Raw genomic sequence first — 72089 nt, 5'->3', positions numbered from 1 at the left:
AAATTTTAAATAAAATTTGAAAGAAAGTTGATAAGGGTTAAGATGCATATCTGTAGGAATCTGAATGAAAACAAAAGCTTAGCTACAAAAATGTGAGAAAGCAAAGATTTTTCCTTTTTTTGGTTGAATAATATAATTTCCACATGTGTTTGCTCCCCATTCCAACTTATTCAATATTCATTCATCTCTGTCAACACAAAGGCCAAGTGAATAAATTTGAGACCTCCACCCACTGCTTCTTCTAGTAAAAAACCAACTGCTGAAGAAACATCCCAAACATAAAACAAACAAAACAATAAACCTCAATCTAACAATGTACTTTAACGCCATAAATGAAAAAAAATAAAAACTACTATTCATTCCCTTCTAATAGGGACCACATTATTTAAGAATCCCACCAACGTTTTATGTCCCTTCTTTAGAGAGTTATATAGGACACGAGTCTAAGTTCAAAATGGACAATATCATAGTATACTAAATAAGATAAAATGAAGCGTCAAGTCCAAAGATGTTAAAAGAGAAAAGGGCATATTTTTAAGGGAAAATATCAATTTATACTCTTGAACTTTGAAGGTTGTATCAATTTAAATCCTAAACTAATAATTGTATCGATTTAAACTCTGAACTTTCGTAATTGTATCAATTTAAACCATCTATTATGTTTTATTTCGATAAACATCATGCGAGGCTTATAATTTAATAATTAAACCTCTAAACTTTCATAATCGACTCAATTTAGACATTCAATTAAGATTATTTTTAATTGAATATGCAAATTATAATCGTCCATTTTGTTAAATTGGTATTTGAAGAAGTCTATACTTGTATAAGAATTGATGCATCGGCAATTTTTCAAATATACTTCTAATAAATACTCTAAATCAATTTCTTATAACAATTTAGAAGCATAATTGAAATAAAATAAATGTCTTGCAGAATATTTTCAAATTAAATCTGAAAGAGAATGTAAATTAATAGACACGTGAAAGTTTAGTGTTTAGATTGATACAATTATTAGTTTTGATTTAAATTGACATAATCCGAAGGTTTAAGATTGGAAATTGAAATTTTCCCTATTTTTGATGGAAACCCTTGGACTCTACTGTATTGTCCTGAATAGATTCTATATGGACACTCCTTATTTCTTTATCACAAACCCTTTTTGTACATTTTAGCTATATTTGTGTACAAGGATATTTAGGATGTTTGATTAGCATTGCACTTGCAATTGCACCCCATGTGAATTTCTAATCCCAAGCCAGTCATTTTTAGTGTACAAAAGTAGTACTACTTTGAAAATTAAACAATTGATAGAAGCCCAAAAGGCTATAATTAATTGGGGAAGGGGTAGTTTTTTCCAACTTTGGATTGACTGAAGAGATCAAGTGAAAAAAAAAAAAATTTGATATTGGTGGTAATTGAGTTAAGGTATGAGTTAGTGAAGTGGGAATTCAAGGGGAAAAAAACAAGAGAGAAACTACGAGATTATTGTTAGATGATATGATATCAAATTTATCTTCACCTATTAATTTAAATTTTTGGGTCGATTGACGATTTAGATGGATTAAAGGAAAGAAGTATATGAATTGTTCTTGTAGTATTTCTTTATATAGGTAATCATTGAAAGAAGAAACACAAAAAGCCCTGTAAAAGAATCCATCTTTTATGTTGTTAACTTAGTTTCTTTCTCTCTCTCATCGTCCTTAAAAACCATATCTCCCCACATAATCAAACCATTTCTCAAATCCCCACATCTTTGGATCATAACCATTATTATTAATTCCTAGAAGAAGAGAGAAGTAGAGCCAAAGTTTTGTGAATTCATATCATCAATTGTTTTACTTGTTCAAGTAAATTTTTTGATTTGTTCAAAATTTTCTTCTCTGCTGTGGATGGAGTTTAATAGAAACAGAGTAGTCAGTGAGAACAAAACCACTCATAAACCCATCATCTTCTTCTTCTTCTTCTTCTTCTTCTTGTTTTTAATGCTTTTTTTCATATTATTATCATTCTGCAGCAGCATCATAAGTTCATCAGGTGAGAGATCATTATAAAGCTTGGTATATATCTCTGATCTCTACTGATGGATTTGCTCTTGTGTTCTTCAGATAACATTAGGCGTTTCTCATCAGCTAAAGGTGGCCAGGTAAATTAAATTTTTATTTTGACTTTGTTTATGTGTATGTTGTGATAGTTGTTTCTTCAATGTTAGACAACCATTGATAGTTACAAAATGGCCAACCCAGTACAGTTAGCTAGCTAGCTAATAGTAGCAGCTAGGTCCATACATTATATACAACCATAATCCATCACCTCTCTTCCAAATAACACATCCAGACATTGACCCTCAATCATACATAACATAACCACGAAAATTACTCAAAAACATCTATCTGTTTGTGTATATCTCGTCTAAGTGTCTAATCACAAACTATCATATGATAATTTTTCTTTTTATCTTTGTAATAGTTTTTTTACTGTGTTTGCATGATGATGGATGTAGTCTGTGTTGTATCAAATATTGTTCTTTCAAACATCTCTTTTGGACCACCCAGTCATCTGAAATGAGCATATTACAACATATGATAATTTGCCATATTGCAACATATAATAGTTATATATGAATATTCAGACAATTTAATGGAATACACAAAGATAGGTATTATTTAAAATGTACTTAAGTATTTTTCTCTCTTAAATGACTGTTACCACATCTTACTCTCTCCTTAAATATATATACATATATAGAAATGTTATATTGAGTAGTTATATATGTATGTTTGTTTGGACCCAACGGGATTTCTATGTCCTCATTTTTTTAGTACATAAGAGCAGAGAGTTCAAATCACTGACTTTTTGTTCGCTGACACGTCCATAAATCAATTGATCGAGGCTCATTTCGGACCAACTAATCAATAATGAATATATATATATAATACACACATACAAGTACCAGTTGTGGAGGAAGTGGGTTAAGTTTGTAGCGGTTTAGTATTAACATTTTGTGCAGTACAGCATTACCAGTACTCCATCGCTAATTATGAAGATCAAGAGTTGAGCTTGCCGAGAAGAGGATTGGGTGGGCTGGGATCGTCGCCGCCACGGTGCGCCTCAAAGTGTGGCAAGTGCACTCCGTGCACGGCGGTTCATGTGCCGGTGTCACCTGGAACTCCAGTGACGGCCGAGTACTATCCGGAAGCCTGGAGATGTAAATGTGGGAACAAGCTTTACATGCCCTGATCGGAAAAAGCATGCCCCGGCCGGTCCTCGCCGGCCTTTAGGTTATATGCTATATCCGCCGATGAGCCGGCCTAAAAAGCTATGAATTTACCATTGGCTGGTCTTTGTAATTACGTTGGGTATGTGCCAGCCAATAACTGCTCACTATTTTCATCTCACATCCCTATGTTGTATAAATAATGTAAGATTTATAGCGAATTATATAAGTCTGTTATTATATATAAAAGTTATATATATGTGTGCAGCACCTAAGTATTTTTATTTTATAAATACACTGACCTTCTAATTTCTTTATGTCTAACAATAAAGCTATATATATGTCTTAAAAGAGAAGTAGTAGATATCAATTGTTACTGAGCACAAGCTTCGAACATATATTATCTATTCATAGATTGTGATTTTAATGAATTTACATGGATCACTTTTTCAACATATGCATACCAAAACGCATAAAATCACAAAAGCTTCAATAAGGCATTTATTCATCATTGTTTTCCCTTTTCATTATTTTTAAATTAAATAATTGACGTTAGAATAAAATTTTTAGCAATAAAAGTTTAGGCGTCATTTGGTAATCATTTAGTTTTTTTTTTTTTTTTTTTTTGGAAATTTTAGCCTATTTCATCTACATTTTTTACCATGATTTGCATTTTTTTTTTAAAATACAATGGTTGAATTCTTAGCCAAATTCCAATTTTTTTAAAAAAAAAAAACTTTTTCAAAGTTACTTTTGTTAGTTCTCAAAATTTGACTTGGTTTGTTAAACCTTTGATGAAGTAGATAATAAATGAAGAAATTTAGAGGTGAAAATAGTGTCCATAAACTTAATTTAAAAAAAAACAAATACAAAATGGTTACCAAACGGGTCCTTAATGATTAGGTTTGATGTTTCATGTAAAATAAGAAACCTATTCTGTAAAGCTAACTGGAGTCCTCCAACTGCCACAGTTGAGACGACGTGTCGGTGCCTACTCGCATCGTCATCTCACCAGCCTCCAGCTGCCGCCAAGATGCTAATCCCCTGAAAAGAAGAACAAACATGGTTAGTGGCGCTTAAATCAATTATCTAGGCAGAATCATCATTTTCCACTAAACAAGTTTCAAGCACAAGTAAATCACATTTACCTTTATCGGCCTTGGCCTTAACCTTGGCTGCTTTCTTCTCTTTCAGATATCGAGGACAGTTCCTCTTCCAGTGTCCATCTTGGTTGCAGTGGAAACACTTTCCCTTAGCAATCTATGGACGCCTCCTTGGGGCGACAGGCGATGGGTTAGCAGATGTCTTCCCTTTTCCCTTACCACCCTTCTTCTTCTTCCCCTTTGTAGAGTTAGAAGCTGAAGGTGCAGACTTCGTTCCTGAGGTCAAACCTCTATGAAACGTTCTGGAGGATGAAGCAACATTTGCCTCACCCTTCTACCTCTCTTTACTGTTCAGTAAAGATTGGTATGTCTACAACTCGTTATGGAGAGTTGTAAGGTTATATTGCACTTTGTTAAGAATCACATTGCTAACAAAGTGCATGAAGCTCTCCGGCAAAGAATGCAGGATTAATGTAACCTGCCTGCCCTCATCGATGGTAGACCCATTCAACTCCGCCACATTAAATTGGACCATCATGTTTAGCACATGTTCACGAACAGAGGTATCTTTTTCCATTTTGCAGTTGAATATGTATTTAAGAGCCTCATGCATAAGCTGTTCAGATGGTTGTCCAAACATCCCCGCAGGGACTCCATAATCTCACGCGCTGAGACCATAGGCTCATGATTCTTGGTCAAGACTTCATAAAGACTTGCCAAGATGTAGGCTCGGGCCTTCTCATTCGCCCTTGTCCATCGCTCGAATGCTTCTCGAATATTTCGAGTGGAATTCAGAGCTGGAATAGGAGGACAAGCCTCCGGATAGCGAACATGAGATCCTCGATGATCAGAATCGTCGTGATCATGTGTTTCCATGTTGCGAAATTATCGCCAGTAAGTTTTTCAGCACTTAGCAATGCTAACGTGGCTGTTTCCATTTTGAAAAATTTGCTGAAAATATGAACAAAACTTTATTAGATTTTGCTAAACCACTTTTAAACCAATCAGTTTTGCAAAACAGTTTCAAGTACCATAAGTTTACTTCTATTTTGCAATGATGCACCAGTGAAGCAGGACAAACGCCACCGGTGGGGTGACCAGTTGCCCCTTCATTGGGATGAGACATTCTCAATCATTAGGCAGAACCAACTCTTGGAACTAAACCTAACAGCCACCATTTTTCGGTCCAGAATCGTTAACCTTTAACAATTCCACGTAAGTGTAAACTCTCGCTTTCAGTGCCAGAGTCCCGCCCTAATGAGCCCGCCGTAGGGAAGAAGAAGATTAGGACAAGAGATTAAGTTACCTTATCCTCTTACAGGAGATCAAATAAAGAAACGTGCAAAACTGCCGTCCTTTAGAGCGACACTCCAAAGGTGCCGCGAGGCCGAGGATAGATCTCACAATGTGGACTATTTAGGAGAAATGTGAAAGATTTAAGTGAAGCATCTCATGCCCCAAGTACCTCCCACTGAATGTTCTACCTAGGGGTTTATTAACCTAGACAATTCGGCTACTGATTTTAGTCTAAGTCGTCTTTTTAAACCTAATTTAAGGATCTCGTGGTATGCAAATCCTTGCACCCTCTGGCTCTGTAGACGACTGCTTCGTGAAAAGTGTATTGAAGGTGAGGTTCCCTTTCTACTTCCAAAGAGAAATCCCAAGCTCTCAGTTGATATAACACGAGGGCTCGAAAAGGAAGTGAATTGAAGTAAGAATTTGGGCAGAGTTTTTCTCCAATATCTTTGCTATATCTTGCATGGAAGTCTCGTAGGGTATTTATAGGTATCAAGGGTAGCTTTTCTTCTCTTACTAATGATTATGCTGATAAGGTTCATTAAATTCTATACCCTCGCCTACTTTGCGTCAGAAGTTCATTGGCTCTGTCGTGAAGCTTTCTTGTCAGCTACCAACTTGGTCTTCGATTTGACTCCACCGCTCATACGTCATGTCATTCCCCATCGCATGAGGCTATCAACTTGCTCAACTATGCAATTCCCATATTGGCATTGAGAATTCCTTGCAATCACATAAATAGATTTCTTGAACCCAAAAAGTACGATTTTTATAAATTTTGTAAATAGAGACTTTGTGCGTGTGTGACCGCATGATATAATGATTTTCATGAATTCCTTACCGAGTTGTCGCATTTTAAAAAAATTTTCCTAATTTTTTCAAATAAAAGAGGTAAAATAACTTGTATTTCTACAAATTACCAATGTCATACCTCTTCTCGGGATCTGTCTGGACAGATCCTACACTAGCTCCAACCTCTAAGCAATCCTATCTAAGACTGTATCCTCCATCTGAGAATATGCTCTAACCTAAGGGGTACTAGAATCTCCCTCAGATGTAGCTTCATGTACTACTGGTTCTCTAATTGAATCCGGATCCCTTCGAGCTACAGGAACTTCGATAGGGTCACAATCCCTTTCAGCCATCTGCCAAGTCAATCTGTTACTTCCTCAAGGCTTGGTTTTTATAACATATACATTATTAGGCTAATAACATTATTTACATGCCCCTAGTCTAATGCATGACTCTCCTTAAAATCTTATGCTCTTATACCAACTTGTCACACCCTTTCTCAGATTACTCTTCTAATCTGAGAAGAAGTGTGAAGACAACAATTGGCAACCCTCCTATGACAATTACTTCCGAACATACTTCCATAAATCGATGCCCTTGGCACCTAATAAACAATTTGTATCTTATAACATACCACTACCACATAGTTAACACCACATAAACCTATAGATTTTTATACAGCAAAACACTTATTCACATTTATTATAGATAGGGGATCTAGTAAGTTTATTTACAGCAGCCATAAAACTCTACCCTGACTTCCACAACATAAACATAAGATCCAAACTTAACAAGACAAGAAGAGCCACCTAAACTTTAAATTCTCTAGGATTTCTGAGAAGTGACTAACTGGTAGAACTGCTAGGGCTCGAGACGTCGACCGCTACCTGAGGAGGAAAACATTGAAAAATATGAGCTTAAATTATTCAGTGAGTGGCTTATTTTAAAAGAAACATACTTTAATAAACTCATGATATAAACTTGCTTATAATAAAACATTTACATTTACATTCCAAGGTTCGGAAATAAAAATTAAAAAAGGTGAAAACATAATATGTAAAATCATGGACTAAAACTCATTAACATTCCTTGTAAAATTCTTCTAGTCCTTTGCCTAATTATGCAAGAAAGCCCTTTTTCTAAATCCATAACAACCTTAGTTGAGAGATAACTCTTTTGCTCGATCTCATCAACGTCGATACATAGATCTTTTGTACACGTAAAACTGATCAGGATCCTGCTTACCTTACCATATCTTCGGTAGCAAGGATCGTCATGCACCTGGGTACCTTACCATACCTTCGATACCAATGCATAGGATTAGGTTTTACCTAGTAAATATGTTGGGATTGGTGTCCTAATTCTTCAGGGGTCTCATTGTTTTGTAAAGATACACATTGTTTGATGAATAAAATAAATGTTATTTGATTCTTATCCAATAAACAAAGCTCATTGGTTATCTTATGTGAACTTAAGCATGTATATGTGATATACAAGTGGATAATGCCTTAAGTCATAACCTAAATAGGTCTATAGTATAAGGATTACGATGGGATACCTGATCTTGATGACACTACGGATACGGCCCACTTTGTAAAGGTTTACAAGTGTTGTAAACTACTACAGATGGTAGATCCTGACCATTCATGTGGAGACGTGCGAGGGGGCGTCCTATACAAAGAGTTTGTATAAGACCTAGACCACGAGATGACCAGACTCTGTATATAACGTCGTTGATAATAGAGACTTACATCTCACCTAAACGACCATAGGTGACACGACCTCAATCCTGAGTGTTTTGGGAACTCCCTGTCTCTTATACACATCTAGATGTGTATAAGAGACAGATAGATATGTGATATACAAGTGGATAATGCCTTAAGTCATAACCTAAATAGGTCTATAGTATAAGGATTACGATGGGATACCTGATCTTGATGACACTACGGATACGGCCCACTTTGTAAAGGTTTACAAGTGTTGTAAACTACTACAGATGGTAGATCCTGACCATTCATGTGGAGACGTGCGAGGGGGCGTCCTATACAAAGAGTTTGTATAAGACCTAGACCACGAGATGACCAGACTCTGTATATAACGTCGTTGATATTAGAGACTTACATCTCACCTAAACGACCATAGGTCTGTCTCTTATACACATCTAGATGTGTATAAGAGACAGCGATAGAGGGATCAGTGGTACTTAAAGAGTTAGATGTAACTACAGGGGCATAACGGTTATTGGCCCAACTGTACTTACGAGCGATCTGTGAAAGGTTGTCGCACTTCAGATTGGTTAAGATGGACACATAATATATTTATGGTAAGGAGAGTTCAGCTATCGATCTTTAGTGGCGTGTCTGGCAGTTAACAGATGGTGAATCCCGTGACTAAAGAGTTTAGTCAGTTATTCACGTACCGTTGGAGCTTCAAGCTACATGTCCATAAGATCCCCTTGGTAGCTCAATGGATTCAGTTGAGGATCAGTTCTTGGTGTTGATTTGAAATGTTCAAATTGACAAGAGGTATTTTGATTATATATGATATAATCGGTATGATATATGAGATACATCTAGTGGATGATTAATGTAAATGAGATTTACGTTAAGTACCATGGAATAGAAAAAGAACTATGGTTTATATGTTTCATGAGATGAAATATTAAAACTATAAGTTATAAATATAGTATGATAAGTTGATTATCATTTATATTTATAATAATATTAATTATTGGATAATTAAATCTTTTTCTCTAATAACCAATTGAGTGGGAGATTATTGGTAGTTCATGGTAACCTGAGATAAAAGAAAAATGGTTTTCCTAATTTTAGGAAGTTTTTTTGAAAAGTTTTGCAAAAGTGTTTTGAGATTTTCTCTCGAAAAAACATCTCACGAAAGCTTGTCAAGTAAATGTAGATTTACTAAACGACAGTTTGAGCGAAGTAAACGATCATGTAGTGTTTTGTAGGTGACAAACACTGAGCTAAACGATTGGACATCAACCTATATGATAGGTTTCTGTCTTCTCCTACTTGCCCAATCGTGTACATAATTGTTCATTCCTCTTTCGTCTGCCTCATACCAAGTCCAAACAGAGCTCACCCTTTGGATTCTCACATCGAGAATACCAAAGTAACCTTGGTGCTGTCATACTCAACTCGACACCGTCGAGGTTCTGTGGAGGTCGTTCGTGTTCTTGCTAGAGTGTTCGTGACTGAGGTGATCGCTGAGGACGAGCATGAAGTGTTCGTGCAGTGTTGTGGTCATGTTGTTCGAGCGTTCGAGGTTGCTGTGTTCGAGTGTTCGTGAGCAAGGAGCGTGGAGACGAGTCGACAAATGTTCGTAGCATTCTCCTAATTTATTTGATTATTCATGCTATAATTTTTGTATTGATTGCATAACTGAATGTTTTATTTACGACTATAATTTATAATGTTCATTCATGATTGTAATTTGGAATTATCTATTTTTTGCTGCTCATAGAAATCTCAAGTTCAATTTCCTTCAAAATATACATGTGAACATCATAAAATATTACACTTATCATGCTTAAGGGAATCAATAAATAGCTCATTTGAATGTCAAGTCATGGAATAAAACGAGAGTGGAATGCATGGAAATTACAAGTGAAATATATATATATATCTTTTAAATCATCGCCATGTGTTTGACTCCTTTACTAGAAGCATGCGTTGGAACCTCAAGATAAAAGTAACTATGCATTGGAGATTCATAAGTAAAACACTTAGCAAATATTTTGAAAACTAGTCATTCATAGTCTTTAGGTTATTTCCTTACAGGATTGTAAGCCTTCCTTATATGCATCTGCCCTGTAAGAATAATAAGAGTCTTTAGTTAATACCTTAGCTTCCTTTCAAGCTTAACTTATTATGCAAGGTAACACATATTAAACCTCAAACATAGTTCGACGTATCATTTGATTGTTGAGGTGTATGCCCTAAAACCTCGTAATTTTGTGTTAGTTAAATCAAAGGTTGATTAATTTTATATTACTTGTGCAATAATCCATTAACCTAAGATCTAAGGTTATTTGATGTAACTTAAACATGTATGTGGAGGCATATAAGTGGATCACGTTTAAGTGATAACCTAAATGGTCTATAGTATATGGATAAGGTTGGGTGCCTTATCCTAGTAATACTACTGATATGGCCCGCTTTGTAGCTATTACAATTGTTATAAAATACTTCAAATGATATGATCCTGATCATTCTTGTAGAGACATGTGAGCAGGGATATCTTATACAAAAGAGTTTGTATAAAGACCGAACCATGAAATATTAAGTCTCTCTTTATAACGTCGTTGCTAGAAGAGACTTACATTTCACCAAGATGACTATAGATGACTTAACCTTAATCCTGAGTGAGTTGTGAACTCCTACCTATGAGGGCGATCCTTTTATTTTTATGGGTGAGAGTGGCCAGATTCGTCGACTCAATAAGCCTACCATTTTGGGGATTCATCTTATTAGGGAGTTGGGAACACAACTACACAAGAAGGAATTCACTCATTCCTTATAGTTAGGATAAGAAGATAAATTGCTCTCTTAAGGGCTAATTTCGGGGCTTGAATATTGAGGCTTCTCACCCGCTCCTGGTTCGAGAGGGGTTCGATCATAATTGGACTATGATTAATTGTTCATTAGAGGGATTAGTGGTATTTAAGGAGTTAGATGTAACTATGGGGTAAAACGATAATTTGACCCAGCTGTACCTACGAGCAATTTGTGAAAGATCAATGCACTATTGATTGGTTATATCCAATGCACACAGAAATATATCTATAGTGCAAAGAATTCAGTTGTCGATCTTTAGTGGAGTGATTGGTAGTTAATGAATGTTGATTAATTTGACTAAAAAAATTTAATCAATTAATCTCGTATCATTGGAACTTCAATCTATAGGTCCATAAGGTCCCCTCATTAGCTCAATGAGGACTTATGAGAATCGAATTAATTTTGGTTTAATTTGAATTGTTCAAATTAATTAAAAGAAATTAATTGTATGAGATACAATTAAATAATGTATATAGATACATTATATAATGTATGTTGATACGTTATATAATTTTTTGAGAGAAATAAATATTTAAATATGATTCAAAGATTAATTATATGAATATGATTCATATGTTAAAATTTAATGTGAATATGATTCATATTAAATTTATATATATTTTTATGAGAGAAATAAATTGGAATATGAATTATATGAATGTGATTAATATAAAATCTATATGTTAAAATTTAATGTGAATATGATTCATATTAAATTTATATAGTTTTATGAGAAAAATAAATATATGAATATGATTCAAATATTATTTATGTGAACATAATTCATATATAAACTATATGTTAAAATTAATATGAATATGATTCGTATTAAATTTATATAGTTTGATGAGAGGAGTTGTTATTTGAATATGATTCAAATATTAAATTATATGAATGTGATTTATATAAAAACTATAGATTATATTATATGTGATATAATATAAACTATAGGTTATATGTTATATGTGATATAACATATAGCTTAATATTTATATATATTAAGTTAGTTAATATAATATTTTTTTTTATTAAAATTCAAATTTTGAATTTGAATTTTGAATTATTAAGGGGGAGGGAGTTATAGTACCTTCAATGCTTTTAACTCCTAAGATCGCGTAAAAGAAAGTAGAGAGGAAAAGAAAAGTTTTCTCTCTGATCTTCATCTCCTTTTCTCTTTATTCTGCAGAAAACAATTTTTCTCATAATAATCTCTCAGTTCTCTTCTCCTTCCCTCATTCCAAATTTAAATGCAAGCCCACACCTCTGAACAGTTTTCGTCCCTGAGAATAACGGAGAAGACCCCTTGATGATGTCCGTTTATGTGTTCGTGGATGTCAAGTTCGTGAGATCGAGAGAAGACGATGCATTATGGAGAGGAATGTAAAGAATAGATCTTCAACGGGTATGTGATATCCCAACCCTTCTTCTTCTTCTTGTACAATAGAAAGCATGTTTAATTAGTTTTATTTATCCTGTGTTTCCATCCTCTAATTATATTCTGTAAAATTAAAATTGACACACGATTTCTTCCATTGTGGAGAATTTCAATCCCTCCACTCATTCCCTTATTACTCGATGCATCCTCAGTATATCGGTATTTAACACATTATCACACTTAACCAAGTTTTTGCCTTGCGACTAGCTAGTGTGTGGCAGCTCACACAAGATACTCCTAAGCGTTAGAACGTGCTAGCTTCACCTATGTGATAGATGCTTGCCCACACTTAGCGTCTACTGATCAGCTGCTTGCTTATGCATGGGTTGCAGCTGTCTGCTTGTTCATTCAGCCAAAACTCCATATTTCACTTTCAGCTTGAATAACTTAAATTCCAGACACAACCTCATGAAACTTTCTTCTAAGAACTTATTCCTAGACAGCTCAGTTATCTTACCTTTATATTCCAGTCTTTGATTCCTTTCCTCGAGTTTGGAATTCACCTATCTTTACAACTCATCTGCATGGCCTAAGATTCTTGAACACTTGAAGAAATTCTTCAACCGTCAGCTCACTTCCATGGAAATCTTCTTCCAACAGCCTTGAATTAGCTTCTTTACAACTCAAGCTTCAAATTGGTGACAATTCTTCTCTCTTAGCACGCTCAAAATTCAAAAACCGATCTCTTTAACTTCAAACTCCTTTTTATACTAAGGCTGCAATGATTCTTAAAGTGATAGCTGGCACACTAATCCATCCTTAGGGCCTCTAAACACGCCACCTAGCCCAATAGTCGGGTGATTAAACTAAATGTTAAGTCGTTCATCAACATCCAGGTTTGCGTTCCATTTTGTCTTTTTACTCGGCCAACACATGTCCCAGCTAACGCTGCATTTCTTTGCTCACACATCATTAACCAACGCATACGCTAGTTTTACCCTTAAAGACTCGTGCTTAAGCCTGTTACTCATAAACACCTCCCTTAACTTCTCATTCCTTAACACTCATTGTCTACTATACATTCTCTTAGGCAACCTCAATTGCCCGTATATTGTCCACTTTATGCCTTTATTAACAACCATATGGTTCTCAACGCATACCTTTTATTAGACTTAGCCAATTTCTACCCTTAGGCTCTTAAGCCTATATGTGCTCATGCATTCCTCACTTCCACGTTTTTGGTTCCCCTCTAAGTTTTAGTGTTCCTATCTTGCCCAAGAGCGCAACTTCTAGCATTTAGGCAAATTTCTACTTCCCTTTCAACCTGGCGTTGCGTCTACTTTCATCCGTCTTAGCTCCTCAAATTTTTTCTAAGTGTTGGTTGCCCTTTACTACCCGAGAGCACCCATTTCAAGACTCAAAAAATTTTCATCATCTCTACCTCACACGCGTACTCATTATAACTTCCATAATATTTCAACTACTAAAAACATCATAACTACATGCTTACAAGAATTTAAACATATAATAAGGTAGTTAAACACGTAATTAAGAGGACTTAAACATGATTAACTAGTAAGATAGGTTTAGTGGTTTACATGTGGCGGCATATTGTTCAAGCCCTAGAATCAGCCCTTAAGAGAGTAATTTCTCTACTTACACTAACTATAGAGAAGTAGTGAATTCCTTCTTGTGTTACTGCATTCCCAGCTCCCCAATCAGACGAATCCCTAACATGGTTGGCATATTGAGTCGGCGAAATTGGCCACTCTCATCCATGTAGAACAAAGGATCGTCTTCATAGGCAGGAGTTCACAACTCAATCAGAATTCAGGTCAAGTCACCTATGGTCATCCTGGTAAAATGTAAGTCTCTTCTATCAACGGTGTTATATAGTAAGACTATTTATTTCGTGGTCTGATCTTATACAAACTCTTTGTATAGAACACCTCACACACATGTCTCTACATGAATGATCAAGATCATATCACTTGTAGCACTTTACAAAAATTGTAACATCTACAAAGCTGGTCGTATTCGTAGTGTCACCAAGATAAGGTACCCAAACCTTATCTATCTACTACAGACCGTTTATGTTATTTCTTAAACATGATCCACCTGTATGTCTCCACATACATGTTTAAGTTACAGAAGACAGCCTTGGATTTTAGTTTATTGGTTTTTAGGGTTAATGCTACTAAATATCAAATAAAATGTCTTTGATTTTATTAGATAAATAAATTGTTTATACATTACAATTACAAACTACAAGATCTACTAAATTTAGGGCATCAACCCCAACACTCCTAGCACTTATTATGATTCCATTGTCCATCAGGAAAATAGTTATAAAAGTATTCACCATGTTTTCAAATTGATGAAAAAAGATTAAAAAAAAGAAATGTATCATTGATGTGACAAAGTCAAATAATATCACTGTTAAAATAATATTAATTTATGAAATATAATAACAAGAGAATATCATAGTCTATCACTGATTTGTTTAACATTGGTGATATCCTTGATAGACCGATATCACTTATGTTGTAACATCCCGATTTGTTTAGGAAAATTTAAGTTAATTATCTCAAATTGTTGAGTTTTAGTTTCCTAATCTCTGGAATTTGGAAACAAATTGTTACAATTGAAAAAGTTTTATTGGTTAATGTGGATTCTTTGAGTATGAGTTTTAAATTAATTGGAAGGGATAATTGAATTATTTGTATAAGAAATTTTGAGTTTTGTTGAAATTTGAAAGGGAAAAGGGGAAATTGTGGTTTTAAGATTTTACCATCTTTAATTTTGGAGCTTGGATCCAAAATTTAAGTAAAGAATTAGGAAAAGATAATTGGTTTATTTAGAAGTAATTAAATCAAGTACTTGAAAAGATTTGTAAATTTGGATTCAAGTTAATTTGGAAAGTTAGAATTTAATTTTTGGATTTAGAATTTTTGGAAAGAAATGATTAAAAGCTGATGAATTTATTTTTAGGTTTATTAAATTAATTGGAGAAAATGTGAAAGATTTGAGTTTGATATGACATATTTATTAAGGAAAGGAAATATTATATATATAAGGGTTTTGGAATTTAAGAAAAGAAAAGGAAAGAATATATATGGGTTTTGGAATTTAAGAAAAGGAAAGGAGATAATGTGTATATATATATTATTTATGTATTTGTGTGGTGGAGAATTAAAAAGAAAAGAAATATGGAATTATCAAACCCCCACTTTCTCACTTTCTCTCTGGTTTAGACGAACTTCGGCTGCCGCACCGCTGACGTCCATATCCTTTCCTCCGTCAAGTTGCAATCGCGCCGCTCCGACCTTCACATTGCCGGATCTGCTCGCCGTTGGTTCTCCTCTCTTTCAATCGTTGTCCTCTGTCGAATGCCATTGTGAGGTTCATAGTTTTGGGATAAGATCTAAATGATTTTCATGGTTTTGTTGAGGATCTTGAATACCCAATAAATAACGTGTTTAATTATCATTTCAATCGTGATTTTGGAGGTTGAATTTGAAAGTTTGAAGGAGTTTAAAAGTTCGTTAGCGTGCTGTCAAGCAGAGTTAAGATGATTTCGGCAAGAATTTTGGTAAGATTTGGGGATTTGTGACTTGTTCAGTTCGAATGTAATTTATACGAATTAAGTTATTAAGTTTTGTTGCTGATTTTGGCGTGATTAAACGCTTAGGTGTGATCCTAAAGGTTAAATTTTATTTTGGTTTATGTACTAGGGTTTAATTCAAAGATTGTGGAGATTAGAAGGGGTTAGTTGCTCAAATATTTGAGCTCGATTAAGGATTCAAGAATTTCACAAAGATTCAATTGCTTTTTGGTTCAACCTATTATCAAGGTAAGTAATCTTACTACTGGAACTGCCCACGGACTAGACACTAGATATATGCTAGCATGATAGATGAATATCAGGATAAAGCGATAGCATGATAAACGAATAGTATAGTATGACCGATATATGTTCTTGTATGAGAATCTGAAATATTTATTTGTGCACGTAGAGACTTGCATGCTAGTAAGAGGTGATACTTGATTCACTGAGGGTGTATTTGATATGAGGATATAGAGGCATATATGCATGATGTTGAGGTGTATATGTATGTTATAAAACCATATTGTAATAATTATGATGTTAAGACTGTGATAGTGTCTTTACTGATTAGTTAGATGTCCACCAGATATTGTGTTTCCTTCGGGATTCACCAGATTGTGTTTCCTTAGGGATTCACCAGATTGTGTTTCCTTCAGGATCCACCAGATATTGTGTTTCCTTCGGGATTCACCAGATATTGTATTTCCTTCGAGATTCACCAGAGGTAGTGGGCATACTTAACTACAATAGGATAGAAACCAGTTTTGCATGTATGTATGTGTCCTATGAGGACTAGAACAATTTTTATGTTCCACCAGAGGTAGGCATCTAGAGGACATAGATGCCTAGCCCAGCCCTAGTAGTGGGGTTACCTACTGAGTATTTTATACTTACTTGTTCTCATCTTTATGTTTCAGGTAAGGGCAAGGACGCACTGGCGAATGTCAAGAGGAATCCTTGAACAAGCCACTGGGGACCAATTTTATGCTTCCGCTCATGATATTTAGATTTCTTTTCATGTTTTTCAACTTTCAATTTGATGTTTGAAACTTACAATTAAGATTTGTTTTCAGACCTATTTATTATCATTTATGATTTATGGGTACCCTATCGTTTGTTTTTAATATCTAAATTTAATGAAGGTCTTTTGAGTTCAACTTATTTAATTAGCATTTATTTCACTATAAAAGGATGTTGTTTTAAGTTCCATGCATGCATGTGCTTAGTAACGGCCTACTTCAGTCCTAGGGGGCCGGGTCGTTACATATGCCGACTCAAATTTTATCATCAATATCACTGATATCATCGATACATAGATGTCACTATTAAACTAATACCATGGGTATCTACCTAAGTTCTTCACCGATATCATTTATACCACTGATATCATCGATATACGTATATCATTTATATCATTCACAAGATGTGTATAATCTCCGTAAAAAATAGGGACAGTTGCAAATATAGATATTAGATCCAAAGTATTAACAGATATAACATAATGTAAAAAAAAAATTGCAAATATAGCCAAATTTAAATAGTCTATTAGTGAAAGACCATATTATTGGTAGGAGTCTATCAGTGATGAACATATAACTAGTAAGAGTCTATCAACAATAGAAGTATATCGCTAATAGACTTGGGAGTCTATCAACGATAGAAGTTTATCGCTGATAGACTTGTCTATATTTGCAATTCTTTTAAATGATGTCATATACTTGGTTATTATTCCTAAAAATGCTACCAATTGCAATTACCCTAAAAAAAATAAGTGCAAACTTAGAATTAAATTCAAACTAAAATTGTCATTTTTGCAATATGTTTTAGTTATTTGTTATATTTGCACATAAGAAGTCTTTTTTTTTTTTTTTTGCCATTTAAAATAATTATCCTAAAAATTATAATGGGCAGTTGCAAGAATAGCAAGAAAAAATCTAAAATTTACAAATCTAGTAGTAATTTCCTTAAATTTGCAAATGTAGCAAAAAAAATTAAATCAACTTATATACTTTATATTTAGCCAATTGATAAATTTATATTTGGCATATCAAACAACTTATATGTTTTATATTTGGTATATCAATGACTGAAATATATATCAAATATAAAGATCTCAGTTATATAACTGATATATCAAATTTATCGGTTAACAAGTTGAAGGAACCGAATTCCCGATGTAGAAGTGATTGATCGTCTTTGTGTCAGTGAATTTGTTTTTGGAACATAACTTAAAACAGAGAAACACAAAAAAGAGAGGATAAACAATATCATATAGCCTAAGCATGCTTCCTAATTAAATTACTAAGAGGAAGGGAAAAGTATACATACCCTTGAAGAAAACCTACTTCACGTATTCCTTTCCCGGTGCTCACGAACAGTGAACTTCTATTCCTCACTATCACAACAATGTCATAGGATCTCTTGGACACCACCACAAGTGACTTCCTTGCTATTCTCAAGGTGAGAATTAAGGAGTTGTAGGCTCTTCTAGTTAATTTTGGTGAGGAAGAAGGGAGATCTAGAGAGAGTATTTTTCACGAGGAAGAAGATGCAGAGAGTTTTCCAATTGTGTTTTACTTTCCTGTTGTATGAGTATATCAGCATCCAACGGAAGCAACAAATGATCAATAAGCATTCTAATTCATTAATTTTGGCTATAAACAAAGCATGTCATACAATAATAAGAGGGTTTCAAGACATACTTTTGGAGAAACTCTTGAAACTCGAATTCAGCTGTAAATCTTCTCCAAATCTTCTTGTGAACCACCTCGAAGTCTTCCCTACTATTCTCTTGGAGCCTTAGATTGAGTTGTGGGACTCAAAATAAGCTTGAATAAAGGGAATTTGGAAAAGAAGCTCACTGGTGTAATGTGAAGAACGCCTTCTTCAACCTCTCAAGTTTTTAGTAAAACTCAACAAGTAATTAGTTTTGCACACTAGATTCGCAGTCCAATCTTCCCTATTTATTGCAAGACCATCATGCAAAGAAGAAAGCTATATGAAGAGCACCTCATGCTTGGAAGATTGAATCAAGAAGTGGTGGGAATTGAGTGAGCTTCTTGGATGAGAAAATGGTGATTGCCCACTTTTCCATTTTGTGTTTGCCAATCTTTTTCCAATTTCAAATTGATTTCCAAAATCAATTTTGATTTCACAATTGAAAAAAATTTATTAATTTTACAAAATTAATTTTCTAATAAAATTAATAATGAATAATTAATTACATAGTTTAATTAATTCTAATTAATTCAGTATCAAATATTAAATTAATTTTACACAAATTCCACCATCATGAATCCCTATTCATTAATTTAATATTTAAAACATATTTAAATATTAATTGATTCTCCAATTTCGTTTAATTTCAAAATTAAACACGTAATTATATCACATATAATTACTAATTCCCTTAATTCTAATTTGGACATTTCAAATTAACTTATCACGCTACTCTAAGGCTAATCTATTTATGAGCTAGTAGGGAGACCTCATGGACCTACAGATCATGGGCTCCAACGATCCGAGATTAATTGACTAAACTGTTTACACCAAATTAACCCTCATTCGTTAATTAATGGGTCACTCCACTAAAGCTCATAATCGTACTTCCCTCACTATAGATATATTATTCCACTCAATATAACCATGATTAGTAAGTTAACCCTTCATAGGTTGTTCGTAATAACAACTAGGTCAATTGTCTGTTTTACCCCCAAGATTACCTCTTGTTTCTTAAGTCCCACTGATTCTCTAATGAACAAAGAGGGTGGGTCCCCTTATTCAAGACTTGGAGTCAGCACTTAAGGGAACAACCTCTCTACTATCCCTGAAAGTGGGTAGGAGTGAATTCCATCTTGCACCCTATGTTCCCAGCTATCTATCCGTTCTTACCCCTGAAATGGAGGTTATTGAGCCGGCACAGTTGAGCCAACCCCCACCTATGTAAATCTAAGAATAATTCTGAATAATAGGAGTTCATAGTTAGCTCAAGATTAAGGTCAAGTTACCTAAGTCATTGCTTCGAAATCACCAGTCTTAAACAGTAAACAGCGTTATAAAGTAAGAGTGACTGATTTCGTGGTCTGATCTTGTACAAACCAATTGCACAGGACACCCTTACTCCTCATGTCATAACACGTACAAATTAGGATCACATCGTCTGTAGCACTTTACAACTCTTTGTAACAACTACAGAGTGGGTCGTATCCATTAGTGTTACCAGAATAAGGCACCCAATCTTATTCATATACTATAGATCATTTTGACTATTTACTCAAACATAATCCACTTTTATGTCTTCACATAAAGTTCAAGTATTCATGTAACAATCATGGATCTTTTAGTTTATTGGAATTATTTCTAAACCGAAATAAGAAATTCATATATTCAATAACAACTTATTAAATTTTCATAAATAAGTTTAAATGGTTACAAACCACGAGTTTTAGGACATAAAAACCAACATATGGATGATTAACCTCTAACGTTTTGATTAGTTTGGATCGACCTTTGACTCGTTGATTAGTTTGGATCGATCTTTGGCTTATTGATCGACTTGGATCAGCCCCTGACTTGTTGGTCAACTTGATAAGTCTTTGGCTTGTTAATCGCTTGGATTAGCCTTTGGCTTATTGATTTGTGTTGATTGGTCTCTGGTTAGTTGATCGACTTGGATCGACCTCCGATTTTTTGATCGGCTTATGATTTCTTACTTGAGTTTGAGGAGATTGAATCTTCAACTATAAGTTGTGAAGAGACAATCAATTTGTTGAAGTATTCTAGTCTTGAATCTTCTGAATTCTTAATCATGGAGTTCTCTGAATTCTCTAGTTTCTAACTCTTGTAGACTTTGACTAAAGGTTCTAGCTTTTGATTCATCTGATTGAAAACTCAATAGATGTTCAAATGTCAAATCCTCAATCTCCGATTAAATCACAAATGACTCAATGGATGTTTGAGTGTTGGACTTCTTAACTGAATGGCAATGACTTGATGGATGTTTGAGTGTTGAATCCTCAAATGAAGGGTGGCCTCATTTATTTATAAAGTTTTAGGAGACCCTATATGGCCTTGGGTTCGGATCTGGTTGACTTTGGACCTAACTTTTAGGTTTGGTCTTAATCCAATACTTTTTAATAGGTTTATTTAAATTTTTTCCAATCTATTTCAGTAAGTCCCGACGTAACTTAGCTTTAGGCTCAATCGCCATGTGACATAATTTGATTGGACAAGCTGATATTGATCAATGATCAATGCTTAGATAAGTGGCATCATTAGAGTTGTTATTTTTCATGTCTTTAGATTTAATTTGGGGACGCATACAAATTTTTAATTGGTCTCAAATTTATCGATCATTAATTGAAATTAATGACGAGATAATTTGTGATCAGTCTAAATTTTTCACGAAAAAATTACTTTGAAAGACATTGAATTAGTTTATGTTACTTTGATATTAGTTTTTCAAGAAAAAAATTGAATGACTACTGATATATTAATAATATTATACTATTGATATACTTGAAAGTTGAATGATATATTTAATGAGTATCAATATATTATTGATACATCAATGTTTTTTTTTAACAATATACGTCGGGTGGGAGAATTGAACCTCAAACCTTAAGGTTGATAATACATATTCGTGTAAGTTGATCATCTATGTTCATGTTGACACATCAATGTTATACTTGAAATGGATAAAGAATGAGTGTTAATGTACTAGTCATACACTAGTGATATACTTGAAATAGATTAAAAAAAAAAAAAAAAAAAAAAAAAAAAAAAAAAAAAAAACGAGTTATTGACAAACTATTAATATGTGAATGTTAAATTCTTAATAAATTTTGAATAAACATCTGTTTGCACAAGGTTTCTAGAGAAATTTTTTTCGTGGAGTTGAACTTATGTTGATGATTTGATGTGATGTGGTTCGATCTCTAGTACTTGATTCTCTGATTCTCTCTCAGTTGAATGTGTATGCTTTACTTATAAAAGCGGAACATGTGATATTCTCGAAGTCAAAGTCTTGATGTCTTGGAATAAACTTTGAATCTTCAAAAGACTTGTGTCTTCAAGGAGTGTGCAGGTTCAAGAGTAAGAAAGTCTTTTGATTATAGAAAATTCTTTCTAGGCTCTCTTGAGTGTAGAATAGCTGACCCCCACAAATGAAGAGAACTCCTCTATTTATAGAGTTCTCAGGTGAGTTTCGTGTATTTGGACTTGGTTGGTCCATGGGCCTGGCCCTTGGACCCAATTAGTTGGACTTGGACCTACTTTGGCTTTTCGGCCAAATTAAGCTCTTTTTTGAACTCAACTGGATTTTAATCCAGATTATAATATCAAATTGGACCAAATTAATTTCACTCAATCCAACGTTTGTGATAACAACACACGACATCATCGAATTTTGCAAATTTATGTCTTCAACTTCAATTTGGGAATACATATCAACTTTTAATTGGTCCCAAACTCAATTATTTAGAGCTTCATCGTTAATGTAGTGAATGACGTGACAATTTGTGATTGGTCCAAAATTTCTCCTTCAACAAATGCCCCTTTTCAAGAGCACATATATGGGTGGATGAATTTAAAAAATGATGAGGTTGGAATCAAAATACAAGTTATTTGCTCTTGATTGAAACTCCATTTGATGTGTCAGTCAAACTATGAATTTAGTACATAATAACTAGAATTTGGGATAAAATTTGGAATATGACCAAATTTTAATTTGAGATTTTTCCTCCAATTTGATTTGGACTGAAGGCAAAAGCTAAACTTGATTTAATTTTTAGATCAAATTTGGAATATAGCCAAATTTTAATTTAAAAGAAATTTTAGATTTTACCTGCAATTCGATTTGGAAATAGGGATAATGACCTAAATTTTGATAAATTTTGGAAGATGCTCAAATTTGAATTTTACATGCCCAAATTTGAATTTTACATCAATTTGAGACTTGTTTTAACAATATGTGTAATTTGAATTTTGGATACAATTTGGAATATAACCAAATTTTAATTTGAGACAAATTTGAGATTTTATCCTTAATTTAATTTAGGTTTGAGAGTAGGAAGTTAAATTTGGATGGTTTGAAATTTTGAGGATAAAATCTAAATAAAAAAATATAACATTTACAATGATAGAATCCTTAATTTGATTTTTTTAAAAATTTAATCTGAATTAAGATAAAATCAAATTAAGAACTCTAATAAAATCTAATAATTTAAACCAGATCTTTTTATCCCATTTTATTTCCTAATTTGAAAAGATTTTACTTGAGACTTAAATCGAATAGAATCTAATTGTAAATTGGATTGAACCATACTAGACCAAGGGAGTTGTTGCTGCACAAAACAATATGCCCATCCAATACAAAGCTTACCTTCAGCTCCACCACTGAATCACAGGGTGTTTTCAAGTTTCTTCTCTTTATCTTTAAGTTTTCTTACTTGTCCCTCAAAGTTTGCAGTGTGCTTTTTTTCTTGCTTCTTTTTTTTTCTTCAATGTTGCAAGTGGATGGATAGCTGCCGGAATTATTGATAGCTGCTCTGTTCACCGGATATCATCTATCTAAGATTGGAGACATCGATCGGCGAAGATCGAAGAGAATCAATAGTGAATGGCCAACTTCCCGAGACTCATCTGAGAGAATCGATGGTTCACTGATTCGGATTCGCTGCTAGTGAGCTTTGCTTCGTCGGCTCACTGGTTAGAGTTCGCCACCGGTCTTCACACATCGTGGGTCTGTGCTGAAGAGGAGGACACGACATTGAAATATTTTGCTTCTGCTCTTTTTTTCGAAGTTAGCTTCGTCCGCTGTCCTCGCACACTGTCATTGTCACACATCGTCGCTTATGGAAGAATATGGTCAAAGTGGGCTGCTCCCCTTTCAGTTTGTACCGCCAGAATAATGTGTGAGAGAGGGAAAGAGCCAGTTGAGAGGGAGTTTTCTTTTAGGGGGAGGCGGTATGAGTTTTTTGTACGGATGGTCTCATTTGGGAGGACACACCCAGGGTGTCATGAGGCTATGCGCAGAAACTTTATTTAATCCAATGAGAGAGACTGTGGGATATGTTGTCGCACTTTCCGCTCCCACTTACTATGAATATTCTCTCCATCCACCTTGATATTGACCTACCCAAACACCATCCTTTAAGGGAAAACTCCCAAGGTGTCACGAGGCCGAGAATAGATCTCACGGTGTGGACTATGAGGGAGAAACACAAGAGATATAAATAAAGCATCAAATGCCCCAAGTACCTCCCACTGAATGTTCTACCTAGGGGTTTATTAACCTAGACAATCCGCTACTGATTATAATCTAAGTCATTTATTAAGTTTGCACAAAAACAACTTTTTGTCTTTGAAATAAAACAAGTCCAAGTAGTCACATTAAACTCTTTAATGGATTGTCCTTAACTTGCATGCATGCATCAAATCTATCTAATCCACCTTTCCAAGTAGGTTCCCAGGTAGAGGTGTTCCGTTGGCATTACCTTAAATACCCCAGCCTAGACAGAACCTGTCTTAGACAAAAGGTCCCTAATAGATAGATTTGCTACACTTTAATCTTTTACTAATTATTTTAGTTCTAATTTCATTTTATAACCATTATAAAATAAACAACTAAAACATATATGCCATATGATAAAGTATTTATAACGCTGATAAATATTATGCTAAATAAATAATGCATACATAAATATAACCTTTATATTATATGATGCATGAGCATGCACTTACGTAAATTAAATCATGCTTCACTAAATCATAACACTTATAATAAAGAGAATATGCATGACCAATGCATAACCTAAGGTGGGATTTATCTATATATGCATACCATTTGACATAATAAAACCATGGATTAATGTACCGGGATGAACGTTTACAAAATCGGAATGAGAAAACTATCTATTATATTATTCCACTGAGAAAATCGGTTCATTAGCAAACCGGGTCTTGAACCGTCGGGCAAAGCTCCTAACGTTTAGTAAATGCCTCCAGGTAAATGATCGTGTATCGCACACTAGACAATAGCGTAAAAGCTAAACAATCGCATAGACAACGACGACACTGCGAAGCCTGATCGTCTAGACAATCGCTTAGCACGCGGAAGGTAAAAGATTTACCACGGATTTACTCTGCGATCGTATAGTCAGTAACTAAGCGATGAGACATGTTGAGCTATACGATCGTCTAGTGTGTGCACGCGTTAAATGACAGCCGAGCATCCGATAATCAGCGATCGTCAACCTTATCGTCTACACGACACGACCAACGCTTGATCATCTTCTTCCTCGAAGAACAATAACCCTTGCTTCGAACTTCATCATGAACGACTCAAGACTCAAACTAACTTTGGAATTACAGACTCGATAGCAATTAATTGTGCCAAAAAACGTAGAGGCCTTAACAATTAACTTGAGAATTCAACAAACCGAGATTACATCCTAGAAAACTCCATTAATCCACACATCTACAAACGAATTAACAATTAAAATAGAGAGTAGACATGTTGTACCCACCGAGAATGTAAATGCAATTCTTTTGCAGCAATGAATTGGAATATCAGAAACCGAAAGCTCTGATACCAAATGAAGGTACTCTTATTCAAGAGTACCTACGAGCAGAAGCGAATCTTTCCAATTCATTATGAAAAAATTTCTACATATACATTCAAACATACTAATATGCATTCATAATGTTAAATTATTGACATGTTCAAAGGAACAATAAATAAGAGATCAAGAGTTCATACCAGTTGAAGACTTATTCTTCACAGCAAATCTCGTTTTTGCTGAGACGATATGCTATTGCTTAGCAAAACCCAATCGTCTACCTCGAACAGTCTTCACACGAACAGAAGGAAACGGGGACGACACCACCACTCAGAGCCCTCAGTATTCTTGGAGTGAGGATCCAAAGGGTGGACTTTGTTCAGATTTGGTAGAGGGAAGGAGGAAGGGAGATCGTATACAACGATCAAGCAAGTGGGAGATAGGCTCGTCTATCGTATAGACAAAATACTTGATCGTTTAGGTGAAGTATACGATCGTGTAGGAAAAGGTAAACGATCGTCTAAACGATCATGTAAGAAAAACTAAGCGATCGTTTATACGATCGTTTAGTAAATATTGGGTGCTAAACGATCGTTTATTAAATAGCGTGCGCGGGTGTAATCGTTAAGCGATCGCTCAGCACTATCGTATAGGTAAGCGATCGTTCAAGCACTATCATATAGGCACAGGTTTTGCTAAACGATGACATTCTTCAATGCAATGTCCGCGCATACTATGCTTAACACACCGTGAGCTATTTAAGCGTCTCAAAGTGATTTTTCAACTTACTCATCCATTATGAAAATAGAAGAGACGTTGTTCTATTACCCCTTTAACCGTTCAATAAATAAACAATGAATATCATTACATCATATTCATAACCTATGAATTAATATTATATATTAATCATAGTATTTTTCCTCTACTAGATATAAATCATATTTATTTTCAATTTCCTCCAAATTAATGTATCTCATACATAAAGTTAATTATATCATATATAATTAACTAGTTTAATTATATCATATGTAATCGAACTCCCTCTTGTCAATTTGAACATTTCAAACTGACCCAAAAACTGACTCTCAACTTGTATCCAAGCTCCAAGGGGACCTTATAGACCTATGGCTCGAAGCTCCAACGGTACATGAATAGCTTACTAAACTATTTAGCCACGGTATCCACCATTCGTTAACTGCCAAGCATTCCACTAAAGACCGAAAGTTGAACTCTTCTTACCATAGATATATTTCTATGTCCATTGGATATAACCAATCGTCAGTACAATGACCCTTCACAGATGCTCGTAAGTACAGCTGTCCAATTTACCATTTTACCCCTGTAGTTACATCTTACTTCTTAAGTACCACTGATCCCTCTAATGATCAATACAACATAGTCTTACTATGTGTGAACACCTCTCAGGCTATGAGAAGGTGTGTGGCACCACATCGTTCAAGCCCCGAGATCAGTCCTTAAGAGAGCAATCTATCTACTTACCCCTATTTCGGGAAAGGAGTGAACTCAATCTTGTAAAGTCGAGTTCCCAGCTCCAAAATCAGACGAACCCCCAAAGTGGTAGGTTTGAGTCGGCGCTTTGGCCACTCGTACCCATGACGTGAAGTAATGGCAGAACTGCCTTCAATGGCAAAAGTTCCCAACTCACTCAAGATTCAATGGTCATTCTAGTGAAGTGAAGTCTCAGTCATGAACGGAGTTATATGACGAGACATTAACACTTCGAGGTCAGGTCTTATACAAATTATTTGTATAGGACGCTCCCGCTCGCAAGTCCCTTACACGAATAATCAGGATCAGACCATCTGTGACAAGTCACAATACTTGTAACTATTCCCCAAAGCGAGCCGCATCCGTAGTGTTATTGGGATAAGGTTTCCTTCCTATATCCATATACTACAGACCATTTTGGTTGTCACTTAAGACATGATCCACTTGTATGTCACTACATACATGCTTAAGCAACATAAAGACAACCAGGGATATTATGTTTATTGGTTTGTGGTAAAATAAAAAACATCTAAATGTGCAAAGTCAAGAAGTGAAGTAAATATCATTTATATGATACATCACAAGCGTTCTTACAAAGTTGTTTACAAACTACATGACATGAGACTTTAGGGCACAAACCCCAACATGAACAATGTGGCCCACACCCTCTCCTGGCCTCAGAGGGGTTTGATCATAGTTGGACTATGATTTATTGTTCATTTGAGGGATCAATGGTACTTCAGGAGTTAGATGTAACTACATTGACAAAACAGTAATTTTTGCTCAGTTGTACTTATGAGCAATTTGTGAAGAGTTATCGTACTATTGATTGATTACAATGGACACAGAAATATATCTGTAGTGCGAAGAGTGTAACTGTCGGTCTTTAATGAAGTGCCCGACAGTTAACGGATGGTGAATAATTTAATTAAAGAGTTTAATTAATTATTCACGTACCGTTGAAACTTCAAGTAACAGGTCCACGGGGTCCCCTTGGTAGCTCAACAGGATTTACTAAGAATCAGTTTTTGAATTAATTTGAATTGTTCAAATTAATTGAGGGAATTAATTATGTATGATATAACATATAGTTATGTATATATGTATAATAAATTTTTTATATATGTATGTATGTATGTATGTATGTATGTATGTATAAGATTTTGATTTATTAAAATTATATTATATTATTTTATTTTATTTTTAAATTAGATTAAAGGGAGGGAAATAACTTACCTCCCCTTAATTCTCTCTAGATCACAAAGAGATTATGGTTTTCTGACATTCTTCTTTTTTTTCTACAAAAAGAAAATAGACAGAATACGCGGAATATACAGAATAGTTCTGTGAAAAGAAGAAAAAAATCCATCCTCCTTCATTTCTTTCTCTTAATCAAACCCTTTCATCAAAAATACAAAATAACCAGAGCCCACACCTCTTGGGTTCTCTACCTGAGAATACTGAAGTTTTCAAGTGGTGGTGACCAATTGGGTTTTTAAATTGTTCGGGATTTTCACAGTGAAGATGATACGTGAAGATATTAGATTCTTCAAAGGTAAGCCTCTTATTCTTTTTTTCTCTTCTAATTTATTTAGCATGTTGTATTTTTATAATTAAATACATGATCTAGTTTCTCTATACAATTATGAATTCTGTAAAAATGGGATTTGGGACGATCCATTTTTGTTGATGGATCTCCTCTTCAAGGGTCCTTCACTTGATTTCTTTTTTATTCTTTCTCTCTTTAGGGACTAGAAAATATTCAATTCTCCTGTTGGCGATGCTCAACTCCACAATATGAGCGTGTGTTCCCAACTTATCAAATACACGAGGCTTTATCCCTTGTAGAATATAGAGAAGTTCTCAATGCATACCTTGGATGCATATCTCCACTGCAAATAATTCAGTGAATCTAACTTTGTAATCCAAACTCAGAGCTCTTCATCAGTTGATGTAGTCAATGGCCGACTCTCCCTTCCGCTGCTTGATTCTTGCCAGCTCCATCATGCTGACGATATGCCTAGTGTTATAAAAGCAGTTGAGGGATTCTTTTTCCAACTGTCAATCACTTTTCACTCTAGATCATTTTACCGATCAAAAGCATTTCCTCTCAAGGTACGGAAAAACTACTTGACTAGCTAGTCTCCTTCAGTTCATGCTTTTTCCCAGGTTTCAATGCAGTGAGCAACATGTTGCTTCAGATTTCCTTTTCCATTAAACTGCTGGAACTTGGGAGGTCGGTACCCAGCTAGCATTCTCAGGTTTTCGATTCTCTATATATGGCTTAGATTACATAAAAGAAGATTGTGATGGTCCCCCATACTGAGCCCTTATGGAGTTTATAATCATATCTTGCAGCTGTTGAACTGATAAGAAGGCAACAAAAGTTGATTGTTAGAATTGGTTTTTCTGCAACATGGTCTTCCCTTTGTCATTGGCTTTGACAGCAAAAGTTTGACTCGACTTAGCAACTTCACGAGTCTGCATCTGTTCTCTTAAGGTAGTAATTTCATGATCTCGCTCCTCTATAGCTTTCATTAGATAATTTATCTCTCTATATCTCTGCCATGGCCGACTCGGCCGTTATGTCAACCATTATGACAAATACTACATCAAAGTGTGATTCTTTCTCTGATTGATCAGAAGCAAGAGCATAGTTATCAAACAAGGGATTTTCTCTGATGAAGATCCCGCCTTTAGAAGATTCCATTAATTATTCCTAGATTTTCTCTTGAGGACAGAACCTTGTTCTTGTTCCTACATGATATCCTTTAAATGACTGGGGGTGACAGGTCCTCGTGTAAGCGTCGCTTGCAACAGTAGCTTTGGATGTGGCTTTCTTTGGTGCCATTTGTTGATTTTTTGATTTGATAATGAGAGAGATGAGAGGTAGAGATGTCCCACTGGACGTGCCAATTTGTTTGCATGAGGTTTTCGGAGAAACTTGTTTCGTGGAGTTGAACTTGTGTTAATGTTGATTTGATGCATTGTGGTTTGATCTCTAATACTTGATCCTCTTATTCTCTTTCAGTTGAATGTATATGTTTGACTTGTGGAAATGGAGTGCGTGATGTTCTTAAAGTCGAAGTCTTGAAGCCTTGGAAGAAACTTTGAATCTTCAAGAGACTTGTGTCCTCAAGAAGTGTGCAATTTCAGGAGTCAGGAATCTTATAATTGTAGAGAATTCTTTCTAGACTCTCTGGAGCATAGAATACTTGACCCCACAAATGAAGAGAACTCCTTGTTGGAATACAGATATATGCAGCGGAAGAAAATAAGATCATTAAGCATTCTAATTCCTTAATTTTGATATCAAAATAAGCATGATCACAGAGAATTAAGAGGGTTTCAACACATACCTTTGAAGATTCTCTTCAAACACGAATTCGAGCAGCAATCTTCTCCAACCCTTATTGTGGATCACCACTAGAGCTTCGCTACTATTCTCTAGGAGCCTTATATTAAGTTGTGGGACTCAAAACAAACTTAGGGAATTGAAAAAGACGTTTTCTGATTTTTCAGCTTGTTGAAGAACAACTTCTTCAACCTTAAAAAACTCAACAATTCATCAATTGCATCACCTTTTTTCACTCAATCAAGAGTAGTTTTATTACATGATTCTCATGCAAACTGATCACTTAAAGTGATTCCAACTATTCCTTGAATTTGGTGGTAAAATTATGTGTAAGAAGGTGACTAACCTTCTTACTTAAAAGTGGGGAAATCCCACATTAGAATTTTTCCCAATTTTCAATTTCATTTTTTTATTTTGAAATTGATTTTCAAAATCAAAATATTTTTCAATTTTAATTCTTTAATTAAAAATAAATTTTTATTAATTTTACAATAATTAATTTCCTAATAAAATTAATAATTAATAATTAATTAAACAATTTAATTAATACTATTAATTTAATATCAAATATTAAATTAATTTATCACCAATTCCATTACCATGAATCTCTATTCATGAAATTAATATTTAAATCATATTTATATATTAATTGATTCTCCAATTACATTTAATTCCAAAATTAAACGTGTAATTATATCACATATAATTACTAATTCCCTTAATTTGAATTTGAACGTTTCAAATCAACTTATCACGCTATATAAGGCTAATCCATTTCTTAGCTAGTGGGGGGACCTAATGGACCTACAGATCATGGGTTCCAACGATCCGAAATTAATTGGTTAAACTCTTTATACCGAATTAACCCTCATTCATTAACTACCGGGTCACTCCACTAAAGCTCAGTAGTTGCACTCCCTGCACTGTAGATATATTTTGTCCACTCGATATACCATAATTAGTAAGTTAACCCTTCACAGGTTGGCGGTTGGGTCAAAAGGTTTTACCCCCGAGATTACCTCTTGTTCCTTAAGTCACACTGATCCTCTAATGAACAATTGGTTTGTGATCTGATCATCAAACTATGTCCTTCTCAGGTCAATGAGAAGGTGGGACCCCTTGTTCAAGACTCGGAGTCAATAAGGGAATAACCTCTCTACTATTCCTAAAAGCGGGTAAGAGTGAATTTCGTCTTGAACCCTATGTCCCCAACTATCTACCTGGTCTTACCCCTGAAATGGGAGGCTAATTGAGTCGGCACTATTGAGCCAACCCTCACCCATGAAAATCTAAGGATAATCCCAAATAAATAAGAGTTTATAGTTAGCTCAGGTTTAAGGTCAAGTTACCTAGGTCATCGTTTTGAAATAGTCAGTCTTAAACAATAAACTGTGTTATAAAGTAAGAGTGACTTATTTCTAAGTCCGATCTTATGCAAACTCATTGCATAGGATACCCCCACTCCTCATGTCACCACATGAACGAATTAGGATCACTTCATTTGTAGCACTTTACCACACCTTGTAATAACTACAAAGTGGGCCGCATCCGATAGTGTTACTAAAATAAGGCACCCAACCTTATGTTGGGTTTTATGTCCTAAAACTCCTGGTTTGTAAACAATTGAACTTATTCTGAAAATTCAATAAGGTGTTATTGAATAGATATATTGCTTATAAGAAATTCAATAAATCTAAAAGTCCCTTGACTATTGGATGAGTACTTGAACTTTATGTGGATACATAAAGGTGGATAAGGTTCGAGTAAATAGTCAAAATGATCTATAATATATGAATAAGGTTGGGTACCTTATTCTGGTAACATTACTGGATGCGGCCTGCTCTGTAGTTGTTACAAGTAGTTGTAAAGTGCTGCAAACGAAGTGATCCCAATTCGTTCATATTGGGACATGAGGAGTGGGAGTGTCCTTGTGCAAAATGGTTTGTACAAGACCGGACCATGAAATTAGTCACTTTTACTTTATAACGTTGTTTACTATTTAAGGCTGATTATTTCAAAGCGATGACCTAGGTAACTTGACCTTAATCTTGAGCTAACTATGAACTCCTATTTATTTGAAATTATCCTTAGATTTGCATAGGTGGGGGTTGGCTCAACAGCGTCGGCTCAATAAACCTTCCATTTTAGGGTAAGACTGGTTAGATAGCTAGGAACATAGGGTGCAAGATAGAATTCACTCCTACCCACTTTTAGGGATAGTAAAGAGGTTGTTCCCTTAAGTGCTGATTCTAGGTCTTGAATAAGGGGCCCCGCCCTCTCACTGGCCCGAGAGGGACTCGGTTTTGTTGATCGGATCACAAAACAATTATTCATTAAGGGATCAGTGGGGACTTAAGGAACAAGAGGTAATTTCGAGGGTAAAATAGAGATACAACCTAGCCGTTATTACGAACAACCTGTGAATGGTTGACTTACTAATTATGGTTATATCGAATGGATATAGTATATCTACAGTGAGGGGAGTTCAACTATGGGTTTTAGTGGAATGACCCATTAGTTAACAAATGGGGGTTAGATTGATCTAATGAGTTTAGCCGATTAATCTCAGATCGTTGGAGCCCATGATCTGTATGCCCACGAGGTCCCCCTACTAGCTCGGAAATGGATTAGCTCTAAAGTAGCGTGATAAGTTAATTTGAATCGTTCAAATTAGAATCAAATGGAATTGGAGAATATATATATTTAATATTTAAATATATAAAGATGAATTTGTGTAAAATTAATTTAATATTGGATATGAAATTAATTAGAATTATTTAAATTGTTTAAATAATTATTTATTAATTTTATTAGAAAATTAGTTTATGAAATTAATTTGTAAAATTAATATATTTTTATTTTAGAATTAAAATATGATTTTAAAATCAAAAATAGATTTTGGAAATAGAAAAACACAAAAAGGAAAAATTGGAATTTTTCATCTTCATCTTCAAGTTGCTCACAAAGAATCCATTATCTTCAACCTTCAATTACTCCAAGCATAAACTGCATCCCATGCAGCAAATCTCTTTTTATGATAGTCTGCAATATATTGAAGAGATTAGAGTGATTTTGGAAGGTTGCAACCGAAAGAATTTTAACTGAAAATTCATGGGAAGAAGGTGTTCTTCATTGGGTTGCTGGTGTGAGCATTCTTCAAGTTTCCTTTGATTCCAGCTTATTTTGAGTTCCACAACTCAATCTAGAGCACCGAGAATAGTAGGGAAGATCTTGTGGTGGTTTGCACAAAGATTTAGAGGAATTTGCAGCTGAAAATCAAGATTTCAACGGTTCTTCAAAGGTATGTCATGAAAACCATTAAATTCTGTTTAAGCATGTTTGTTTTCTGCGAAAATTAATGAATTAGAGTGCTTATCGATCCTCGTTGCTTCTGTTGTGTGTTGGTACCTGTCCAACACCTTATTCGTATACTATAGATCATTTTGACTATTTACTCGAATATGATCCACTCTTATGTCTCCATATAAAGTTCAAGTACTCATGTAATAGTCGTGGATCTTTTAGTTTATTGGATTTATTTCTAAAACGAAATAAGCAATTCATATATTCAATAACAATTTTATCGATTTAAAGAATGAGTTTATTGTTTACGGACCACGAGTTTTAGGGCATAAAACCCAACACTCCTCTATTTATAGAGTTCTCAGGTGGACTTTGTGTGCTTGGACTTGGTTGGTCCATGGATCTGGCCCTTAGGCCTAAAGATTGTCCACGGGGCGGGGCATGGACGGGGAAGCCCTCCCCGTCCCCGTCCCCGTCCCCACCCCCACCTCCTATTCCATTCCCCGTCCCCGCGAATTTTCCTGTGGGGAATGAGGCGGGGATTCCCCACGAGGATTTCGCGGGGTGGGTTCGGGGGGAAAATTTCCTCGCCATCATTTTTTTCTAACAATTTTTTTTATTTCAACTAAATATATATTTTAACAATTCCTTAAACATATCCAATACTACTTTCATTTAAATAAAATATTATCAATTTTGGTAATAAAAATAATAATACACATTCAATTTAAAAAGATATAATTAAAATGTTAAATTCTCATAATTTTTATAAATTAAATGTCAACGATTAGAACATCCTATCTTAAATATTTACAATATCTAAGGAATTAAAGTAATAAAGTCTTAAAATTAAATAATTAAAACATCCATAATTTATCCTAACATAGTCTACAAATATAATATATATATATATATAATATATAATTTATATACAAAAGTCAGGCCGGGGCGGGGTTGGGGTCGAGGTCGGGGTCGGGGAATATATTCCCCGTCCCTGGCCCCGAATTGCAAACAAAAAGAGAAACTTCCCACTGCCTCCTCCATTCCCCGTTGTATTCAGGCCGCGGGGCCCCGACTCCATGGATTTTTTTTTAACATCTCTACTTGGGCCCAATTAGTTGGACTTGGACCTACTTTGGGTTTGGACAAAATTAAACTCATTTTTAGGCTAGACTTTAGCCCAAATTATAATATCAAATTTGACCAAATTAATTTCACTCAATCTAATGAAAACATGCAATATCATCGAACTTTATCAATTTATGTCTTCAATTTTAATTTGGGAACACATGTCAACTTCTAATTGGTCCCAAGTTCAATTATCTAGAGTTTTCTCATTAATTTAGTGAATGATGTGATAATTTATTATTAGTCCAAAATTTCTCCTTCAATATTTATAACTATTGATACATCAATATATATTATATTTTAAATTAATTATGATATACTAATATATGAATCGTTATTTTCGGTGAATGGAGTCGAATTGAGTTAGTGTACAATCTTGACTTTTCAACCCCTTTGGAGGACGCAAGCACGATTCCTCTATTGTTTATTACATATGGCTGCTTACTCTTTATTTTTATTATATTATTTTTTTTTCCATCCAAATAAAAGAATAGCATGCAGCCACCATATATATCCTCTTGCTTTTGATTTATTTGTGTATTTTGTATAAATTATTTAGGTTGTGGGTTACCACTAACCATAACTCTAACCTTATCTCATTATCAATATTATAAAAAATATTTAAATACACCCATCTTTATGCATCTTATTAAATTATCTATTCATAATTTACTATATGATAAAATCTTTTTTATTTTTTTTTATAAATATTTTAGACCATATTTACTTCGGGAAAACCACAATCTGTAATAAATCAATGGTAATATGAAAAGCATCCGGAGCCTATTTCCAAATCTGTAATAAAAAAAATGCAAATTGATTGATGAGTGGATGGTGCCTAATCCAACTGCGTTTTAAAATTACGTCAATATTGTTACTGTTACAGCATGAGAATTATGAATTTGTCACAGTAGTTGTTACTATTACCGTTTGACTCTAAACTGTACCAGTAAATGTGACATATTTATAATTTTAAGTAAACGTGATAAAAAAAATAATTCAATTACGTTTGCAATTGTGGCCCATTATGATTGATCTATAATAAAACCTCATTACAATTACATCAATTTTCATTACGAATTCGTAAATATGGTCTTAAGTTGTTGTTTTTTAAAAAAAAAATATCACTGTCTATTAATGATAGATAATGATAGATGGTGATAATTTTCTAAATTTGTAAATAAATGAACTTATTTTGCTATATTTGAAAATAATTTTTTTTTCTTTTAGATGCAACCAAGTACGTATTAGTTTAGGGGTAATTGCAATTGGTAGTATTTTATGTATAACATCATTTAAAAAAAAATTACAAATATAGACAAATCTATGAGCGAATCGTTGATAGATTCTTACCATTAATATGTTCTATCACTACTATTTAAATTTGGTCATATTTATAATCTTTTTACTTTATGTTATATCTATTAATACTTTGGGTCTAATAGGCAAAGTATGAAAGAATAGGAAATGAGTGGTTGAGTTAGGTGGAAAAGCAACCAAGCTTAGTTTCATGGCATCCATATGTTCCAGATTCCCCAATTTCGTCAATTTCTTCACTTCACTCCCTTGATTTTACCCTAATCATTTTTTTCCCCTTCCCAATTTCCTCTCTCTTATTCAGATCCGGAGGTTAGACAAGACGAAAAAAATGTGTCCGCTGAGATTTATTCTCATATTTCTCTCAGCGACTCTCGCCGGCTTCTTCCTTCTCCGGAATCTCAAATCTCCGTCTCAAGATTTCCAGGCCGACGATAATTCCGATTCCCACTCCAAGGATCTGGATTCCAATTCCTCCTCCTCCTCCTCCTCCAAGGTTCTTCTAATTAATTCTCTTCCATCGGAATAATCTTGCATTTCCTTTTTGTAATTTCTTTGTTTGTGTCTGATCGGAACGATCTGTTTAAACAGCTCTCATCGGGGTTCTGGACGGTGGTCGATATGGCCAGCGGCCGCTACTTGTGGAGGCATTTGTTTTCCTCGTCGGAGAAGCCTTCTGATTGACGACTGTTTCCGGCTAGGGGTTTTGTTTGGGTTAATTGTATTGTTTCCCTCATCTTCTTCTCTTGTATATGTCCGGTGGATGAATGATATACCTATTTTTCCCTTTCCGCCTTTGAGTGATTTTGTAAAATGTTCAGAAATGCTCGATCGCAAACGCTTTTGATTTCAAGAAATGGAGGGTTTATTATAAGATCAGATCAAAATTAAAGCAATAAAATTGCAATTAAGACAATGAATCTTAATCATTGAATCGTCCATTCGTTTACGGGAAAGCCGATCAAATTTCCTAATTAAATTGGGGTGGCCGGATAAACAACTTTAAATTAAAGTTAATTTAATTTGGTTAATTAGAAAGATTCCTTACGTATTTTTAAAATAAAAGTTAGGGCAACCCAATGTTGAGAGGGGAACCCCTAGAATTGTGAATGCCTTTACCTTTTTTTTATATTCAAAGCAATTTGGATCATTGGTTCCCAAGTTCATTTCACCGGAAACGATAATCAATGACAGACTGAAATCTTTTAATGACGAACAATTGCTCTCAGAAAAGTATTTATATTCTAATCTGAAAAAACTGCGGTTTTCGATGCCATACTCACATGGACATGTTCAAGTCCTTTAGGGCAAAACGGTAAATTCACGAACCGATTCGATTGCTGTAATGAACCGATTTCAAAATCTAAATACCTTTTCTTTTTCATATTTATCGCCAACGGCCGAATTGTATTTTTGAGTAAATTTTTCATCTGAGAGAGAGAGAGAGAGAGATGCGGAAGAGGAAAGAGAGACCGGAAATCTCTAAAACCATGGCTGTAGCAGAGGAGGAGAAGGAAGACGATGAAGATGAAGAAGAAGAAGAAGGGAGCAACGAAGTGAATGGCTTCTTTTCGTGCTATCTCTTGGCCTCTGCTTGCCCTCGTTACAAAGGCCATACCTATATCGGGTTTGAATCTTTCCCACTCCATTCAAGCATTTTTCTGTTCTTGCATCCTTAGATCGGATGTTCTATTTGCTTTGTAGATTCCCAATTTTCAGATTTCTTTACGATCTTTGGTTCGGTTCTTTTGCTTCCTGCATAAATTGAGTGAGGGAAAACATAAAGAAATTTGGGAAATTAGTAACTCCATCGGCAGTGGATTGATGGGATGACTGTTTATATGGAATTTTAGATTCACGGTGAACCCGAAACGCAGAATCAGACAGCACAATGGTGAAATTAGATGCGGTGCGTGGCGTACTAAGAGGAAGAGACCTTGGGAGATGGTCTTGTGCATTTATGGCTTCCCCACTAATGTCTCTGCTCTTCAGGTTACATTTCTAGACTTTGAGCTCTAAAACTAATTTGATTGTGCATCTTTTATACTCGATTGTTTTCTACTAGCTGAATGACACTTCGATGATTATGCAAATTATTATGAATCGACAAATAAAGAAAACAGAGAACGTAAACAAGAAAGAATCGACATAGAGATTTACGTGATTTATTAATAGTGCATTAGTTGCGTCCCGAAAGAGAACAATTTACTATTGAGTGAATAATAGAGATTACAAAGCAATGGAGCCTCTATGATGAGAAAGTTTATATGGTGCACTACTCTAAACCACGGATTCATCTTAGGTTTTCGGGCTTAAAATTTACCAAAATGTGTTGTTGTTTCCCTCTTTAGCCATTTATTTTCTTGCAAGTTTCCAGCAGTTCTAGAATTTGATGTTCTAACTATGGCTGCAGTTTGAATGGGCGTGGCAGCATCCTAATGAGTCATTGGCTGTAAGAAGTGCTGCTGCAACTTTCAAGTCTCTCTCTGGAGTTGCTAACAAAGTTAAACTTGCATACACAATGCTCACACTTCCTGCTTGGTGTAGGTACGACGTATGAGAAAATATATATAATTCTATCAAATTTTTCTGCAAAATATGTTGGAAATGTGAAGATAATCCTCCATATCAGTAAGGAAAGGGAAAATTTTATAATATATTAATAAAGACAATATCCTTATAACTGTGAGATTTTTGGGACGAAACCAAAGATTAAGTCTGATAGGGGCAATATCTTACTATTGTGAATTATGAAGAAGCAACAAACTGATGTAATTTCAATCAAATTTATCTGCTAAACTCTCTATTCACTATTTTCTCCTTATCCTTGCAGTTTGAATATAACTGTAAACTACTTCTCAACAAAGTACATGAAGAATGCGGCTGGTTGCCCGAGTTTGCCAAAGCATATGAAGGTCCAAGTTTCCCCCATCAATGAGCTTCCATGCTATTCCGAAGGAGATCAATGTGTACTTGAAAACGAAGATGATTGGGAGTATAATAGAGAATGTGAAGAAATTTGTAGTTTTCGAGTATATGGATCAATGAAAGAAGTTTCAAATGAAGTTCCTCAAAAGTTAATGGATCATCAGGCTAGTACAGATGGAAGACCTCGTGAATTGCATGGATGCGATAAAGAATTTGAGAATAATGAACAAGTGCCACCTTCTTCATGTAATCCGTCTTATATTGATGCAGGTATGTCATATGACTTGCATGGATGTGATGAAGAACTCGAGGAGGATGAACGAGAGCCAGCTTCATGTGCTCCGTCTTGTATTGTAACAGATATATCTAGGACTGAAATTATCATTGATGATGGAGATGAAGACCAAATAGAAGGGACTGGTATGAACTTGGAACAGCAACTTTGTAGGAAGAATTTATCATCAGGAATAGCTTCTGAAATCAGCAAAGTTTCAAGGTGTAATATTGAGCTTCCTCCTGTTGAGTATGAGGTTATAGATGTGTCTACCCCGTCTCCCGACTGCCGAACGAATTCGCATAGAGTCAAGAGAAAAGTTACTTCTGGTAGGTCTGAGATCATTGATTTGACTAAATCTCCTACGTTTATCCAATTGTAGAACGGCAGATGAATTTGGATTCCGCATATAATATAGGTCGGTTTCAAATGACTTTTCAAGTGCTTGAAAGGTGCATTTTGCCGTGAGGATGTAGTATTTGTGTACTGCTGCAGATAGCATTTTCTCAACCCTTTCAGAGGCAACGTGGGCTCAAATTTGGTTGACAAAATATAGAGGGGAATGTTGTCAAGTTATATATTCTATCAAAAGCCATTTTAAAGGGAATCAAGTGTGAATAAGGCTTGTGTACTAGAAGAGAACGTGGTATCAATTAACTTGTTCCAAACGATCAAGTACAGTCATTTGAATAACAATGACGACATTTAATTTGAATAACGTTTTCAAAATTTGTATCTATATAAAAGCTATGTTTGAGATTTCATGGCGTGGTCAAAAAATTCATAAATATTCTATAAAATATCATAAATAGAAGGCTCAAATAATAATTTTAGTTTTGGTTCATTTCGGTCTTTCTAGTATTAAAATGTTCATTTTGATCCTTATTTTTTTAACTTTGATTTATTTTAGTCTCTATACTTTCAAAATGTCCATTTTGGTTCTTGAACTAAAAAAAATGACCATTTTATCCCTTTATTTTCATTTTTTTTTTAATTTTAAATGATTCATTTACGAAAATACATAGATCAAAATTAATCAAAGTTAAAAGTATAATGGTGAAACTGGATTTAAAAGGGGAAAGGCAGATTTTCACCATAGGTTGGTGAGATTTGGTTTAAAAAATTCTTATGGACTAGAGAGAGAGGCATTGTAGGGTAAGAAAAATTGAGGTCCCAATAAGATAGGGAAAGAGGAAAACCACAAAAACAACCTGAGAGCTTTATTGAGTCATTGGTGGTAGCAATTGATTTGGTTCTTTGAGGTATGGATGGTTCTCTCCTACCATTTTTCTTTCCCCCCAAAAAGGAGGCAATAATGACAGGCATAATATCACATTTTGCCTGAATGAATATTGCAGAAACAACACTTGAAGAACCAATATCGACATTGTGGCAACCATCCATCAATTCATCAGAGCAGGTACATATTTTATAGATTTGGCTGAAACTGTTTTCTTTTGTTTCCGTGTGTTCCTCCTCCATAGATTTTTCATAATTTATTATGTTAATTTGAAATTTGAATGACTATTGTGTTTATAAAATGAAGTTTATTAGGTTAGATTTCCCATATAATGAAGTGTTTTTTTAAGTTGGATCTTAATTAAGTTGTTAGATCCTAGATTAGTGATCAAGTAGTAATCTGCCCTCTTCATTTCTGCCTTTGTTTTGGGGTCAACACTCAAACACACACATGGACATCAGCAATTCATCAATATCATATGCACATGTGTGCTCACCTTTTTTGTCTTTCACATTATCATTGACCAACTATTAATTTATCATGACTTGCAGTAACTAAATATATCTAAAGATTTGAGAGATTATGATATTTTATTTGAAACTTGACCCATTCCCATTACAAACTATTAATTAAAAATTAGGAAAAATAATAATTTATACGGGTTAACTTTTGGGTTAGTATCAATTTACACCCTCCATTATGTGCCATTTGAAAAAAATCATATATGAAACCTATAATTGGATCAATTAAACTCTTAAACTTTCATATATGAATCCATTTAGACTCTTAGACAAAAAATCCATTGAAAACCTTTCATACATTTACTCAAATCGTCCATTTTGTAAAACCGACATCAAAAGAAGTATACAAATGTTTGATAATTAATGCATTGATGTTTTTCAAAAGTAATCATAATGAAGAGTCTAAATTGATTGTTTTATGAGAATTAATCCACATGATATTAATCAAATGAAATTTAGAGAATGGTGTAAATTGATACAGTTATAAAAATTTCATTCATTGTTTGTATCGACAAACTCCAAAATTTAATAGTATGATATATATATATATATATATATGTGAAAAATATTTAAGTGCAAGTAGCACTCATCTTTGTGCATCTTACCAAATTGTCCGATCATAATTTGTCATGTGACAGATTCTTCTTATTTATTTCTTAAAATATTTTAATTCTCTTTTTATGTAATTGATGAGAGTGAGATGCATAAAGATAGGTGCACTTTGTGATGCATCCGAGTACTAACCACTAGATATATATATATATGGATACTGGAGTTGGAAGATGATGGTGAGAATTGAAATAGGGAGAGAGGAAAGATGAACCTGGGAAGAAATTCAGAAGATTTGGGAGGAAAATCAAGGAAGATGAGGCTGAAGAAGCTGAGAACAAGGGACGACATGTCGTTTGTGGAAGAAGAAGATTACCACACAGGAGTATCAGCCTCAGTTCCATTCAAATGGGAGTCAGAGCCAGGAACTCCCAAGGCTAATTTCCATGAAAATGGGGCAATACTTTCTCCTCTAACTCCCCCACCTTCCTATTTCTCCAATGATCATAATATTACTAATTCCCCTCTCACCCATTTTTCTTCTAAGCCCATTTCTTCTAAGTCCAATTTCCTCAACTCTGTCTTCAGAAAGCTTTCTGTGAAGCCCACTCTGCAGCCTCCTTCCCCCGCAGGTTCTTTGTCGTCCTCCTCGTCTTCGACTTCTAGTAGCGAAAGACGGAGATCAGGAAGCCCTAGGAGATTGTCGTTTGATTCGAGGGTGGACGATGACGACAACGACGATGACGGCAATGTAGAATCACCTGTTTCTACTTTGTTCTTTGGACATGGAAGTGATAAAGGATGTTACCCAAAATTGGTCAAGGTATTTACTAGAGATTCTAAATGAAAACAGAGTTGTATTAGGGAGACTTTTTTTTTTTTTTTTTAAACAGAGAAATATGCCTCTCATTGCTTGATCTAATGAGAAGAGCTACATGTGATGTTGTTTTTTTTCCCTTTTTTTTTTGTCTTGAGTTTAACCTTTGATGAGAGGGGATGGAAGCATTAGGACTTGGGAGCTTCATGTTGTTCATAATCTTCTTTCATAAACAAAAATGTATCCATGCACATATTTCAATTCCATCAGTGTTTTTGCGTTCTTTTCAAGAAGAAAATCAGTTGTTATGACGAAAACGAAAATGACAAGATAAAGAATAAAAAACAAGAAGAAATCGATACAGGGATTTACGTGGTTCACTACCAGTATATTAGTTATGTCATAGGTAATAGAATAGAACAATTTTCTATATTGCATCTCTCTAAATCCTAGGTCCATAATCATAAAAAACATATAATACAAAAATAGTTTAGATTTCAAGGCATTTCAACACTTGCACTAAACAATAAACAAGTAGGACAATTGGTGAGATTATTTAACATGAATGTGACACTGAATTAGTTTGTTGATTCGAAAATATTTTTAATAATTCAAACTCAACTTTAGTAGTATAGTATGAAAACTATGTTTAAAAGTATATAATCACTACAAGAAAAACCACCTTTATTAACGTTTGCAATTTTAAATATTTGATGTTTTTATGAAAAAAATGTTAAGAAATAGGTGGTTTTAAAGAAAAAACGTCAAGAATTGTTTTAAAAAAGTGGAGGTTTCCGAAAAATATTGTACTTGACATTTTTCAAGAATATTAGAATATATAGGACAACGTTGCAACGCTACAAATTTTGACGGAATGATTTTAAAGATATGGTTCGAAATGATTGAAAATTACTCTCAAACCTGTGGTAAACAATGAATGTGAATTGTTAATTGGGAAGAGAAGAAAAATTGGATGGGGTAGTATTATAGTTATAAAATATAATGAAGAGAAATATGAAAGAAATATATTAAAGAAACATAATCAATCATAATGGAAGAAGGTGTGGGAGAGAGTTGAAGATGATATGAAGGCCATGGTGATGAAGGACAGTGTTGACAATATATAACAACAATTTTCAACCACAAATTATTATATTAAATGTATATAAATATTAGTATTTTAAAAAAAAATGTATTTAAATTTAAACAAAGATCTATCTTACCCATTCACTCTTGACAATTTCAAGTCAACTCTCTCTCTCTGTGAAAAATAGGGTTGAAATTGATGAGTTGAATTATTTCATGGCTTTGTATATGTTGGATCACTAGGCTTTGATGAGTTCAAAGCTTGAAATACAAAGCTTTCTAAGGACTAAAGTCTAAAACAGGCATGCCATGAAATGAAGATTCAAACATTTAATTTAAACCAAATTAAAGCCACACTTTTATACTTTAATAGTGACTTATGTTTAAATTATGTTTTAATTTGAAAATATAGCAAAAAAAAATGAATTGAAGTATTTTTTTCATTTTTCATTATTTATTTTTACCTTCATTAGTATATCGACATGTATACTAATAATATATCTAATGTAATTTATGTTATGTATATCAATCAATTGATATATTTTATATTTGATATATTAGTCAATTGATATACAAAATTTATCGACCAACAAGTACTCGTGCATTTTTTATTATTTGTAGATTTAACTTGAATCCTTATTCATTTGTTTCAAGGTATATTAACTTTCTAGTATATTATAAACAACTTATATAATGGTTCAATTCATTATTTTAAATGAATGTTGATTAGCTTTTGATACGCCCAATGTCACACCTAATATTGAATTCCGAACGAGTGTTGATATACTACCTAATATATTTGCAAAAATAGATTTTTAAGAAGTATTAATATATTAATAATACGCTAATGTTATAGTTGATGATTTGAATTACTATTGCTATACTAGCTCATAAACTATAGATACGGTAATAATATATTTGAAATTTGATTTTCAAAGGAGTGATGATATAATATTGATACATTACTTAAATATTTTTAAAACACCGACATTGTATTTGACATGTATTTAGAATGAATGTTAATATATACTACTGATATACATGAATTGAATTTTTTATTGACTACAAATATACTATTGATATACTAATTGTTATATTTAAATGAATTTTTTATGAGTATTATAAACTACTAATATAACAATATAATAGTTAGTATTGTATTTTGCACGAATTATGATATACTATTGAATCACTAATACACTAATGATATATTTGAAATGCATCTCGAATTAATATCAGTATACGATTGAATAACCAATCTTATACTTTAAGTATATCATTGTGAAAATTGGTATATAAACAATATCATTGATGTATTTTTTTTTCTCTATCTCTAAATCTAGTATACCGATCATTTGATAGTGTGCTGATATATGAAGTATATATGTTATACAACTAATATACCAAATTAAATGTGATGGATATGTTATCAAAATCTTGAAAATTGAATAAATTCACTAATATACTTCATACTTGATATATCAATTGATATAATTAATACAATTAAATTCTATCAAAATCGTAAATGCAATACAACAAACGCCAAAACCTAAATTAAATACAACTTCATATCAAAATTAACAAAAAAATAAAAAATAAAAACAATATTCACCATAATCGAAGAAGCGATATCCACCCTAACATAATTAAAATCATGATTTATTAAATTATATAAATGATATATTTTATATTTGGTATATCAATTTATCAAATATAAAGTATATAAGTTGATTGATACATCAAATATAGAATGCCTAAGATACAGAGAGTAAAATTAAAATAAAAAGAAATTAGTAAATCATATTTAACTTAGAAAGCCATTGCTAGATTTTGGCTCCCCATTACAATTTTCCTTATTATTGAATAGTAAAAACAAACATGCAGAAGGAGAAAAACAGAGTCGCCGCCAGTGATATGAAGGATGGACCAAAACACAAACAGAGCTAAAAAAACAGAACAAGATTGACAATTTGGAGTCACAACAACAACAAATACAAACAAACAAACAGAGCTAGGAATGTAATAAAAAGGAGTTAAGTAATTAGTGAATTTAATTAATTTTGCGGCAGTCGGAACGAATCTGGCCGTCGGAGCCAGTGAGTGGGGAGAGGTTGGACATCTTAACCATGGCGGCGGCGAAGTCGGAGAAGAAAGCAGAGGAATCGGAGACGTAGGAAGTGACATGAGAATCGGCGGAGGAGTTGCTGAAGAGAGCTTGGTCGGAGTGAAGAAGGCCTTTGTTTTGGACCAAATTTTTGAAATAAGCGTTGTCGAATAAGGATTGGGTTTTGAGATCCAAAGGGGTAAGATTTTGGTCGTCGCCGGAGAAAGGGCAGTTGGATCTTAGAGAGGCTGCAAAGTCTGGATCAATGGTGGTGGTTTCGTTATGGGCCCTTACTCTGAACATCACGCATCTGGCTTGTCCAATTGTGTGAGATCCTATCATTGCCATGGGTAACACCCTTTAATAATTAAAATATAGAATTGCAAATATAGTCAAATCTATCATATAAATTATATTTAATTATATTATGATTAAGTGTATAGCAATATATTATTGGTTCGGTATTTTTATTGGTTTTTATAATAAAGAACTTATCCGAACTAATACTTTTTTATTTTCTCCAAATACAAACCAAGAAGTTCAATTTATATTAGGTTTGGTTTGGTTTAGATTTTAGGTTTCTCGGTTTGTTGTTGCACTCCTACTATATGGTCTATTATTGATTTCAACACTCTTAGATCGCTCTGGTAACCATTTCATTTTTTATTTTTGGTTTTTTGAAAATTAAGCCTATAAACATCTCTTCCTGTCTCTTATACACATCTAGATGTGTATAAGAGACAGATATATAACTGGTTTTTGTTTTGAAAATTTGACTAAGAATGTCAAAAACGAAATGGTACCAAATGGGATCTTAGTGTATAATAACATTTTTGAATAATTGCAAATGAAGCAAAATCTATCTATGATAGACTCTATTGTTGATAGATTCAGATGGTCTATCATTAATAGGTTTTGAAAGCTGTTTTAAGATTTGTTATAGTTGCAAATTCTTTTACATTTTGTTATATTTTTTAATATAATATTTTAGACATGATTGTTATATTTTTTACTAACGTTCCTCGATTCATTGGTTATTGATGAATGGGATCGATTTATTATAAAATAGAAAAAAGAAAAGGAAATTAAAAAACCTGAAAGAGCGACCAATTCTTTGGTGTTGAAGCCTTTGTTGGAAAAGGCAGAGATGAGATCGGGAAGGTCAAGGAAAGGAGAAGGAAGATCGTTGTTTGCGGTGTCGAAGCTGGCAGTGGTCGAGTCACTCCGCCCAAGTCCCACTACCCACGAGGGTCCCCCAAGCTGCAAACCCACATCCAAAACCATCAATTCAACACTTCCCATCCCTATACATTCTTTGATCGGAAATTTTTATCGGTAGAAAAAATGTCAAACTATTTATAAAAATATTTTAAAAAAATAGTGATAGATACGGATAGACTTCTATTAGCATATATAAGTGATAGACTTCTATCAGTTTTTATCACTTATAGACACTAGTAGAATTATATCAACCTCTAACAAAGAAATTAAAATTTTATTATTTTGCATAAATAGTTTTTCTTATTTTTCTATTTTTGAAAATCCTCCTTCTTTTAAAAGAAAATTAAATATATCAATTTATATTGGGTTGTATCACTTTGAATTTTCAACTTTCGTAACGGTATCAATTTACGTTGGAAAATATTGTGGGAGACCTATAATTGTATCATTTAAACTTCTAAATCATGATAAGGGAATTAATTTAGATAAACAAGTTTGTTTTGTAGAAATATTTTTGAAGATATATGGGAATACTTAGATAAATTGTGTTCTATCTTATATAACATATTTGTTTTTATAATTTGAATTTCTTTTTAAATTGATATAATTTTATTGTTTTATTTGTTATTTTTCTCAATAAAATAATTTATATCAACTTAAAAAATTTTAGAAAATAAATATTAATTCACATTTGAATAACTTTTTTTAAAAAAAAAAAAAATTACAATATAACAAAGAGAGCAATATACATAGTTGACAGCATTTATTTTAATTATAAAATGAAAATAAAAAAATGATATTTATATATATATATACATCAAATACATTTCAAATTATTGTTTACTTGGATTACAGTTTTAAATCAACTACCAAACACATATTCAAAAACATGAAATAAAACTTCTTTTTCATCAAATATCTAGTTTTCAAATTATCTACCAATCTTATCAAGTTTTCAAAAACTTGTTTTGTTTTTTTAATTGGATTAAAATTCAAATTCTTTTTTTAAATAAATGTGTAAAAACCATATATATGAAATTTAAAGGAGAGTAAACATAAATCTTAAAAATTAAAAAAAGAAATCATTGTAAAATAGGACTTTAATTAATTACTTTTCAATGAAGCTATAATATTTATATAGAGATTAGAATGCATGAATTTGAATTTTGATGACAAGAAAAGTTGAACTTACTGCAACCACCGAGTCTCGAGCTGCAAGGGACAAAATATCAGCACAAGAAACCACAGACGGACAAGCGGCCTCTACCAGCGTTTTTATTGAGTCAATCACCTCAAAACCTCTCAATGAATCTTTGTTTGGGATTGCCGTCTTTTCCCCTGTGAAGTTCGACGTGTCATCCAGTAATACTGACGCATCGCATCCCTGCATGTTACGTATAATCATTCATCATCTCTACAATATTTTATTAAGCAACACTAGAGTGTATCTTAACAATAAAAATTATCTTAAAATATAAACTTTTCTATTTTATTTATGCACGAGAAAAATATAAAGTAGGAGATAAGTTTAAGATATAGAACACATGCATTGACAAAGCAATCGTGAAAATGGAGGCGAAGCAATGATGCTCCCATTCTATATTCCTTGTCCACTGCTTTCACGACTTCACGTCGGACAATGGAGAGTAACTTTGAACATGAACTCTTATAGTAGTCAGGGGATAAACTGCCAGAGCTCAAAGTTATCAATGAAGCAAACACCAAAACACACCACAACTTGCTGCATTTTGATTCCATTAAATTATTGATGTCTAAATCAAAAATGTTTAGATTTTGTTAGGAATGTTGCCATCTCAAACTATGAATATATAGTGCCCCAAGTTCTAACTTTGTTGCATCTTGGCGGTTTACCTTTTGTACAAAGTCAAGTTCAAATGTTGAAAATTTGTGAACAAAACAGAAAGGAAAATGAATTTCATAAGCCTAAACCCACTATAAATGGGATTAAAGCAATAGTGTGGGTGGGTATACCAAATCTTAATTATTACTTTATCTGGGTTTTTTTTTTTTTTTTTGGGTTTTAAACACCTCAATTTGAAATTTCATTGACTATGTAAGCTTCCACATTTTCTTAATTAATCATGGGAAAATTCAACTAGCTGAATTCATTGAATAGTGATTTTAATATCCTTGAACAAGAGAATGTTGTGATGTGTAGGCAGCACTGATTGGGGTAAGTTTTAAGTAAATAATAATGTGAGTGTGTGAACAGAATGCATATTAGGAATCTCATAATTGGTCAAATTATTAGTGCTTTTAATTCTATATTATTGCATTGGTAAATGTAAGACTAAGGAGATATTCAATTCCATGTTTTTGCTAATCCCCCAAACTTTAGAATCTTCCATGCCTAAATCAGTGTAACAATTTTCAAATGTAATTATGGACCGCAAGGGTCACAAAGATTCATACAAGCCTTGTTGCAACTTACAACTTAGAAAGCGGATATTAATATTTCGTTTTTGAAAATTAAGCTTCAAACTTATGAAGTCTAAATGGAGGCTGAAGAAGTTTCTAAGCATCATTTTGCAACCCCTCTCGCAAAGTCCTGCCATGAATATGTCAATACCAATCGATCTATGATTTTCAAAATCGATCATTAAACTAACCCGATTTCAACACAGATAGTATTGGGTTATGAAATCAAGTAATGTAAATCGATTATATAAAAGACTGCTTAGATAATAGAAGCAGTTGCAAATGTAACAATCAAGCTCAAAGTATTAACCGATATATCACAATGCAAAAAGAAATATAGATATAGCAAAATTTAAATTCAACTCTCAAAGTCTATCGCGTCTACCAGTGATAGATTATATTGTAAATTAGAGTCTTTCATGATTATCAATGGTAATTCTGTTATATTTTCAATTCTTTAAGAATGTTTTTTTTAAAATGAAAATCACAACTTTCATTGAGAAAAAAATGAAAGAAGTCAATTCTTTAAAAAACTTGTTATACACTTAAGCCACGTTTACCAATCTGTTATGAAATTGATGGAATCATAATGGAATTCCCTTGATAGATCAATTATAATGAGTCACAATCACACACGTAATTGAATTGTTTTTTATCACATTTATTTGAAATCATAAATTTGTCACAGTTATGATTACCGTTGTCGTTTAGGATCAGACGGTGATGGTAACAATAAATGTGACAAATTTATAACTCTCATAGTATAACAATACAATAACGATAATAATTATCATAATAACAGTACCAATAGCAATAACCATAATAGCAACAATATCAACATAATTTCTAAACTTGATTGGATTGAACACCTTCTACTTGTTAATCAATTTACATTTTTTATTACAGATTTAGAAATATGCTCTAAATTTTAGAATAGACACAGAACAAAAGTAAAGAACACCAAATTTGATTATGAGATCTTCATTTCGTATTACCTTAAACGTTACAAAGTCCTACGCATAATAGCATAGCCCAAAATGTAATGGAACCATCACGTCCACAGGATTAGCCCAAATTCAATTATATTCTAACGGCCCACGGTCCATGACCACACCTGCTACGGGACTGGGAGAGTAAAAATGGTCAACGGAGCAGTACAATGATTAAGCAAATCTGTGTCTACAAACATCACACCACATCATATATATCTCAATCTATCAATTACTGTTGCCTCTCGGTTTTTGTCCAGTCTAAGAAAATTATGAAAACAAAAATTGGACCAATCATGGCTAAAATTCACTTCCTAACCAGGATGCCTATTATTATTGCACAAAAATCAGAATACAAAGTTTTCCTCCTCCGCACCAATAGGTTGTAATCTATCTCCCATCTCTCGAATAGCAGCTGCAGTAGAGTCATCTATGCCTAGCAAATATTGCAAACGAGACAAATTCTCATGCGTCGGCTCACTCTTCGCATATACAGAGTACAGATCGGCGAGTTCTTCAGACACGTCCCATGATAAAGGTTTTGATGGAACAGCTTTGTCACATGCGAGAAGATCATTGAGAGATGATACCTAAAGAAAATAAAAACACCCCATTACACTTGGAATCTAGGGAATAGTACTGACTAATTTAGGTCATATATGATAACCATTTGGTTTTTTGTTTTTGAAAACTAAGCCTACAAACATTTTTACCACTCTAGATTTCTTCTTTTGTTGTCTACTTTTTACACTATTTTCAAAAATCATACCAAAATTTGATAACTAAAAGAGTAGTTTTAAAAAACTTATTTTTATTTTTGAAATTTAGCTAAAAATTCAACTCTGGTACTAAAGAAAGATGCAACATAGTATTTTCAATAACTAAAAACCAAAAACAAAATAGTTACTAAACAGAGTTAATCAATTGATATGCATAACATCAATCTTAGTTGTTAGTTACCCTACAATGGAAAATTATTAAAATGAAAAATATCTTACCACCCCCTGACGGTTCCTCTGCCTCAACAGTGCTACGGCCTGAATTAACGAGTTTGACAACCTGCTTTCTGCCAGCTCGTGTACAACTCCTTTTGCCTTCTCAGCATTAATGTTGAGGTCCAATGGGATTTTCTCATAGACCTCTTCTTCATCAAACTCACCAGTGCCGGATGAGAAAATGTCATCCACGGTCTTTTTGAAGAGGTTCTCTCGCAATCTCTCGGATATCATGCTATCTAAATCAACATTTGCTTCCTTAAGTTCTCTAATCTGCTTAATGTTGAGCCGTCCTTGACCAACAGCAGTTTCAATGGCAGCAGCCATTTTCGTGGTTGTTATGCTCTTAATGATCTTATTGGCATATTCGGAAGGCAACCCAACTTGCTTCTGCAACTCATTGAGCTGTTCTACCCTGGCTTTTGTAAGTTGACCATCAGCCAAAATTACCTCAGCCTGTTGCTGGAAGGCCTGCTCAGCTAGGCTCCTATGTACTTCAACAATCTCCTTAGTGGTTAAACCCAAAATGTTGCCTAGCTGATTTAGTAAAACGTACTCGGAATCATCCTTCTTTGTTGTAATCTGAGCACCAAATGGAATTCGAGTAACTTCACCAGTTAAACAAAAGAGCAAATAAGTCTTGTAAAGGTCAGACCGTTCTCTTTCTGGCAGGTCATCCTTCAAAGTTATCTCTGTCTGACCAGGTTTTCCCAATCTTGCAGAAAGCTCTTTGTTTGGTCTTATTTTCTTCAAAGTCTGAAGGGATTCCCATTCCTCGTCCTCCTCAAGCCGTTCCTCTTCTTCTTTGATAGGCTCTTCCAACAAGGCATCAGCATCAGCATCAGCAGATTCCCCTTTTATATCAGCCACCAAGTCTGTCACAACTAGCGTATTAAAAGCAATCATCTTCTTAAGTTCTTTTGCTGCTTCAGTACGATTTCCAACTGCACGAGCTCGCTTTATATAGTTGATGAAAATCTTCCGAACCTTCATGCGTTGGGTAGTACAAACGGAAACAGGATGAGAGCACAAAAATTTAACTCAAGTTATTGAAAGAACACATGCTAGGTGATTACTCACTGCTTTGCTTGCTATCGACATGGCAGCCTCCCTTGTCAAGCGCAAGCCATGAGCTGACTTCCTCACCGATTTCTTTATATCCGCATCATAACCATCAACACCTGCAGCAATGGCCTCCTTTACAACCTGAGAAAAAAGATAGAAACATTAGTCTTGACATAATAGAGCTGGAAGTTCCAGCAGATGGTGTGTCAAATTATAGAAAGAAACAAGTCTGATTCCTTTATAGAAAATCCACAACCAAGAACTTAATAAGTGAAAACGAACTGTTAGACACCAAGGCCTTAGGCATAATAAACAACAAAGAGAGATGCCAAAATATCATTACCTTTTCAAACAAGGAACCACAAATATCTGTATGTGCCGCTTCGACAGTCTGTTGAGGTATGCAAAGCAAAACTCTCAGCCTCAGTAGCGCCGATACATCCTCATCACTCAGCTCTCCATCAGCAACACATTGCTGAAGCTTTTGTCGATAGATCTCTTCATAACATAACAGGTAATTCCGAAACAATAGTAAAAATGATAGGTGACTTATAAAATGGCACTTGCAAAGATAGATAAAGATGTATTAACTAGCTGTATGAATATTAGGATAGCTCAAAACGGAAACTAATTGTTGACAGCACAGACCAAACATAGGGGAGCCAGATCCAACAAACAGTTGCATCATCTAAAATAGAATACCTTCATGAATCTCACTGGCCTTCAATGGATCAAAGTGAAGCTCCTCACAGAGATTTTGGAGGAAAGCGGCTTTACTATCTGCTATCTCCAAATCACCACCACTAACGGACTGTGCAAGACGTTTGCGATAAACCTTTGAGGTAACATCAAGTGTAATGTTTTCTGCTTCTCGTTTCCCTAAACCAAATATATTTCTCAGCTGATTCAAGGCTGCGAGCTGAGAGGGAAAAAAAGAAAAAAGAAAAAAAAACGTTTATTATTTATCCTTTATAGTGGGGAGAAAAGTTATTTGCAACAAATCAACTACCAATAGAGAGATAGACAAGCACTGCATTGGCCTAATGAGAGGATTCTCAAGAAAATATTTGTAACAATCATCAGTCAGAGAAATTTAATGATTTATGGTTTTAAGTTTGGGACCACGTCTAGATGGTAACTTCAAACAAAACTTTTATTGAACTTTTGCCAGTTAGTTTTCCAAGTGTAATTATTTCTTGAGAACAATAATTTTAATTCTCTTGATCATATGACTAATCCACACGGATTTTAATAGAATTGCCGTGCACCCATATAAAGGGAAAAAAATGAAAAGAAAAGATAATCAGCAGCCTAACACAAGCCTAAAATATAATAACTTGCACCACTTTGGTATACAAAGTGTGAGGAATTAGCATAAAGAAAGTAATCCTTGTTTTTTTTAAATGAACAACTTTCATTGAAAAAAAAAATGGAAGAATACAAAGCGAATAAATAACCAAGCCCACAAAAGAGGGACTCCTAAATAAAAGTGGACTAATCACACAAAATAGTGCCTATAGAATAGTTACAAAAGAACTTCGAAGTTGAAGCCCAAAGATGATGCATAAAACCTAATAAGAGCCCCAAAGATAACTAGGCTCTCTTTCCAACCCCCTAAACGTTCTACTGTCTCTTTCCCCCCAAAGATTCCACATGATAGCACACAGGTCAGCCGCTCATAAGAAACGACCCTTCTCACATATCAATTGATGTAATGAAACTAGCTTGCTAAACTGTTCCTTTTACAGGATAAACATGCTTTGATGATAGCTGATAAACCAATAAGGCTACCAACTCCATAACAGTAAAAATCATAGCAATCTTCAAAAACTGACCAATAGATATTCAACAATATGTCTTAACAACTTGATAGAAATTATAGCATTGCAAAATAGGAATGAATTATTAAATCTGACATTTTAGGATTTGAACTAAAAGCATTTACATTTACATTTAGAGAATGATTAAGCCTTCAAGAAGAATTAGAAATCATTAGATAACTAAAACAGGTGGGTGGGCAATGTTAAATGATAACCAAGAGTGGTGCATTTTATTATATTTTGGGCTTCTGTTAGAAATATTTTTTCCTCATTTGTTAAATGCTATATTGAGGAGGGCTCGAATGTTTGTTTTTGGGAAGAATGGTGGGTGGGTGATATATTTGTGTTCTTTTTTTGTGTTTATATCATCTTTTGAACAAGATGTTGCATTTCGTGGCTTCTATTTTACCAGGTTCTGATCCTTCCGCCTCTTTGTCGTTAGGTTTCACATGTCATCCGTCCAATAGAGAGCGTGAGATATTGCAGGTCTTCTTACTGTTCTTCAGGGTTAGCAAGTGCTTCATGGGAGAAGGGATTCTAGGCTGTGTAGGGGGTTCTCTTGTCATTCTTTCTTTAGTTTAGTTTGTTGTTGTCCCTTCCCCGCCCCAAACTGCCTCTGCTTTCTTCTCCATCCAGTTCAAAATATCTAAGGAGGTAAATATTTTTGTGTGGTAGATTGTACAGGAAAAAGTCATCACTATGGATCGTGTGCAGAGTGAGTCTTCCTTTGTGTTCTACCTGCAGTGGTGTATTCTTTGTAGGGGTCATTGGGTCAGGTAAAGGACATACATCTCTTGTTCTGGGACTATCAGTTTGCTTGGTCTCTTTGGCTGTGTTGGTCGGAGAACCTTGGCTTATCTTTGGCCTAATCGCAATGGTTAGGCTATTACTGAGGAGGTGCCCCTAAGCTTTCATTTTCAAGAGAAGGGCAATTTTTGGTAACAAACTAGTTTTTATTATTATTTTGTGGGAATCTTGACTCGAGAGGAACGATATAATTTCTAGAGAGATGGAGAGGTCACGTGACAAGGTCTGGGAGGTGGCAAGATTTAATATCTCCTTTGTGGGCGTCAATTACTATCCTAGTTTATTTTATTGGATCAGAGTCCTTTTTTATAGTTTCTCATGGTCTCCTTGTTGGGTTGATTTTTTGTATTTTGTACATTCTTTCATTTCTCCCAATGAAAAGCTCAGTTTTTTACCATAAAATATATTAAAATAATAAGAGAGAAGGTGAAACAGCGATATTGAGTCCAATCTACATAATACATTATTATATTATTGTTGTCGTCGTCGTCATCATCATTATTATAATAGGTTAAGCTAGTGGCTTTAACTGATTTAGACCCTACGCAGACCTCTCAAAAGTCTGGCAAATTTTCTTCGCTCAATGAAAAGACCATATGCCAGTTGCTGGTTTTTTGGGTTTCCCATTCTACAATAGCCAGCAAACATGGGCACAAATAACTTATGAGGCCTTGGAAGTGGGAAAGTTGGAATTCGATATCTAGGTTCAATCATCATGCCATCACACTTCTTGGGGTATATACCCTTTCCTCGGTTCACCTTACACCTTGACAAATGCCTTTAAGAGTGCAAATGGTTTATCCTTTAGGACAAGCAGAAGTGGGGAGGACTCAAAGCATTGGTATTTTTTTATGTCTCAGAAAGCTTTGATATCAAAGAATTTTGCAATTGGCACATTTATTTTTTGACTCCCTAGCTAGTGTTTTAAGTGTGAATGACAACCACTCCCCTAATTTGGCATGATCATTTTATACTATATATAAAAAGATAAGTACATGGGTTTGGTATCATTAAATGGACCTTATCTTCATCCATGCGGCCATTAGATAAAGAATCCGTAACATAGGCTCGATAGAGGAGCTTCAGATCATCTATCTTCCGGTCACCATCGTACTCTCCACCTAACCCAAATGAGGGATAAAAGCAAGTCAAATGTGATTCATCCACGAAACTAGAAATGACAATATGGAACTTAAAACCTACCCAGGAGAGAAATTGGGCCAACTCCAGGAGCAAAGCGATTGGCATCTGGATGGTTCTTTAATGAAATAAGCAAACTGTTGAACTCAAGTATCTTATCAAGCTCTTCCACAACTTCTATGACTTCCCGGCTGGAACCCCAAAGTTATTATGAGTTAATAGATAACAACTGAACAACGTAAAGAAACCAAAGACAAATACATATATTCATACAACTATACATATTAAAAGATTGTGTGCATCAACAGGAACCAGCAAAGATGTTTTGGAGACCATTGGTGGTAGGTCGGAAATAGTCAAGCCTTTAAAGATAATTTTTCTACTCCTGAAGAAACTATTAATAGAATCAACTTTCGAGGTTCACGATGGTCTATCCTATCCAAAAATCTTGTTACTTCTCAGCTTTTGAAATTCAAATCAATTGGAGAGTTTTTTCTACAACAACCATCTGGGTAATAGGTAGGCCTTCTTTTCCTAAAAATTTCTACCCTTTTTTTGTGAATAAGAATATTTCTTTTCTTTACGAGGGAAGGAGGGAGAGAGAATCCATCAACGAAACATTAATAAAAAGGAAATCTAATTTACTATATTAGGATGAAAGTTAACAGAAATCTTTGTGGCTTTAAAAATTACTACTAATTGAAACTAGACTGAAGGAATGGTAACCATACGCTGCCCTTGTTCTGGACTTGAGTATATTGAGTGCTACTGATATATTTTCCTCAACCAGCTTCCTTGTATGCTCCTTCAACAAATCATCTGCCAGCTGCAAGAAAATAAACTATAATGTTGGGAGAGACAATTATGAACTCTTTAGAAAAGCTCTTGAAATGAAAAGTTGAGATACCTCATCAGAAAGTCGATACAAACATTGTGCATCTTTGAGGCTTATGAGCTTTTCCGCATTAACATCTAAAAAGATTGCATCAATGACGTACTGATCAGGATAGAAATGGGGACAATGCATCTGAGATGTTGAAGGTCATTTTCCAATAATGATCTGACTTATGTACGTTTCCAAGTTTAATCAATCTCAAAAACTGAATTTTTCCTATCAAAAAAGATCAACTGAAATTTTAACTGAAGTACCTAATTGAAATTATAGTAAGATACCACCGTTTAATTACATTTAATCATCTCTCGACAGGTAAAATGTAGTTTTTAAGTTCGACCCTTTCTGTAACCCAGAAATGTCCTCTTTCCTTTTTAAGACAGGAGAAAGCAAAAACAGAGGCAAACCCAAACCCTTCAGCATTTCAATAAATGAAGAACCTAAGTGTATGCCAAGAAAATCCTGAATGTCCACTTGCTTTACAACATGTTTACCTCTTCCAACTGATTTTAGCTCGGTAATATACAGGCGTTGAGCGTTGTCACGGATAGCAATCTCAATCTGAGTAAAATATTATAAAATAGCTTGTCATGCCAGATGTACTCAATCAAACATTGAGCAAACAAATTGACTACACGACATATCATGGTATCAAAAGAAAGAGAACAATGGAAGCTGTAAGTAAAATATTTAAGTTGAATACCTGAGAATCAGTAACCTTAAAAACACGTTTCCAAGGTAATAGGAAAGATGATGCGTCTCCAAACACGAGGGTTGATACGTATATAAGTTTCTGAAATGCCTGCACTGGAGGTTCACCCTTAATGGTCAAGTTCCATCTTTCAAGACCATGACAAATATTCTCGACCAATAAACCATTCATACACATAGAAAATGAGCAGAGTGACATACCCGACGTTCCTCTATGTCACCATCACGATCTCCAGTTTCAAGCCGTTGCCTAAAAATTCTTCTACCAATCTAGAAACCCAAAAGAATAATTAATGTTCTTTAAAGTCATGCAGAATTAGTTTAACTAACATTAACAACCACGAAGACAACTCATATCTGCCACGTCGCAATGCAGGGACCAGAATACTTACCTCCATATGCATACCAGCTGCATCAGGGTCATCAATGCCCAAGGCACTTTTGAACTTGATGATTGTGTCGACCTCATCACCATTGAGATCTTGACTTCCCGGTGGAAGAACAGAAGACACAAATCTGAACAATTTTTTTCTTAATGAGAAGCAAGTTGTATAAAGAAATTAGATACAGAAAATAGAGGGGGCAAGGCATTATTGAAATTGGTCATTGTGCTGGCCTCATCATCTTTTAGATCATGAGTTCCCGGAGGCAGGAATAGAGAGTAAAAAGCTATACAGGCCTTTTTATTTGGAGGATATTTGAGGCATTGTATCTAGAAAGGTGAAATTAGAGAAATTCTGAGAAGCCTACTTCAATTAGCATGAATCAAAAAGGGAGAATAGTTGCAATAAGTTTTAGCTAGGGAACTGCAAGTAGGACTGACAAAATACCATCTCCCACAAATCGTATTTGTCCCTCTCACCTCCATATAATTTCTTTTATTTTTTCCTACACGGATTTTCTGATGCAAAGCCTTGAAGGCAAACGATGAGAAAATTTAAGGAGTTAGAAAGAAAGGAGTGATATTTTAAAAGCCCAACCTCACAGTGGATGGTAAAATATCACTTCCCTTCTTATAAATAGGAGACTAAATTTCACGGATGAGAGGAACTTACAAGGAACAGACCTACAAAAGTCAAAGGAAGGCCTGTCCAATTGGCATAAATCATAAAAGGCCATATTTATAAAAATCCATATGGATAAAACTACATATCCGAAAACACTAACGTCCCTGAAGAACCCAGCCATGCATAAGTTCCTCTCTTCCAAAGGTTCTTCTACTCCTTACTAACTCGCTTCCCCTAGAAGGGCTCTTTTATAGCAAAGAACCACAAAATCTTAGCGTACCTCTACCTTTGAAACAGGAGTCCACAAAAAAAAATACGTAGCACGTAGCAGCTCTCAAATCTCTAGGGAAAGATACAGGCAAGTACGAATCTACAACATTATTGTATCGAGCTTGAGCATCGAAAACCCATTTTTCCAGTAGTTCATTATGCAGTTGAAGTTCATTTGGGACTTACCGACAATACAAGTCACAAAGCTCTGCGTTAAACGCCTCGTCTTGCTTGCTAACTCCATATCTGAAGATTAACGTGAAAAGGAAGAATTACGATAGAAACATAACCTACTATTGCAACAAAAATGTCAATTCTCAAAATTTCGATCTGAAAGTTCAAAATAATGATGAATGTTAGCAGTTAAATACATAAGTACTTTCGTCTGCTAACAAGCAACCATAGTTGATCAACTCTACTTAAAGCAAAAAGTTCCTGTTCGTCAAGTATATACATCTGAAAGAAACTAGAGGAATAGAAATGAGGAAAAGAAAATCAAACCAACTTTGTGGCAATGCTATCTATTTCCTCCTTCTTCACATTCTTAGGATCATCAAAGCCGGCCACATAATTATGCAAATCGACAGCCGCAACTTCAGGAACACATGAATTCAAGGAGTATACGACGGCTCCACTAGCAGCAGCGAGAGCAGCTGCCCCACCCAAAGCTGCGTTCCGGGAATTACCAAACCGCAGGCCCAGGCCATAACCGGCGGCTACAGCTCCGGCGACAACAATGGCGGAGGTTGCTAATCGTACAGGCGGAGGTAGTAGGTGAACAATAGGCTGAATCCCGGTGAGCTCCTTCTTGCCGCCAAAGATATCTAGCCCGGAAGACGACGAAGAGGAGACGGCTTGTTCTGTAACCTCGGAGGAGGCACGCGGAATTGAGACTTTGAACTGGCGTCGTTTGGTGAGATTGAAGTTTGTGGCTGTTCGAAGAGGGAGAGGACTGAGCAAAGGGCAGCAGTTGTTTGAGAAATGAGAAGCGAGGAGGGTAGAGGGATTCATTTCTCGCTCGTATGTGTTGAGGGATAATTGAGGAGGAAGAAGGTAGATAAGGCAGTGAAAAGAAGAGTTCTCTTGTTTAGGGTATCATTCACAGAGGCTTTTATAGGGTTTAGCGGAGAGCTGATTAAGCGAGCGAGCGAGCGAGCAGGCGCCCAAGGGGATAGAACGGAGGAAGGAGAAGAAGACAATGCAAATGCCACATGATGGATGCCCAATCTTCAATTTAACTAATCAAAAGGGGGAAACTGCAACCCCTGTACTTCTGACATTTTCAATTTTACCCCACATTAAATCCTATTTTCATTAGTCTTGTACATATTATAGATGGAAAATTCCCCCCAACTAACCCAAAACCCAAAAAAAAAAAAAAAAACTTCCATATAATTAAATTAACCTCTTTTCTTTTTAAACTTGTTTTTTACTTTTTAGGGCTTCGGAGTAGTTGGTGGATTCAATCTAATTGTTCGAGTTGTAAATTTATTCAACCCAAATAACCCTTATTCAAAATGAATCCAACTCAATACAACGATGAAACATTTGGTTCGGTTGCTTCGGGGTACTTGATCATTTATTTAATTTTTTTCTAAAAGGAAGTAAAACTTTAATACGTAAAAAATTGATTTAATTATTTTTATATATTGAATTAATAACAAAATTCAATTTTAATTTATTGATGAAAATTTTCTTTTCAAAGTATTAAAAAAAAATTATTTTAGAAGTTGTTAGAGCATAAATTATCCCAAAAATAATAAAATAAAATAATACATGTATGCATAATTGTATTATAAGTAAAAAAAAATATACATTTCAAAGTTAATAATAAATTCTTATTGGTTTTACGTGAACAATCAATCCAATCTACAAAATTTTCATTTATTTAAACTGAAAATGTATGGGTTGAATTGGGTTGATTAGTTTTTTCATGTCATTGGGTTTTTTGAACACCCCTACCATTTGTTTTACCGATATTGCCATGGAATTTCTGAGAGACATTTTGTTTCACATAATTTCACATTTTAAAACCCAAGGAACCCATCTGACATGGGTTTTTTTAATACCCACCATACTTATAGAATTTTGATAATGGGAGGTGGATAGAGCCTAATTAATTTATAAATTCAATTAATTATTACTACTAATTTTAATTAATTATTAAATATAAATATATTATTTAGACTTAATAAATTTCAACTAATAGATTTACCATTGATATTTTATGTTTTCTCAACCATTTAATATAAAATTTTATTATTAATTATTAATTATATTTATTTAATTATTTTTATTAATTAAATAAAATAATTTAAATAAATCTCAAGTTAAAATATTAATTTAAAGATATTTTAATTGATTAAATAATTAATCAATATAACAATATATTGAATAGTTAAATTTAATTATAACTACATTACTTGTTCTCTTAAATAAATATTTAGTTTTGATTTATATATATAAAATTGGTAAATCAAACACATTCATTTAACTTCCAGACATTAACTGTCTTGCATATCCAAGCACAGTAATTATCTTAGACAAGACATATATAACCCATGCATTTAAATTCCAGACGTTTGATATCCATACCCATGAATAATGTTAGTGATCCAAACGGCCCCTTAAAAATAGAATATAATATATTTACTTTTCCCTCAATTTTAAGTGAATCATCCTTCACTTCTCCCTCAGGTTTTAGGTTTCTCATATGTGCTTCTTAATGTATTAGCAAAAACATCACATATAAAAAATATCAAAGTTTATATATTTAAAATACATTATTTATATATATTAACAACTGCCTCATTAAAAACCTTGTTACAAAACTCAGTAGGAAAAACAACATCAACGAAAATATAAGCTTGACTATGAAGCCCCTCCTACAATATATATGGAACGAAGGTGATGTTCACTTCTTTTTTTTTTTTTTCGGAAAGATCTTTGTAGAGTTCAGTTATTTGTAACGCTAAAATCGAACCATGATGAAAATGTGAATATGAGTTATGATGATACAGGTGTAGATAGACAATACGAGGAACCATATGAGTTTAATCGAGAACAGGGTGATATTCCATTGTCTATAAACACTCAACCAACAACATTATCAATAGATAATGATTGTACTAGTCCATGGGACTTGGAAAGAGAAACTCAGTGTAACGACATGTGTTTGATAATGAGAAATCAGCAGAATTGAATTCAATAGATTGTGGTCCTCTATAAAAGTGTGAACCTTTTGCGGCTGGTAATGAGATATCAACATAAGTGGATTCAATTGATTATAGTCCTACAAAGGTTGTGGTCCTACAGTGGCTTCAGTGGTTCCACAATCCACGTTTTCATGTTGCAGAGGATAATTGATAATGCATGGTACCTCTTCATCTGGGACAGATGTTGAAGTTGATCAATTTATTTTTATAGTAAAAATGACTTGAAAATGAGATTGTCTACTCTGTCCATAAACAATAATCTTGAATATAAGGTAAATAAGTCAAGTAAGTCTTTGTTCACTATCAGATATATTGAGGGGAGTTGTAAGTGGAGTCTTCATGTAGTAAAAATCTCGGGGTGTAATATATATTTAAGATCACAAAGTATATGCGATCACACGCATGTTCTACTGAAATTTTGAATCACGACCATAGACAAGCAATGGCTTTGGTAGTTGGCCAACTAATCAAAGACAAGTTTATAGGCATAGGATGTGTTTATAAACTTCGTCACATCATTGAGGATATTAGGAAAGAGTACGACCTAAACATAAGTTATGACAAAGTGTGGTGTGCAAGGGAAACCACTTATGCTTTCACTGAGGGTACTCCATAAGAGTCATACGTCGTTTTACATATTTACGTGGAAATGTTAAATGGAGAATCCAAATACAATGTTTGAAATCGAACATGAAGATGATGTGTATTTCAAGTATATGTTTATGGAATTAGGGTCTTGTATTAGAGGTTTTGCAAGTTGTTGACATGTGGTAAGTGTCGATTGGTCGCATTTGAAAGGAAAATACAAAGAGACTATGTTGGTCAGCATTTCCATGAATGATAACAATCAAGTATACCCACTAGCATATATGATAATGGACAATGAAACTGATCGAGCATGGAAATGGTTTATGTCGAATTTGAAGTATGTTATTGGAGAATCCCCTAACTTGGGGTTCGTGTCCAATGGGATGCTATCTATCAGCAATGCTATTTGTGCAGTTTCCCCCACGACATTTCATGGATCGTGCACATACCACATAGAAAATAATATTATTTCAAACTTTAAGGACAGTACAGTTGTTGGGATGTCCAAGGATGCAACCAGACATTTTGCATGTCAAAGTTCCAAGCACACTAGGACCAACTTTGTAGTTTTCGAAATGGTGTTGTAACGAAATATTCGAAGGGTATCGCTCTTGAAAGATGGACATGAGTTTACCAAATAGAACGAAGCTACGACAACACAACATCTAATGGTGCAGAGTGTTTCAATTCTTTAACTAAAGAATGTCGACTGTTGCCTATAATGTGCTTATTGGAATATGCTAGAGGCCTCATCTAGTCGTGGTTTTATGAACGAAGGAATTATTGGGCATCTCGAACAACGTTACACTCGTACTATTGTGAAAACTAAATAGTAAGTGAGTGTGATAAGGGCATACGATATCGAGTTGAATCGATTAACTGTTATAGAGTCCATGTGCAGGACAATCGATTGGACGACATTGTGAATCTTCATACGAAGAAATGCATGTGTAAGGAATTTGATTCACTTTTTCTCCCGTGTTCGCATGCAATTGTGGCCGCCCGAAATGAAACATCCCCATCCAAAGTCTTTACAGTCGATTTTATATCTAGACTCCCTCATGGTTGCTTAGTGGAGCATGTAAATCTGCTTAGTCACTCATTTGAATGGAAAAAACTTATGGGATATGTAGAAAATAATATTCTTCATCCAAGAAGAGTGGCATAGGTCGGATGACGAAGGGTACGAAGAATACCATCTAGAGAAGAACATTGCAGATAAGTAAAATGTGGTAAGTGTGGAAATTATGAGCATGATCGACAAAACTACAATGAACCGCTCACGACAAAATGACATACTGAACATAGTAGAAATGATTCAAATGTTGGTTGAGGTTGATTGTCTATGTGCCACTTTCCATCCTTAACGTATGCTCTATGTACAAACAAATGTACACTGTCTAAAGTGTTTAAATTGTATAATGCATTATGCCTATGAATGTCTCGCTCTAGCTGTATCTCTCTAAGTCTTGCTCTCGCTAATAATGGCATGTATAATGTATATTTCTCACCATATACCGCTCTTCATGTCTCGCTCACTAGTAACGTTACTCGATGTCTCGCTATCTCTTTATGATTTGTTCTCTTAATGTCTCGCTATATCTAATAATTCTTTTTTAATGTCTCACTCTCTCTAAGTTTTGCTCTCTCTTTATGACTCGCTCTCCCTAAGTCTCACTATCTATTAACAACAAGTTAGTAAAATTACAAAAATTCACATGTTATATTACAAAAAGTCCACATGTATCTACAACACTGAGATTTTTTATACATAAAAAATATAAAGTGTTCGCCCACAACTGAACCATTAACTGCATCTTATACTCATTCATCTTTTCCTGAGTGATTACAAAAGAATCACCACCAGTCACTAAACATTCTAAAAATTATATTGCAAATATGCCACATTCAAGATGCTCGTGTTGTATGTTCGTAGTAGTAGATGAGGATATTTTCCAACGGAATATATCTAGGTCTGACCTCGAATGTTTCAAATCACAAAAGTGAAGAAGTGATGATAGGGTGAAAATTAATGGCTCCAGCCAAGACTCCAACTTCTTCTTTGACGTGATGGACGAGAGTGAATCGGACACGAACAACCGACCTCTATTAATGTTCATTGATGTTAGTTGCCGTATACACAAAATCCACATCTACTCCGCTTTCGCCGAATTTACCCATGACGTAGTCCTTATACTCTTCTTCCTCTCATACTATGGTAGTGTGCAAAAGTTCAATAAATGGTTACCGTTATTCTAATTGGTAGGATGGTGAACTTGTTCATGCACATGCCTGGTCGGCTATAAAATTTATCTTTTATAAACCAAAACAAAATATTTATGGCCTGCATCCAAAATAGGTATAAGTTAGGAGAGTTCATTGTATCTAGTTGTAAAAAAGTCAAGGATTGCAAACTTACATCACACTCAACCCATGAACTGTAAGAGTATACAACGCGCATGCGAAAAATAATTAGGAACTTAAATACTCTAATTTCATTAATTTTTAAGTTTAAAGCATACGTGTATATAACTTGAAAATAGAGTTTGAGATACAATCATGCATTTATATAGCTTGAAAATAGGTTTTGAGATACAACCTTTGAAGTAACCCAAAATTTAAGCTATCTGTTGGTTGAAAAAAAATCATGAACACTTGGTGGACTATCGTTAGAGGCCTCCTCGCTATTCTCTGGCCTTAGAACGAATTGTGGGATTCGATCGTGGGACTAAATTGAAGGGAATTTTTTAGATTGTAAGAGTTTTGGTATCAATTAATTTTGAGACAACATATAAGCTTCAAAAGCCAAAATTGCATGGGCTATTCTCAATGGAAAAATCTTCTATTTAAAGAAGAATTCATGCCTTCAAATTACATGAGAAATTGACAACACATCAACATGCATTAAGTAGAAAAATATGTGTATAAAATAATGGGAAAAGTTGAATTTTTCCACTAACCTTAATTCATTTTTTAAAATTGAATTTCAAAAATTCTATTTTAAAATGAATTTTAATTTTAAATTTGAATTTCATAAATTCAAACTTTAATTTTAAATATAATTAATTATAATATTAATTTTATATAAAATTAAATTTAAACAATTTAATATTAAATATTAAATTAATAATAAACATTAGAACATGGCCTCCTGTTCATTTTTAATATTTAAATCATATTTAAATGTTTTCAATTATCCAATTTGTTTAATTCGACAATTAAACTACACGTTAATTATATCGCATATAATTCAGCATTTATTTCCTTAACTGAATTTGAACGTTTCAAATTCTCCTTACATTGTTCTAAGGATTAATTCGATATGAGTTAGCAAGGGGACTTAATGGACCTAAGATCATGACGCCAACGATCCGAGTTTAACCGGCTAAACTCTTTAACCTAATTAACCAATATTCGTTAACTACCGAGACACTCCATTAAAACCCAATAGTTGTACCTCCTCACTGCAAATATATTTCTGTCTACTTGATTTAACCATGATTAGTAAGTCGATCCTTCACGGGTTCTTCATAATTACAGCTAGATCAAAATTACCGTTTTACCCCTGTAATTACATTCTTGCTCCTTAAGTACCACAGATCCTCTAATGAATAATTGGTTTGTGATCCAACCACCAAACCGAGTTCTTCTTGGGCCAATAAGAGAGTGGGACCCCTTGTTCAAGACCCAGTGACAACACTTAAGAGAATAACTTATCTACTATCTCTAGAAGTAGGTGGGAGCGAATTCCATCCTGCATAACTATGTCCCCAACTATTTACCTGATCTTATCTTTAAAATGGGAGGTTTATTGAATCGGTGATGATGAGCCACTCTCACCCATGCATATTAAAGGATAATCCTGAATAAACAAGAGTTCATAGTTAGCTCATGATTAAGATCGAGTTGAAGAAAATCGAATATGAGAATTTCCACGGGCAGCGGAATGATCGTTTCAAATTTCATTCGTATTTGAACAACAACAATTACAGTCAAGAAATTGAAACTAACAGGTTCTACACAATATGAAATTACAACGTGTTTTTTATAAGAACAAGGGATAGAATTATACATACCTTTGAAAACTCATCTTCAAACACCCTCGATCACGAACGCTCATGCAAACTCCAAGCCATTTGTCTGGATAAACTTCATATATGTTTAATATTTACAAACTACGAGTTTTAGAACATACAACCCAACATGTTTAACAGAAGCTTAAAACATCATATCTGATGATGGAATTGATGATCCATTATCTTACAAGAAGGCAATGGAAGATGTTGACAAGGATGAATGGATTAAGGTCATGAAACAATAAATGGATTCTATGTACTCCAATTCCGTCTGGGAGCTTGTAGATCAACCTGATGGGGTAAAACCTATAGGTTGTAAGTGGATCTGCAAGAGGAAAAGAGGTGTAGATGGAAAGGTACAGACCTTTAAAGTTAGACTAGTGACAAAGGCTTATACTCAGGTGGAAGGAGTGGACTATGAAGAAACTTTCTCACCTGTTATCATGTTAAAATCTATTCAAATTCCCTTGTCCATAGCCACATACTATGACTATGAGATATGACAAATGGATGTCAAACCTGCTTTTTTCAATGGTAATCTTGAAGAGACCATCTTCATGACTCAACCAGAGGGATTCATTGAACAAGGTTAAGAGCAAAAGGTTTGCAAGCTTAATCGTTCCATTTATGGACCGAAACAAGCATCTCGATCTTGGAATATAAGATTTGATATTGCAATCAAGTCTTATGGCTTTAGTCAGAATGTTTATGATACTTATGTCTACAAGAGAATCATCAATAGCCCAGTAACTTTCTTTGTGATGATATCCTACTCAATGGGAATGATGTAGGCTTACTAACAGATGTAAAGGAATGGCTAGCTGCCTAGTTCCAAATGAAAGATTTGGATGAGACGTGGTTTGTTCTAGGGATCCAGATCATCAAGGATCGTAAGAACAAAACATTGGCCTTAGCTCATACATCGTATATTGACAATATGCTTATCAGATATTTGATGCACAATTCTAAGAAGGGTTTATTACCTTTCAAGCATGGAATTGTTTTATCTAAGGAACAATGTCCTAAGATTCCTCAAGAGGTTGAGGAAATGAGACGGGTTCTCTATGCATCGATCGTTGGTAGCCTTATGTGTGTAATGTTATGTACCAGACCTGACATTTGCTATGCAATAAGGATTGTCAGTAGATATCAATCCAATTCAGGATTAGATCAATGAACAATGGTCAAAACGATCCTCAAGTATCTACGAAGAACAAGAGACTATATGCTTGTGTATGGGGGCTACGGATTTGATCCTTACAGGATACATTGACTCTGATTTTCAGATTGATAAAGATTCTAGAAAATCCACATCAGGATCAATGTTCACTCTGAATGGAGGGGCTATAGTTTGGCGAAGCATCAATCAATGATGCATTGCAAACTCCGCCATAGAAGTTGAATACGTAGTTGCTTGTGAAGCTAAAGAGATTGTTTTGCTAAAGAAGTTCCTTACTGATTTAGAAGTCGTTCCAATTGCCCATCACCCTTTATCATGATAATAGTGGTGTCATGGCAAATTCTAAGGGATCTAAAAGTCATAAAAGAGGAAAAATATATTGAGTGCAAGTATCATCTCGTTAAGGAGATATGCAACGAGAAGATGTGACTATCACATAGATTGCCTCGGAGCAAACGTTGTTAATCCATTTATAAAGTCTCTCATGGCTAAAGAGTTTAAAGGTCACTTTGAGGGCCACTTAGAGGGTCTCGGTCTATAAGATATGAGTCATCTAAGCTAGGACAAGTGGTATATTTTATCGAGTATATTGTATGCCCTGATTTATTGTATAGCATTTGATATTGTACATCCCACTCATGGTATTTGATATTATTTATACTCCATTTCGTTGTAATGCATTTGACATTGTACAACCCACTCGTTTTAGGACAAGTGGGACATTTTGGGAGTTTATATCCTAAATCTCATGTATCTTGTGGTTTGTAAAGACAAATTATACATATAATAAAATAAAAGGTATTTTATTGACGTTAGACTGCATTAATTCAATCCAATAAACTAAGATCCAAGGTTATCTGATGAAACTTAAACATGTATGTGGTGACATACGAGCGGATCATGTTTAAGTGATAACCTAAATGTTTGTAGTATATGGATAAGGTTGGGTACCTTATCCTGGTGACACTATGAATATAGCTCGTTTTGTAGATGTTACAATTGTTGTAAAGTAGTACAAATTATTTGATCATGATCATTCATGTAGATACATGCGAGCAGAGGTATTTTATACAAAGAGTTTGTATAAGACCAAACTATGAAATGAATAGTCTCTTTTTATAACACCATTGCTAGAAGAGGCTTACATTTCATTGTGATGACTATAGGTGACTTGACCTTAATCTTGAGTGAGTTGTGAACTTCTGTCTATGAGGACGATCTTTTGACTTGTATGGGTAGAGTAGCTAGATTCGCCTACTCAACAAGCCCACTATTTTGGGGATTTGTCCGAGTAGGGAGTTGGGAACATAGCTACACAAGATGGAATTCACTCATTCCCGTCATTAGGGGAAGTAGATAAATTGCTCCCTTAATAGCCGATTCTGGGTCTTGAACATTGAGGCCTCAACCTCTTACTGGCCCGAGAGGTGTTAGTTTATAGTTAGACTATAAACTGTTTGTTCATTAAAGGGGTCAGTTGTCACATCCCCTCTCGAGCTTACCTCTCGAATCTTGAAAGAGGCATGATGACAGTAGATACCACCCTTTTATGATATTTATTGCCCAATTGTTCTAGTCTTAGTTATATTTACGAATGAAGTATGAATTCCACATTTACAAAAATTCATTGCCCAACAAATTAACTTAACAATTTCGCACAACTTAGCCTATTGTTTTTACAGACTATAGTTTACTCATGATATCCTAACCTTAGATTTAAGCACATAGCTAAGCAGTGTTGGGTCTTAAGTATGTGGCAGATCTTACCTCTTGTGGCAATTCAGGACCAATATTTGAAACTCCTTGTATGGCTACCTAGGAGGGAAATTTTTTTGAAAACATAAGCCGACAAGATTAGTGAGTGGCTTTCTAAAATAAACTCATAATTCAAAACATTATGGAATCAATAGCTAACATGTGATAAAACTGTAAACATGTTACTGAACGTATGAAAATTGTACTCAAACCTGTACCCTGGGAGTAAACCAACTCAATACTCCATGGTAATGAGGTGGAACCATAATCACACTATCATTTACTGAGGTGGAACCAACTCGATACACACAGTCTATGTTAATGCGGAACCAACTCAATGCATAACATTCGTCGTACGTGCTCGTATAGCTCTTGTCTTGGTATTAGGTTTCATGGATTGAAACTTTCCTTTGGGAATCTTAGCTCAACATTCAAAGTAGAGTTTCAAATAACTCAAATCAAAACAATATGTCCTAAAAGGTTACTAAATCAAGATTTCCTTTTTTAAAAATAGTCACTCACAATTAACTGGTAGCAACTCTCTTTCCCAAGCCTTTGGTGCCCTCTCTAAAGTCTCCCCAAATCTTGAGCCTGTAAGGATTCAAAAACAACTAAAAGTATTGAGTTTAAGCCCAAACTGACCTTAGAATAATTACCAAGTCCCAAATTTGCTTTACCAACCCTAACAAGTGAAAACTTGCCCTCTGGATTAACAACCTCAGATGTGGACACGACGTTGACTTCTCATAACCTTATTTGATAGCCCTTCTCAATGCACAACCTAATTTCTCAATGCCCAAATAGCATTTTGGATGCTTAGTGGGCCCTTCTCAATGCTAGTTGGTCTCTCACCTCTCTTTAAGCCCTTTTTGGGAGGATTTTGAGTTGTGAGGTGAAATGAAAAACTCCCAAGGTATTTATAGGCTCTCTAAATCATCCTTGTCATCACCTACTATCACCAATATCATGATACCTCCTTCTTGTGAACTTTTGAAGTGTCTTTATCTCATTGTGCCACCACATACTTCCATATTACCTCCTACTTACATGTGGGCTTGAGGTGCCCACCTCCTACTTGGCTTTACCAAGATTCCATTTGGTTGAGACACCTAACTCACCTTGCTATCATTTTGTTCCTTAATGCCTAATAATACTCAATCTCAATGCATGTTACATCATCTGGACATATGGTTCTTATCTTCTGCGTACCTTTATAAGTGTTCAAAGCATAGTTCTCATTCTCAACGCATAGTTTCCTAGGTATGCGTTCACTTGACCATGATAGGGTTCCTTGGTATTACTTCTTTTTAAATGGTTGTTTTATGATTTATTCTTACTCCTTATGTGCTTAGAATGGAGCTCTCTATGCTTCTAATTCACCATCTATGCGTTCAAACCTCAAATCCCTAGGATTTCCTCACTTGTGTTATATGTTGTCTAACACTTGGCAAAATTTCCAACCTAAAATTGCACTATGCGTTCACTTTTACCAAGGCTATGCGTCCACCCTAAATTTATGGTTTCTCATCGCATGGTTTCATAGCATACTTTAGATACTTAGGCAAATTTCTTCACTATTTACTATGCTATAAGTTAAACTAGTAATTCTCACGGCATAGTTTGGATACTTAGTCAAATTTCTTTACTCTTCACTATGTTATGAGTTCAACTCTTAATTCTCATACCATAGTTTGCATACTTAGCCAAAATTTAAGATTCCACCCACTATACTCCCATTTTATTTCCCTCAATTTGTCCACAACACTTTTCCTAAATTCCACCATATGATCTCAACACTTAGAAATTTCTAAGTGTTATTGTTTTCTTCAAAGTGTAGTTTAAACACTTAGTTAAATTTTAGCTTCCTTAGTCTAGCCTTCACTTCCTTTTAACTCCTTAACTCGAGTGGTTGCTTGATTTGTACTCTTAATCTAGGTCGGGGTCTTACAACAGTGGTACTTAAGGAGTTAGATATAACTACGGGGGTAAAACCGTAATTTGACCCAACTTTAGTAATGAGCGATTTATGAAGAGTTGGCTCACTGTTGATCGGTTATATCCGTGGACACAAAAAATAGAGTTGGCAATAGACCAGGGTGGGGCAGAGAGTGTCCCCCGTCCCTAACCCCGTGGGGGAAATTCTCCCTCATCCCTGCCCCTGAGTTCCCCCTGGGGATTCCCCATTTTTTAAATTAAAATTTGATTTTATTTAAGTTTTTTAAGTTTGGGCTTGGCTTCTTAGGCTTAGAGTTAGAATTTGG

The 72089-nt window shown here is 34.3% G+C and overlaps 6 protein-coding genes across 7 annotated transcripts; 4 read left to right on the top strand and 2 right to left on the bottom strand.

The window, feature by feature from the left end:
• The first annotated feature begins 1652 nt into the window (after positions 1-1652).
• On the top strand, positions 1653-3461 carry LOC120083613 (EPIDERMAL PATTERNING FACTOR-like protein 6). Its single transcript, XM_039039439.1, has 3 exons — positions 1653-2037; positions 2109-2146; positions 3016-3461. The coding sequence occupies exons 1-3, from the start codon at positions 1893-1895 to the stop codon at positions 3238-3240; spliced, it is 408 nt and encodes a 135-aa protein (XP_038895367.1). The 5' UTR covers positions 1653-1892; the 3' UTR covers positions 3241-3461.
• A 32844-nt stretch (positions 3462-36305) lies between these two features.
• Positions 36306-37035, top strand: LOC120083933. Its single transcript, XM_039039842.1, has 2 exons — positions 36306-36635; positions 36731-37035. Exons 1-2 carry the CDS (start codon positions 36471-36473, stop codon positions 36821-36823), a joined length of 258 nt encoding a protein of 85 aa, XP_038895770.1. The 5' UTR covers positions 36306-36470; the 3' UTR covers positions 36824-37035.
• Positions 37036-37211: 176 nt separating this feature from the next.
• LOC120083211 (structure-specific endonuclease subunit SLX1) lies at positions 37212-40056 on the top strand. Its single transcript, XM_039038865.1, has 4 exons — positions 37212-37766; positions 37993-38131; positions 38553-38686; positions 38973-40056. The coding sequence occupies exons 1-4, from the start codon at positions 37591-37593 to the stop codon at positions 39721-39723; spliced, it is 1200 nt and encodes a 399-aa protein (XP_038894793.1). The 5' UTR covers positions 37212-37590; the 3' UTR covers positions 39724-40056.
• Positions 40057-40258: 202 nt separating this feature from the next.
• On the top strand, positions 40259-42740 carry LOC120083212. 2 transcript variants are annotated; one of them, XM_039038866.1, is made up of 2 exons: positions 40259-40761; positions 41907-42740. In XM_039038866.1, the coding sequence occupies exon 2, from the start codon at positions 41920-41922 to the stop codon at positions 42496-42498; it is 579 nt and encodes a 192-aa protein (XP_038894794.1). In that variant the 5' UTR covers positions 40259-40761; positions 41907-41919; the 3' UTR covers positions 42499-42740. The 2 variants fall into 2 exon arrangements, with proteins under 2 accessions (XP_038894794.1, XP_038894795.1); XM_039038867.1 differs by having other exon boundaries at positions 41878-42740.
• Positions 42741-45322: 2582 nt separating this feature from the next.
• Positions 45323-48662, bottom strand: LOC120083601 (cationic peroxidase 1-like). The gene is made up of 4 exons (XM_039039421.1): positions 48428-48662; positions 48072-48263; positions 46753-46918; positions 45323-45993 (listed from the first exon to the last, which is right to left on the bottom strand). Exons 1-4 carry the CDS (start codon positions 48635-48637, stop codon positions 45605-45607), a joined length of 957 nt encoding a protein of 318 aa, XP_038895349.1. The 5' UTR covers positions 48638-48662; the 3' UTR covers positions 45323-45604.
• Positions 48663-50387: 1725 nt separating this feature from the next.
• Positions 50388-60221, bottom strand: LOC120082922 (protein TIC110, chloroplastic). The gene is made up of 15 exons (XM_039038343.1): positions 59520-60221; positions 59201-59260; positions 58130-58253; positions 57939-58007; positions 57730-57828; positions 57521-57587; positions 57042-57106; positions 56866-56960; positions 56198-56325; positions 56015-56115; positions 53070-53286; positions 52711-52865; positions 52383-52508; positions 51306-52289; positions 50388-50897 (listed from the first exon to the last, which is right to left on the bottom strand). The coding sequence occupies exons 1-15, from the start codon at positions 60023-60025 to the stop codon at positions 50655-50657; spliced, it is 3039 nt and encodes a 1012-aa protein (XP_038894271.1). The 5' UTR covers positions 60026-60221; the 3' UTR covers positions 50388-50654.
• Positions 60222-72089: the final 11868 nt, after the last annotated feature.

This window comes from Benincasa hispida, chromosome 8, assembly GCF_009727055.1.
Source record: "Benincasa hispida cultivar B227 chromosome 8, ASM972705v1, whole genome shotgun sequence".
Lineage (NCBI taxonomy): Eukaryota > Viridiplantae > Streptophyta > Magnoliopsida > Cucurbitales > Cucurbitaceae > Benincasa > Benincasa hispida.
This window is presented reverse-complemented; position numbering and strand designations above follow the sequence as displayed.

What these genes read in the sequence shown, in the direction of transcription:
- LOC120083211 (XM_039038865.1), top strand. Translation starts at nt 37,591, where the DNA reads ATGCGGAAGAGGAAAGAGAGACCGGAAATCTCTAAAACCATGGCTGTA. An exon ending in AAAGGCCATACCTATATCGG is followed by an intron (nt 37,767 to 37,992) that starts GTTTGAATCTTT and finishes ATGGAATTTTAG; the next exon opens with ATTCACGGTGAACCCGAAAC. An exon ending in ACACTTCCTGCTTGGTGTAG is followed by an intron (nt 38,687 to 38,972) that starts GTACGACGTATG and finishes TTATCCTTGCAG; the next exon opens with TTTGAATATAACTGTAAACT.
- LOC120082922 (XM_039038343.1), bottom strand. Translation starts at nt 60,025, where the DNA reads ATGAATCCCTCTACCCTCCTCGCTTCTCATTTCTCAAACAACTGCTGC. An exon ending in AAGTCCAGAACAAGGGCAGC is followed by an intron (nt 56,326 to 56,865) that starts GTATGGTTACCA and finishes TTGGGGTTCCAG; the next exon opens with CCGGGAAGTCATAGAAGTTG. An exon ending in GTGGTTCCTTGTTTGAAAAG is followed by an intron (nt 52,509 to 52,710) that starts GTAATGATATTT and finishes CTTTTTTCTCAG; the next exon opens with GTTGTAAAGGAGGCCATTGC.
- LOC120083933 (XM_039039842.1), top strand. Translation starts at nt 36,471, where the DNA reads ATGTGTCCGCTGAGATTTATTCTCATATTTCTCTCAGCGACTCTCGCC. An exon ending in CCTCCTCCTCCTCCTCCAAG is followed by an intron (nt 36,636 to 36,730) that starts GTTCTTCTAATT and finishes CTGTTTAAACAG; the next exon opens with CTCTCATCGGGGTTCTGGAC.
- LOC120083613 (XM_039039439.1), top strand. Translation starts at nt 1,893, where the DNA reads ATGGAGTTTAATAGAAACAGAGTAGTCAGTGAGAACAAAACCACTCAT. An exon ending in CAGCATCATAAGTTCATCAG is followed by an intron (nt 2,038 to 2,108) that starts GTGAGAGATCAT and finishes TGTGTTCTTCAG; the next exon opens with ATAACATTAGGCGTTTCTCA. An exon ending in CATCAGCTAAAGGTGGCCAG is followed by an intron (nt 2,147 to 3,015) that starts GTAAATTAAATT and finishes TGTGCAGTACAG; the next exon opens with CATTACCAGTACTCCATCGC.
- LOC120083601 (XM_039039421.1), bottom strand. Translation starts at nt 48,637, where the DNA reads ATGGAATCAAAATGCAGCAAGTTGTGGTGTGTTTTGGTGTTTGCTTCA. An exon ending in TTCACGATTGCTTTGTCAAT is followed by an intron (nt 48,264 to 48,427) that starts GCATGTGTTCTA and finishes CGTAACATGCAG; the next exon opens with GGATGCGATGCGTCAGTATT. An exon ending in AGAATTGGTCGCTCTTTCAG is followed by an intron (nt 45,994 to 46,752) that starts GTTTTTTAATTT and finishes TGGCAATGATAG; the next exon opens with GATCTCACACAATTGGACAA.
- LOC120083212 (XM_039038866.1), top strand. Translation starts at nt 41,920, where the DNA reads ATGAACCTGGGAAGAAATTCAGAAGATTTGGGAGGAAAATCAAGGAAG.